Source organism: Salmo salar, unplaced genomic scaffold (genome assembly GCF_965601325.2).
Source record: "Salmo salar unplaced genomic scaffold, fSalSal1 ptg000432l, whole genome shotgun sequence".
Taxonomy (NCBI): Eukaryota; Metazoa; Chordata; class Actinopteri; order Salmoniformes; family Salmonidae; genus Salmo; species Salmo salar.
In genome coordinates, this window is record NW_027675387.1 from 2,621,932 (window position 1) to 2,694,020 (window position 72,089).

Consider the following 72,089-nt stretch of genomic DNA (forward strand, 5'->3'; position numbering starts at 1 on the left):
ACTAAGGATCTCTGCTCTAACGTGACACTTCCCACGTCGTCCATAGGCGCTCAGAGCCCGGGAAAAAACAGAATGTCGTCATTCCAGCCCCAGGCTGAAACACATTATCGCCTTTCTCAAGTGGCCGATCAAGAGACACTGGCTTATGCGCGTGACCCCGACCGCCCCCGCCTTTGGGATTTTTTCCTCTGTTTGCCGAAAAGGAGATTCCCTGTCGGAATATTATCGCTTTTCTACGAGAAAAATGTCGTAAAAATTGATTTTAAACAGCGGTTGACATGCTTCGAAGTACGGTAATGGAATACTTAGAATTTTATTGTCACGAATTGCGCCATGCGCGTGACACTTCTTTACTATTTCGGATAGTGTCTGGAACGCACGAACAAAACGCCGCTATTCGGATATAACGATGGATTATTTTGGACCAAACCAACATTTGTTATTGAAGTAGCAGTCCTGGGTGTGTATTCTGACGAAGACAACAAAAGGTAATGAAACTTTTATAATAGTAAATATGATTATGGTGAGTGCTAAACTTGCCGGGTGTCTAAATAGCGAGCCCGTGATGCCTGGGCTATGTACTTAGAATATAGCAAAATGTGCTTTCACCAAAAAGCTATTTTAAAATCGGACATATCGAGTGCATAGAGGAGGTCTGTATCTATAATTCTTAAAATAATTGTTATGCTTTTTGTGAACGTTTAATCGTGAGTAATTTAGTAAAATGTTAGCGAATTCCCCGGAAGTTTGCGGGGGGTATGCTAGTTTTGAACGTCACATGCTAATGTAAAAAGCTGTTTTTTGATATAAATATGAACTTGATTGAACAAAACATGCATGTATTGTATAACATAATGTCCTAGGGTTGTCATCTGATGAAGATCATCAAAGGTGAGTGCTGCATTTAGCTGTCTTCTGGGTTTTGGTGACATTATATGCTGGCTTGAAAAATGGGTGTCTGATTATTTCTGGCTTGGTACTCTGCTGACATAATCTAATGTTTTGCTTTCGTTGTAAAGCCTTTTTGAAATCGGACAGTGTGGTTAGATTAACGAGAGTCTTATCTTTAAATGGCTGTAAAATAGTAATATGTTTGAGAAATTGAAGTAATAGGATTTTTAAGGTTTTGAAAATCGCGCCACAGGATAGCAGTGGCTGTTACGTAGGTGGGACGAATTCGTACCGCCTAGCCTAGAGAGGTTAAAGACAAGACTCGTTAATCTAACCACATTGTCCGATTTCAAAAAGGCTTTACAGCGAAAGCAAAACATTAGATTGTCAGGAGAGTACCCAGCCAGAAATAATCAGACACCCATTTTTCAAGCTAGCATATAATGTCACAAAAACCAAAACCACAGCTAAATGCAGCACTAACCTTTGATGATCTTCATCAGATGACACTCCTAGGACATTATGTTATACAATACATGCATGTTTTGTTCAATCAAGTTCATATTTATATCAAAAACCAGCTTTTTACATTAGCATGTGACTTTCAGAACTAGCATACCCACCGAAAACTACCGGTGAATTTACTAAATTACTCACGATAAACGTTCACAAAAAACATAACAATTATTTTAAGATTTATAGATACAGAACTCCTTTATGCAATCGCGGTGTCCGCTTTTCGGTGAAAGCACATTTTGCAATATTCTGAGTAGATAGCCCGGCCATCACAGGCTAGCTATTTTGACACCTACCAATTTTGGCACTCACCAAACTGAGATTTACTATAAGAAAAATTGGATTACCTTTGCTGTTCTTTGTCAGAATGCACTCCCAGGACTTGTACTTTACACCCAATGTTGTTTTGGTTCCAAATAATCCATAGTTATATCCAAATAGCGGCGTTTTGTTCTTGAGTTCAAGACACTATCCGAAGGGTGATGCGCTGGCGCGTATCGTGACAAAAGATTTCAAAATATTCCATTACTGCACTTCGAAGCATGTCAAACACTGTTTAAAATCAATTTTTATGCGATTTTTCTCGTAAAATAGCGATAATATTCCGACCGGGAGACATTGTTTTCGTTCAAAGACTGACAGAAGAAATGGTGTCTTCACGTGCATGCGCGCACCCGTGTCATTGTTCTCAGATCGACCACTATCCAAATGCGCTACTGTTTTTAGCCCAGGGACTACAGAGTCATCATTCAACATTCTGGCGCCTTCTGAGAGCCTATGGGAGCCTTAGAAAATGTCACGTTACAGCAGAGATCCTCTGTTTTCGATAAAGAGGCTATAGAAGGCCAAGAAATGGTCAGAGGGCACTTCCTGTATAGAATCTTCTCAGGTTTTGGCCTGCCATATGAGTTCTGTTATACTCTCAGACACCATTCAAACAGTTTTAGAAACTTTAGGTAGTTTTCTATCCAAAGCTAACAATTATATGCATATTCTAGTTTCTGGGCAGGAGTGATAACCAGATTAAATCGGGTAACATTTTTATCCGGCCGTGAAAATACTGCCCCCTATCCATAACAGATTAACAAACCTCCAAATGAGCTTCAATGCCATTCAATGCAATACCAAACTCCTTCTGTGGCCACCAACTGCTCTTAATTGCTAGTAAAATTAAATGCATGCTCTTCAACCAATCTTCTCTGCACCCGCCGCCTGACTAGCATCACTACTCGACGATTCTGACTTAGGTATTTGTTGTTGTCCACATATTCTAAGTGTCTGGTAAACTCTCCTTCCAGACTCATATTAAAATATTAAGCATCTCCAATCCAAAATTAAATCTAGAATTGGCTTCCTATTTCGCAAACAAAGCCTCCTTCACTCACACTGCCAAACATACCCTCGTAAAACTGACTATCTTATAAATCCTTGACTTCGGCGATGTCATTTTCAAAATAGCCTCCAACACTCTACTCAGCAAACTGGATGCAGTCTATCACAGTGCCATCCGTTTTGTCACCAATCCCCATATAGCACCCACCACTGCGAACAGTATGCTCTCGTCGACTGGCCCTCGCTACATATTCGTCGCAAAACCCACTGGCTCCAGGTCATCTACAAGTCTTTGCTAGGCCGCCTTAACTCAGCTCACTGGTCACCATAGCAACACCCACCCATAGCATGCGCTCCAGGAGGTATATCTCACTGGTCATCCCCAAAGCCAACACCTCCTTTGGCCGACTTTCCTTCCAGTCCTCTGCTGCCAATCACTGGAACAGGAAAAAAATGTATGCATTCACTACTGTAAGTCGCTCTGGATAAGAGCGTCTTCTAAATGACTAAAATGTAAAAAAATGGAAGGAATTGCAACAATCGCTGACTTTAAAGACTTATATCTCCCTCACTACCTTTAAGCATCAGCTATCTGAGCAGCTTACCGATTGCTGCAGCTGTACACAGCCCATCTGTAAATAGCCCATCCAACTGCCTACCTCATCCCCATGTTTTTATATACTTTTTTTGCTCTTTTGCACCCCAGTAACTCTACTTGCACATCATCTGCACATCTATCACTCCAGTGTTAACCTGTTTAGGATAGGGGGCAGTATTGACACGGCTGGATAAAAAACGTACCCGATTTAATCTGGTTACCACTCCTACCCAGTAACTAGAATATGCATATACTTATTACATATGGATAGAAAACACCCTAAAGTTTCTAAAACTGTTTGAATGGTGTCTGTGAATATAACAGAACTCATTTGGCAGGCAAAAACCTGACAAGGTTTCAGGCAGGAAGTGGCCTGTCTGACAAGGTGTCGTTCTTCTTGTCTCTGTTTATTGAAGAGTGAGGATCTTAGCTGTCCCGTGACACTTCCTACGGCTGCCATAGGGTCTCAGAAGGCGGCAAAAAGCTGAATCGTGGCTTTGCAGGCTCTGGCTGAAACAAAGTAGCGCGTTTGGGTAGTGGCTGGTTACAGTACTGTGAGACTCAGGCGCGTGCCCGCGTCGACCGAAAGCTTTGTTTACTTTCCTCAGTTTAGCTAAATGGACATTCCCGGTCGGAATATTATCGCTTTTTTACGAGAAAAATTGCATAAAAATGGATTTTAAACAGCGGTTGACATGCTTCGAAGTACGGTAATGGAATATTTAGATTTTTTTTGTCACGAATTGCGCCATGCGCGCGACCCTGATTTACCATTTCAGATAGTGTCTGGGACGCACGAACAAAACGCCGCTATTCGGATATAACGATGGATTATTTTGGACCAAACCAACATTTGTTATTGAAGTAGCAGTCCTGGGTGTGCATTCTGACGAAGACAACAAAATGTAATCAAACTTTTATAATAGTAAATATGATTATGGTGAGTGCTAAACTTGCCGGGTGTCTAAATAGCTAGCCCGTGATGCCTGGGCTATGTACTTAGAGTATTGCAAAATGTGCTTTCACCAAAAAGCTATTTTAAAATCGGACATATCGAGTGCATAGAGGAGGTCTGTATCTATAATTCTGAAAATAATTGTTATGCTTTTTGTGAACGTTTATCGTGAGTAATTTAGTAAAATGTTAGCGAATTCCTCCGGAAGTTTGCGGGGGGTATGCTAGTTCTGAACGTCACATGCTAATGTAAAAAGCTGGTTTTTGATATAAATATGAACTTGATTGAACAAAACATGCATGTATTGTATAACATAATGTCCTAGGGTTGTCATCTGATGAAGATCATCAAAGGTTAGTACTGCATTTAGCTGTCTTCTGGGTTTTTGTGACATTATATGCTAGCTTGAAAAATGGGTGTCTGATTATTTCTGGCTTGGTACTCTGCTGACATAATCTAATGTTTTGCTTTCGTTGTAAAGCCTTTTTGAAATCGGACAGTGTGGTTAGATTAACGAGAGTCTTGTCTTTAAATAGCTGTAAAATAGTCATTTGTTTGAGAAATTGAAGTAATAGGATTTTTAAGGTTTTGAAAATCGCGCCACAGGCTTCAAGTGGCTGTTACGTAGGTGGGACGAATTCGTCCCGCCTAGCCCATAGAGGTTAATTTGCTAAATTGTAATTACTCTGCTACTATGGCCTATTTATTGCCTTACCTCCTTAATCCATTTGCACACACTGTATATAGATTTTTCTGTCGTGTTATTGACTGTACGTTTGTTTATCCCACTTGTAACTCTGTGTTGTTTGTGTCGCACTGCTATGCTTTATCTTGGCCAGGTCGCAGTTGTAAATGAGAACTTGTTCTCAACTGGCCTACCTGGTTAAATAAATAAATAAAATCTTAACTTTATTGACAACACCCAAATGGATACTGTCATTAACGCAGTTCTTCAATAATTACACATAATTCTTAATGCTTTAGCAAACATTTTATTAAACAGGACATTCAAAAATATCCTTACAATTATAATCCAAGGTAGTGTGAAATGAACTCATAAGCAACCTGGAAATGGAGGTTACTCCCCTGAGTTTCCCCCATTCACATTCAGAATACATTGTGAAAAACTAAAATCTTTTCTCACCATTTTTGCTCCAGGCAGATATAGTACATCCATAACTAGTGGTTTCCTCATTAGCAGGGAGGAGTTTCTGCAATCAAATTGCCCTCGTGCCGCAATTTTAGCAAATACAGAAAGGGGCCTATATTGGAGACCAAAAGTCGTCTGGCACACTGCTTAGAGTTTCAACAACACGAATAACTTATTTCTAGCCTACAATCATCGATGTTACTACGAATGTGAAAACAAGACAAAATATGACTATTCTTGCTCATTTTAAGGCAAATATCAAATCATTTTAACATTCATTACAGACGTCAATTGTTGTCCAACATCATGGCTCCACTGTTGGCATCACCTTTTACAGTGGATTACCGCTGTTGTGGGCCTTTAATCATCTGTCTGTCTTTGTTGTTCACACAGGAGAGATATGGGACTATCGTGGATCCTCTGGGGAGCCTCAACAACCTCTTGATGCTGAAGAGGCAGAGAAGAGCCTCTCCACATTAGAACACCTCAATAAACACCTGCAGACATCCACAGGGAAGAGAACTCACTGCTGCTCTGACTGTGGGAAGAGATTCACCTCCCCATCAGGCATTAAAATTCATCAGAGAATCCACACAGGAGAGAAACCTTATAGCTGTACTCAATGTGGGAAGAGTTTTGGTCTATCTGGAAGTCTGACTGCACACCAGAGAACACACACAGGAGAGAAATCTTATAGCTGTGATCAATGTGGGAAGTGTTTTGGTCAATCTGGAGGGCTGACAGTGCACCAGAGAACACACACAGGAGAGAAACGTTATATCTGTGGTCAATGTGGGAAGAGGTTTGCGGCATCTTTCACTCTGACTCTACACCAGAGAACACACACAGGAGAGAAACCTTATAGCTGTGGTCAATGTGGGAAGAGTTTTACTATATCTAGCACTGACTCAACACCAGAGAACACACACAGGAGAGAAACCGTATTGCTGTGGTCAATGTGGGAAGAGTTTTACTATATCTAGCACTCTGACTCAACACCAGAGAACACACACAGGAGAGAAACCGTATTGCTGTGGTCAATGTGGGAAGAGTTTTACTACATCTAGATATCTGACTCAACACCAGAGAACACACACAGGAGAGAAACGTTATAGCTGTGGTCAATGTGGGAAGAGTTTTACTACATCTAGCACTCTGACTCAACACCAGAGAACACACACAGGAGAGAAACTTTATAGCTGTGGTCAATGTGGGAAGAGTTTTACTACATCTAGATATCTGACTCAACACCAGAGAACACACACAGGAGAGAAACGTTATAGCTGTGGTCAATGTGGGAAGAGTTTTACTACATCTAGCACTCTGACTCAACACCAGAGAACACACACAGGAGAGAAACTTTATAGCTGTGGTCAATGTGGGAAGAGTTTTACTACATCTAGATATCTGACTTTACACCAGAGAACACACACAGGAGAGAAATCTTATAGCTGTGGTCAATGTGGGAAGAGTTTTACTACATCTAGCACTCTGACTCAACACCAGAGAACACACACAGGAGAGAAATCTTATAGCTGTGGTCATTGTGGGAAGAGTTTTACTACATCTAGCACTCTGACTCAACACCAGAGAACACACACAGGAGAGAAACCTTATAGCTGTGATCAGTGTGACAAGAGATTCTCCGGTAAAAGACATCTGATCAAACATCAGAAAATACATGAATGAGTTGTTTCATGATATCAATGATATAATGTCACAATGTAGAATGTTTAAACATTGTAGAAGGAGTATTTTAATGATGTCACAATGTAGAACCCTAAACGTTTGTCCCCTGTTCTATTGATTTCAGCATGATATGGATATTAGCCTCAGGGGGAAAATCCAGGCTCTGAAATGGAAGAGTTACTATTTATGTGATTTAACAAAAAGTGACTAACACAAAAAGAGTTGTGTTACACTTACCATGTTAGTGACCCACTGGAATCAAAATGTATCTGGCTGTTTTCTACAAATTGTCCTCTAACCAGTGATGTACACATTATTCCCAGATTCTGTGTGGTTTGTGAGCTGTTAGTTTTAACAGGACATGCAACCTCATCTCCCTCCTCTCGGTTAAAACATTCTACATTGTGACATATCATTGATATCATGAAACAACTCCTTCATGTGTTTTCTGATGTTTGATCAGATGTCTTATCGGAGAATCTCTTGTCACACTGATCACAGCTATGATTTCTCTCCTGTGTGTGTTCTCTGGTGTAGAGTCAGAGAGCCAGATGTAGTAAAACTCTTCCCACATTGATCACAGCTATAAGGTTTCTCTCCTGTGTGTGTTCTCTGGTGTAATATCAGGTTGTCTGACCGAGTAAAACTCTTCCCACATTGATTACAGCTATAAGGTTTCTCTCCTGTGTGTATTCGCTGGTGTCTAGTCAGATGGCAAGATGAAATATAAGTCTTCCCACATTGATCACAGCTATAAGGTTTCTCTCCTGTGTGTGTTCTCTGGTGTAGAGTCAGAGAGCCAGATGTAGTAAAACTCTTCACACATTGATTACAACTAAAAGATTTCTCTCCTGTGTGTATCCTCTGGTGTGATAACAGGTTGCTTGACTGAGTAAAACTCTTCCCACATTGAGTACAGCTGTACGGTTTCTCTCCTGTGTGTATTCTCTGGTGTAGAGTCAGAGAGAAAGATGTAGTAAAACTCCTCCCACATTGATCACAGCTGTAAGATTTCTCTCCAGTGTGAATTCTCAGGTGTACTTTTAGTGCTTTTAATCTTAAATAACTCTTCCCACAATCAAAACAGTGGTGAGATTTCTCTCCTGTGTGTGTTCGCTGGTGTATTTTAAGTTCTGATGAAGATTTGCAATGTTTTCCACAGTCAGAGCAGCAGATAGATTTCTTCCCTGTGGGTCTCTGCTGGTGTTTCTTGAGGTGATAGAATCTGGACAGGCTCTTCTCTGACTCGTTAGCATCATGATGTTGAGGCTCCCCAGAGGATCCATGATAGTCACGTCTCTCTCCTGTGTGAACAAGTCAGACAGATAGTTAAAGGCTCACAACAGCAGAAATCCACTGAAAAAGGTGATGCAAACAGCGTAGCCATGATACTGTACAACAATTGACGTCTGTAATGAATGTTAAAATTACTTGACCATTGTCTTAAGACAGTCAAGTGAGCAACAATAGTCATATTTTGTCTTGTTTTCACATTAGTAGTAACCAGAAATAAGTAAAAGGTGTTGAACTCCTAAGCAGTGTGCCAGGCCACTTTTGTTCTCAAATATAGGCAACTTTCTGTGTTTGCTAAAATTGCGACAAGGGCGATGCACACACAATTTGATTGCAGAAACACCTCCCTGCTAATGAGGAAACCGCTAGTTATGGATGTAGTATATCTGCCTGGAGCAAAAATGGTGAGCATGTGGCCTAAGCTGTGCCATTAGAGATCTGGGTTCGAGTCCAAGCTCTGTTGCAGCCGGCCGCGACCGGGAGGCCCATGGGGCGACGCACAATTGGCCCACCGTCGTCCGGGTTAGGGGAGGGTTTGGCCGGCAGGGATATCCTTGTCTCATCGCGCACTAGCGACTCATGTGGGGCGGGCCGGGCGCAGTGCACACTGACCAGGTCGCCAGGTGTACGGTGTTTCCCCCGACACATTGGTGCTGCTGGCTACCGGGTTGGATGGGCATTGTGTCAAGAACCAGCGCGGCTAGGTTGGGTTGTGTTTCGGAGGACGCAGGGCTCTCGACCTTCGCCTCTCCAGAGTCCGTATGGGAGTTGCAGCGATGAGACAAGACTGTAAGTACCAATTGGGGAGAAAAAAATATATATATTTAAAAAATGGTGAGCAAAGATTAGTTTTCACAATGTATTCTGAATATTACAGCACTAGATCAGGAGCGCTACTCAAGGAAACTCACATTAAGCTCTGTGTCTATTCACTACCGTGGGGGAAACTCAGGGGAGTTCTCATAGGCTGACAGCAAAAATAGCCTCCATTTACAGGTTGATTATGATTATTATCATCATTTGACACTACTTTGGATTATAATTGTAAGGCTCGTTTGAATGTCCTGATTTAATATAATGTTTGTGTTATTGTCGAAAATGTACTACTTTATATTTAAAAACGACTTCAACCAGTAAAATGATCATTGGCTAGTTTTCCATCAGCCTGACAGCCTGACAATGAGGTTTTGTCCACTAAGTGTATGCCAAAATGGTCTATAATCTCACCTAACAATAACATAGACCTACTGTAGGACCCATAACTTCACCTAACAACAACATAGACCTAGGACTATAAATCATTTAATATTTTAGGTGAAACAAGGAGACTAAAATGTCATTGTCATGACAATTCATAACCTGATCACCAGATAATTTTGTGATTAATCCCACTAGGCTATTCTGTAATGTGTTGTCATTCTAAATGTCCTGAATAAAGGAAAATAGCTCTGTGTGTTGTACAATAGCCTATCCATCAAGGAACAGATCTCTACACATTATGAGCTAAGTATCTCCGTTTCCAAACGGACTAACGAGACCCTACTGTAAATCAACCAGACAATAACACATTATGAACATTGATTTGTTTGGGATGTTGGATCCAACGTGGAGCACGGCATAACTGTCTTTACCGGTGTAATGAATGAAGAACTACATTTGACTGGCATGCAGAAAATTATTTCCTGGATCAGCTGATGACAGTTGAACATGTGACTGTAACTAAACAGCTACAGTATTAAGTATTATGCGTAATTATTTAAGAACTGCATTAATGACAGTATCCATTTGGGAGTTGTCAATAAAGTTAAGGTGACTCTCGGTTAGAACCATTGGATTTAGTAAACTGAAATGATTTAGGATTTCTGTGCCCATGAAAACTGTTTTCCCAGCATAATATAAGGAGATATAAATGTTACGTAGTTAGAGAGCATTTCAGAGATCTGAATACAAAAAAACTGTCCCACAGCAAGATCCAGTATTTAAGTTAAAGTTCATCATATGACAAGCTTAACGTTATGACTATAACTACTGTTCCCTGAAGGAGGGAAACTAGGTACAACATACTATTAAATCCACACGTTATGACTATAACTACTGTTCCCTGAAGGAGGGAAACTAGGTACAACATACTATTAAATCCACATGTTATGACTATAACTACTGTTCCCTGAAGGAGGGAAGCTAGGTACAACATACTATTAAATCCACACCTCGCTGGAAGCCCCGCATTCCACAGGTGATGAGCGTGAGACTCGGATATATTCCTTAAATGATTTAATCCTTAAATTTAATACCACACTTCACCGACCCAGGAAGTGGAGGAGCCAAACAGGTGTTGTAACTCGTTCATAACTGGCACGCAGATCGGTAGAAATGGTCAGATAAATTGGCACTTCAAACGGAAATGGAAAAAGTTTGCCTATTTTACCGGAAACTTCAGGAGCATAACGTCAGAATTAACGAAGGCCAGCAGCAGGTGGGGAATTGGTTATTTTCTTCTGGTTATATTGACCTCTGGCTTCCTCAAGTCATTTGTGTGTGTTAATTATTTATTCAAACGCTTGAAGCATCAGTTCAGTTCAAGTTCTGCACATACAGTTGATTTTATTAAACACATGGGGAGTGTCTATATGAACAAATACACGTCATAACATTTCAACCAATCAATTGGTAGAAAGAAAATACTATTTTTTTTAAATCTGCCCTAGAACATACAACATACATGCATTCAGACCCCTTCCCTTTTTACACATTTTTATTATAAAATAGATTTTTTTTTCAATTATCAATTTTCAGACAATACCTCATAAAGACATCACAATACCCCATAAAAGTGAGAAAAAAAGTTTAGAAATGCTTGTATATATATATATATATATCTAGGTCATGCCAGTAGGCTACAGTAGGTTGTATCTGTCTAGGTCATGCCAGTAGGTTACAGTAGGTTGTAACTCTCTAGGTCATGCCAGTAGGTTGTGTCTCTCTAGGTCATGCCAGTAGGTTACAGTAGGTTGTATCTCTCTAGGTCATGCCAGTAGGTTACAGTAGGTTGAATCTCTCTAGGTCATGCCAGTAGGTTCCATCTCTCTAGGTCATGCCAGTAGGTTACAGTAGGTTGTAACTCTCTAGGTCATGCCAGTAGGTTACAGTAGGTTGTATCTCTCTAGGTCATGCCAGTAGGTTACAGTAGGTTGTATCTCTCTAGGTCATGCCAGTAGGTTACAGTAGGTTGTATCTCTCTAGGTCATGCCAGTAGGTTACAGTAGGTTGTAACTCTCTAGGTCATGCCAGTAGGTTACAGTAGGTTGTATCTGTCTAGGTCATGCCAGTAGGTTACAGTAGGTTGTAACTCTCTAGGTCATGCCAGTAGGTTGTGTCTCTCTAGGTCATGCCAGTAGGTTACAGTAGGTTGTATCTCTCTAGGTCATGCCAGTAGGTTACAGTAGGTTGAATCTCTCTAGGTCATGCCAGTAGGTTACATCTCTCTAGGTCATGCCAGTAGGTTACAGTAGGTTGTAACTCTCTAGGTCATGCCAGTAGGTTACAGTAGGTTGTATCTCTCTAGGTCATGCCAGTAGGTTACAGTAGGTTGTATCTCTCTAGGTCATGCCAGTAGGTTACAGTAGGTTGTATCTCTCTAGGTCATGCCAGTAGGTTACAGTAGGTTGTAACTCTCTAGGTCATGCCAGTAGGTTACAGTAGGTTGTATCTCTCTAGGTCATGCCAGTAGGTTGTATCCAAGTGGAAACAATTATCAACCCAATGTGGAAAGTGTTGAATTTGGTCAACAACAAAATGAATGGCTTATTTGCTACGTGAGGTTTACTTGATCTAACAGAAGTTTCGTAATGATTAAGTTGTTACGTGGACACGTGTCATACCGACAACTTTGATAAAAACACTATAGGAGTTGTCTCCAGATCGCTATGCATATTCATGCTAGTAGCTTAGCATCTCTCTCCATTGAATACAGGCGGTTGACGACAACAACCCTCATAGAATATAAACAATAGATTACAATAATAAGATGTATCCACCAATCCAAAGACAGGATAGGCGGGAGCGAGACAACCCACAGTGCCGCTTTGTGGACAACGACTCCCCTTGTCAGGACGGAGAGACATCTTGTCAGTATATCCATAATCTTTGGTGTAGCCAACCCAACTCTCACATGGCTCTATTGGGGGTCACTGTGTGTAGTAAAACATCACTACATTAAAATCACTACATGCCGTGGCCCCCCAGTCTGCAGTCAGCAGATAGACCCTCCTCAAATATATATGTTAAGTCACTTTTTGGAAACGGAACGGAGAAAACAAGGGGTAGCTTGTCTCTACGTCGTCTGATTCTAGACATATCAGTCATCATCCCAGGGCCCTCCGTTGAAGAGGTATTGACGAGCCAACTCCGAATATCCAAAGTTAAAAACTAATTGAAGGCGGTACTTACTGGTGTTAATCAGATCTCCTGTCTCCTCCTCTTCATCTTCCAATGTGACAAAAACAGCATCATCCTCTTCTTCCTCTTGTTTAACTGAAACGTCTTTCTCTTCATCTTTCACTGTAACAGCCTCACCCTCTACTTCTTGTTTTACTGTAACATCCTCCTCTTCCTTCTCCTCTTTCTCGACAATGTTCAGCCCCAGAGCTTCTTTCTCCGTCCAGCAGACCTCCTCTTCTTTAACAGGAGGGGAGTAGTTTAGGGAGCTCATGTTCGGGGATGTTAGCTAACTAGCTATCATTAGCGACTAGGCTAATGCTAACTTAACCAGTCAGCTACTATAGCTGACTAATAAAAAATAACGTAATATTAAATTAAATAGGTTAACAAGTAGATACGACAGAAGTGTGTCTAAAACACAGTAGCTAATATAGACCGAAAGCGTATAAATAGCTTGAATCTTTCGGCTATGTCGGCTAGCAAGCTACCGAGGTGGTTGACGAGCTGTTTATGAAGAACCGTCCACTAGATTATACGTCACGCTGCAGAATCGCCTGAAAGACGCACATCGCCGTCTGCTGACTGGAGGGAAACGCAGTTGAGGATCAGATTTTATTTTCAGACAAAGATTATTTTACATGGATTTAATTAAATAATACTATTGAGACATACAAAGACAGGAATGTGGTGATTGATTAGTGAGAATAAAAAATGTTTACTACAGCACATTTAAGGCAGTTTCATTCAGTCAAACAACATATAAATAAGTAGCCAGCTACTGTAGGTCTATACTGCTCCTACATGGTGTAACAATACATCATGTAGATGTATATAATGAACAGACTAGGTCTATACTGCTCCTACATGGACTAACAATACATCATGTAGATGTATATAATGAACAGACTAGGTCTATACTGCTCCTACATGGTGTAACAATACATCATGTAGATGTATATAATGAACAGACTAGGTCTATACTGCTCCTACATGGTGTAACAATACATCATGTAGATGTATATAATGAACAGATTAGGTCTATACTGCTCCTACATGGACTAACAATACATCATGTAGATGTATAAAATGAACAGACTAGGTCTATACTGCTCCTACATGGTGTAACAATACATCATGTAGATGTATATAATGAACAGACTAGGTCTATACTGCTCCTACATGGTGTAACAATACATCATGTAGATGTATATAATGAACAGACTAGGTCTATACTGCTCCTACATGGTGTAACAATACATCATGTAGATGTATATAATGAACAGACTAGGTCTATACTGCTCCTACATGGTGTAACAATACACCACTACCGTTCAAAAGTTTGGGGTCACTTAGAAATAGCCTTGTTTTTTTAAGAAAAGCACATTATTTGTAAACAGTGTTTTTGCATGCAGCAATTCAACCATGAAGGCCTGATTCACACAGTCTCTGACTAAATCACAGACAGTGTCACCAGCAAAGCACCCCCACACCATCACAACTCCATGTTTCACGGTGGGAACCGCACACGCGGAGATCATCCGTTCACATACTCTGCGTCTCACAAAGACACGGCGGTTAGAATCAAAGATCTCAAATTTGGACTCATCAGACCAAAGGACAAATTTCCCTGGTCTAATGTCTATTTCTTATGTTTCTTGGCCCAAGAAAGTCTCTTCTTCTTATTGGTGTCCTTTAGTAGTGGATTCTTTGCAGCAATTCGACCATGAAGGCCTGATTCACACAGTCTCCTCTGAACAGTTGATGTTGATATGTGTCTGTTACTTGAACTCTGTGAAGCATATATTTGGGCTGCAATCTGAGGTGCAGTTAACTCTAAGGAACAGATCTTCTGCAGCAGAGGTAACTCTGGGTCTTCATTTCCTGTGGCAATCCTCATGAGAGCCACCCATACCTTGTCCCAACACAACTGATTGGCTCAAACGCATTAAGAAGGAAAGAAATTCCTCAAATTAACATTTCACTAGGCACACCTGTTAACTGAAATTAATTCCAGGTGACTACCTCATGAAACTGGTTGAGAGAATGCCAAGAGTGTGCAAAGCTGTCATCAAGGCAAGGAGTGACTGCTTTGAAATATCTCAAATATAAAATATATTTTGATTTGTTTAACCCTTTTGTCACAAAAAATGTCATGGTGTTGCAGGGAAGACCAAAATGCAGCAGAGTTGTGGATACTCATTCTTTTAATTCACAAAAACAAGAGTAAAGCATCCACAGAAAAAACCAAAACAATACTCACGACACCAACAGTTTTGGGGCAGTACTTAGTGACATCACTTCCTGAAACAGGAGGTGCAAATATATAACATAGGTTCACAATATCAACATTCAATGTATCAAAATATATGACCAAGCTGGAAGTGGAAACACCAGCCCAGCCACAATCCTAGAGGTTCACTGATGATCAACCTCCTCCTTCACATCTGACTCCTGATGATCAACCTCCTCCTTCACATCTGATTCCTGATGATCAACCTCCTCCTTCACATCTGACTCCTGATGATCAACCTCCTCCTTCACATCTGACTCCTGATGATCAACCTCCTCCTTCACATCTGACTCCTGATGATCAACCTCCTCCTTCACATCTGATTCCTGATGATCAACCTCCTCCTTCACATCTGACTCCTGATGATCAACCTCCTCCTTCACATCTGACTCCTGATGATCAACCTCCTCCTTCACATCTGACTCCTGATGATCAACCTCCTCCTTCACATCAGACTCCTGATGATCAACCTCCTCCTTCACATCTGACTCCTGATGATCAACCTCCTCCTTCACATCTGACTCCTGATGATCAACCTCCTCCTTCACATCTGACTCCTGATTATCAACCTCCTCCTTCACATCTGACTCCTGAGGATCAACCTCCTCCTTCACATCTGACTCCTGATGATCAACCTCCTCCTTCACATCTGACTCCTGATGATCAATCCAGAGCGTCTTCTTTTTTGGAGAATCCCGATGGAGGACGTCATCCAATAGGCCGTCATCACCACCACCACCCACAAGTTAATTGTCATTCAGGTTATCAATAGGAAGAGCATTAGCAATATGTCCTGTCTGGTAATTTGTCTCGTTCAATAGATTTACATTGGCAGGTGCACAGGGAGAACCCCACAATAAAAAAACTTTAACTGTATCAAAGTCTGTGGCCTGTGATGTTGGGACAGATGATAGTCCCTTATTATACAAGAGACAAAATCCCCTAATTCTACAGCACAACGGCAGAGTCATGTCTTCAGTGTAAAACTAACAATGACTCAATAATCCTTCTGGGAATGTTATGATGTCATAAAGTTATGGGAGGAGTTAGAAAGTTGGCTGTCAGAAGTACAGGATTATAATGTAAACTTACTTTTAATCCGTCTGTCTGCATATTTCAAGACATGGCATTTGAGGGTGCAGTGAGATACCCCCAGAGTTGGACGATACTTTTCTCGTCAATCATCCTAAATATTATACTTAATTAAAACCTGGAAATCAACCAATCCTCTGTTGTTAATTCAATAGAAAGGTATAATGCTTTATTATCTAAAAGATGAAAGTGACGGAGAGAAATAAAATGGTGCTGATTCGGGCGCTGGAGATGGAGGTGTGTTCTAGTGGGTCTGGGCAGGTGTGATGTAGTTAATGGAGATGGAGATGTGTTCTAGTGGGCAGGTGTGATGTAGTTAATGGAGATGGAGGTGTGTTCTAGTGGGTCTGGACAGGTGTGATGTAGTTAATGGAGATGGAGATGTGTTCTAGTGGACAGGTGTGATGTAGTTAATGGAGATGGGGGTGTGTTCTAGTGGACAGGTGTGATGTAGTTAATGGAGATGGGGGTGTGTTCTAGTGGGTCTGGACAGGTGTGATGTAGTTAATGGAGATGGAGGTGTGTTCTAGTGGGTCTGGGCAGGTGTGATGTAGTTAATGGAGATGGAGATGTGTTCTAGTGGACAGGTGTGATGTAGTTAATGGAGATGGAGGTGTGTTCTAGTGGGTCTGGGCAGGTGTGATGTAGTTAATGGAGATGGAGGTGTGTTCTAGTGGGTCTGGACAGGTGTGATGTAGTTAATGGAGATGGAGGTGTGTTCTAGTGGGTCTGGACAGGTGTGATGTAGTTAATGGAGATGGAGATGTGTTCTAGTGGGCAGGTGTGATGTAGTTAATGGAGATGGAGGTGTGTTCTAGTGGGTCTGGGCAGGTGTGATGTAGTTAATGGAGATGGAGGTGTGTTCTAGTGGGTCTGGACAGGTGTGATGTAGTTAATGGAGATGGAGATGTGTTCTAGTGGACAGGTGTGATGTAGTTAATGGAGATGGGGGTGTGTTCTAGTGGACAGGTGTGATGTAGTTAATGGAGATGGGGGTGTGTTCTAGTGGGTCTGGACAGGTGTGATGTAGTTGATGGAGGTGTGTTCTAGTGGGTCTGGGCAGGTGTGATGTAGTTAATGGAGATGGAGATGTGTTCTAGTGGACAGGTGTGATGTAGTTAATGGAGATGGAGGTGTGTTCTAGTGGGTCTGGGCAGGTGTGATGTAGTTAATGGAGATGGAGGTGTGTTCTAGTGGGTCTGGACAGGTGTGATGTAGTTAATGGAGATGGAGGTGTGTTCTAGTGGGTCTGGACAGGTGTGATGTAGTTAATGGAGATGGAGGTGTGTTCTAGTGGGTCTGGACAGGTGTGATGTAGTTAATGGAGATGGAGGTGTGTTCTAGTGGGTCTGGGCAGGTATGATGTAGTTAATGGAGATGGAGATGTGTTCTAGTGGACAGGTGTGATGTAGTTAATGGAGATGGAGATGTGTTCTAGTGGGTCTGGGCAGGTGTGATGTAGTTAATGGAGATGGAGGTGTGTTCTAGTGGACAGGTGTGATGTAGTTAATGGAGATGGAGATGTGTTCTAGTGGACAGGTGTGATGTAGTTAATGGAGATGGAGATGTGTTCTAGTGGGTCTGGGCAGGTGTGATGTAGTTAATGGAGATGGAGATGTGTTCTAGTGGACAGGTGTGATGTAGTTAATGGAGATGGAGATGTGTTCTAGTGGGTCTGGGCAGGTGTGACGTAGTTAATGGAGATGGAGGTGTGTTCTAGTGGACAGGTGTGATGTAGTTAATGGAGATGGAGGTGTGTTCTAGTGGGCAGGTGTGATGTAGTTAATGGAGATGGAGGTGTGTTCTAGTGGACAGGTGTGATGTAGTTAATGGAGATGGAGGTGTGTTCTAGTGGACAGGTGTGATGTAGTTAATGGAGATGGAGGTGTGTTCTAGTGGACAGGTGTGATGTAGTTAATGGAGATGGAGGTGTGTTCTAGTGGACAGGTGTGATGTAGTTAATGGAGATGGAGATGTGTTCTAGTGGACAGGTGTGATGTAGTTAATGGAGATGGAGGTGTGTTCTAGTGGACAGGTGTGATGTAGTTAATGGAGATGGAGATGTGTTCTAGTGGACAGGTGTGATGTAGTTAATGGAGATGGAGATGTGTTCTAGTGGGTCTGGACAGGTGTGATGTAGTTAATGGAGATGGAGGTGTGTTCTAGTGGACAGGTGTGATGTAGTTAATGGAGATGGAGGTGTGTTCTAGTGGGTCTGGGCAGGTGTGATGTAGTTAATGGAGATGGAGATGTGTTCTAGTGGACAGGTGTGATGTAGTTAATGGAGATGGAGATGTGTTCTAGTGGGTCTGGGCAGGTGTGATGTAGTTAATGGAGATGGAGGTGTGTTCTAGTGGACAGGTGTGATGTAGTTAATGGAGATGGAGATGTGTTCTAGTGGACAGGTGTGATGTAGTTAATGGAGATGGAGGTGTGTTCTAGTGGACAGGTGTGATGTAGTTAATGGAGATGGAGATGTGTTCTAGTGGGTCTGGACAGGTGTGATGTAGTTAATGGAGATGGAGGTGTGTTCTAGTGGACAGGTATGATGTAGTTAATGGAGATGGAGGTGTGTTCTAGTGGGTCTGGACAGGTGTGATGTAGTTAATGGAGATGGAGGTGTGTTCTAGTGGACAGGTAGGATGTAGTTAATGGAGATGGAGGTGTGTTCTAGTGGGCAGGTGTGATGTAGTTAATGGAGATGGAGGTGTGTTCTAGTGGACAGGTGTGATGTAGTTAATGGAGATGGAGATGTGTTCTAGTGGACAGGTGTGATGTAGTTAATGGAGATGGAGGTGTGTTCTAGTGGACAGGTGTGATGTAGTTAATGGAGATGGAGGTGTGTTCTAGTGGGCAGGTGTGATGTAGTTAATGGAGATGGAGGTGTGTTCTAGTGGACAGGTGTGATGTAGTTAATGGAGATGGAGGTGTGTTCTAGTGGGTCTGGACAGGTGTGATGTAGTTAATGGAGATGGAGGTGTGTTCTAGTGGACAGGTGTGATGTAGTTAATGGAGATGGAGGTGTGTTCTAGTGGGTCTGGACAGGTGTGATGTAGTTAATGGAGATGGAGGTGTGTTCTAGTGGACAGGTGTGATGTAGTTAATGGAGATGGAGGTGTGTTCTAGTGGGTCTGGACAGGTGTGATGTAGTTAATGGAGATGGAGGTGTGTTCTAGTGGACAGGTGTGATGTAGTTAATGGAGATGGAGATGTGTTCTAGTGGACAGGTGTGATGTAGTTAATGGAGATGGAGGTGTGTTCTAGTGGGTCTGGGCAGGTGTGATGTAGTTAATGGAGATGGAGGTGTGTTCTAGTGGGTCTGGACAGGTGTGATGTAGTTAATGGAGATGGAGGTGTGTTCTAGTGGACAGGTGTGATGTAGTTAATGGAGATGGAGGTGTGTTCTAGTGGACAGGTGTGATGTAGTTAATGGAGATGGAGATGTGTTCTAGTGGACAGGTGTGATGTAGTTAATGGAGATGGAGATGTGTTCTAGTGGGTCTGGGCAGGTGTGATGTAGTTAATGGAGATGGAGGTGTGTTCTAGTGGGTCTGGACAGGTGTGATGTAGTTAATGGAGATGGAGGTGTTTTCTAGTGGGTCTGGACAGGTGTGATGTAGTTAATGGAGATGGAGATGTGTTCTAGTGGACAGGTGTGATGTAGTTAATGGAGATGGAGATGTGTTCTAGTGGACAGGTGTGATGTAGTTAATGGAGATGGAGGTGTGTTCTAGTGGACAGGTGTGATGTAGTTAATGGAGATGGAGATGTGTTCTAGTGGACAGGTGTGATGTAGTTAATGGAGATGGAGGTGTGTTCTAGTGGGTCTGGGCAGGTGTGATGTAGTTAATGGAGATGGAGATGTGTTCTAGTGGACAGGTGTGATGTAGTTAATGGAGATGGAGGTGTGTTCTAGTGGGCAGGTGTGATGTAGTTAATGGAGATGGAGATGTGTTCTAGTGGACAGGTGTGATGTAGTTAATGGAGATGGAGGTGTGTTCTAGTGGGTCTGGGCAGGTGTGATGTAGTTAATGGAGATGGAGGTGTGTTCTAGTGGGTCTGGACAGGTGTGATGTAGTTAATGGAGATGGAGGTGTGTTCTAGTGGGTCTGGACAGGTGTGATGTAGTTAATGGAGATGGAGGTGTGTTCTAGTGGGTCTGGACAGGTGTGGTGTAGTTAATGGAGATGGAGGTGTGTTCTAGTGGACAGGTGTGATGTAGTTAATGGAGATGGGGGTGTGTTCTAGTGGACAGGTGTGATGTAGTTAATGGAGATGGAGGTGTGTTCTAGTGGACAGGTGTGATGTAGTTAATGGAGATGGGGGTGTGTTCTAGTGGACAGGTGTGATGTAGTTAATGGAGATGGAGGTGTGTTCTAGTGGACAGGTGTGATGTAGTTAATGGAGATGGAGGTGTGTTCCAGTGGGTCTGGACAGGTGTGATGTAGTTAATGGAGATGGAGGTGTGTTCTAGTGGACAGGTGTGATGTAGTTAATGGAGATGGAGGTGTGTTCTAGTGGGTCTGGACAGGTGTGATGTAGTTAATGGAGATGGAGGTGTGTTCTAGTGGACAGGTGTGATGTAGTTAATGGAGATGGAGGTGTGTTCTAGTGGGTCTGGGCAGGTGTGATGTAGTTAATGGAGATGGAGGTGTGTTCTAGTGGGTCTGGACAGGTGTGATGTAGTTAATGGAGATGGAGGTGTGTTCTAGTGGGCAGGTGTGATGTAGTTAATGGAGATGGAGGTGTGTTCTAGTGGACAGGTGTGATGTAGTTAATGGAGATGGAGGTGTGTTCTAGTGGACAGGTGTGATGTAGTTAATGGAGATGGAGGTGTGTTCTAGTGGGTCTGGGCAGGTGTGATGTAGTTAATGGAGATGGAGGTGTGTTCTAGTGGACAGGTGTGATGTAGTTAATGGAGATGGAGGTGTGTTCTAGTGGACAGGTGTGATGTAGTTAATGGAGATGGGGGTGTGTTCTAGTGGGTCTGGACAGGTGTGATGTAGTTAATGGAGATGGAGGTGTGTTCTAGTGGGTCTGGGCAGGTGTGATGTAGTTAATGGAGATGGAGATGTGTTCTAGTGGACAGGTGTGATGTAGTTAATGGAGATGGAGGTGTGTTCTAGTGGACAGGTGTAATGTAGTTAATGGAGATGGAGATGTGTTCTAGTGGACAGGTGTGATGTAGTTAATGGAGATGGAGGTGTGTTCTAGTGGACAGGTGTGATGTAGTTAATGGAGATGGAGGTGTGTTCTAGTGGACAGGTGTGATGTAGTTAATGGAGATGGAGGTGTGTTCTAGTGGGTCTGGGCAGGTGTGATGTAGTTAATGGAGATGGAGATGTGTTCTAGTGGACAGGTGTGATGTAGTTAATGGAGATGGAGGTGTGTTCTAGTGGACAGGTGTGATGTAGTTAATGGAGATGGAGGTGTGTTCTAGTGGACAGGTGTGATGTAGTTAATGGAGATGGAGGTGTGTTCTAGTGGACAGGTGTGATGTAGTTAATGGAGATGGGGGTGTGTTCTAGTGGGTCTGGGCAGGTGTGATGTAGTTAATGGAGATGGAGGTGTGTTCTAGTGGACAGGTGTGATGTAGTTAATGGAGATGGAGGTGTGTTCTAGTGGGTCTGGACAGGTGTGATGTGGTTAATGGAGATGGAGATGTGTTCTAGTGGACAGGTGTGATGTGGTTAATGGAGATGGAGATGTGTTCTAGTGGACAGGTGTGATGTAGTTAATGGAGATGGAGGTGTGTTCTAGTGGACAGGTGTGATGTAGTTAATGGAGATGGAGATGTGTTCTAGTGGACAGGTGTGATGTAGTTAATGGAGATGGAGGTGTGTTCTAGTGGGTCTGGGCAGGTGTGATGTAGTTAATGGAGATGGAGATGTGTTCTAGTGGACAGGTGTGATGTAGTTAATGGAGATGGAGGTGTGTTCTAGTGGGCAGGTGTGATGTAGTTAATGGAGATGGAGATGTGTTCTAGTGGACAGGTGTGATGTAGTTAATGGAGATGGAGGTGTGTTCTAGTGGGTCTGGGCAGGTGTGATGTAGTTAATGGAGATGGAGGTGTGTTCTAGTGGGTCTGGACAGGTGTGATGTAGTTAATGGAGATGGAGGTGTGTTCTAGTGGGTCTGGACAGGTGTGATGTAGTTAATGGAGATGGAGGTGTGTTCTAGTGGGTCTGGACAGGTGTGATGTAGTTAATGGAGATGGAGGTGTGTTCTAGTGGACAGGTGTGATGTAGTTAATGGAGATGGGGGTGTGTTCTAGTGGACAGGTGTGATGTAGTTAATGGAGATGGAGGTGTGTTCTAGTGGACAGGTGTGATGTAGTTAATGGAGATGGGGGTGTGTTCTAGTGGACAGGTGTGATGTAGTTAATGGAGATGGAGGTGTGTTCTAGTGGACAGGTGTGATGTAGTTAATGGAGATGGAGGTGTGTTCCAGTGGGTCTGGACAGGTGTGATGTAGTTAATGGAGATGGAGGTGTGTTCTAGTGGACAGGTGTGATGTAGTTAATGGAGATGGAGGTGTGTTCTAGTGGGTCTGGACAGGTGTGATGTAGTTAATGGAGATGGAGGTGTGTTCTAGTGGACAGGTGTGATGTAGTTAATGGAGATGGAGGTGTGTTCTAGTGGGTCTGGGCAGGTGTGATGTAGTTAATGGAGATGGAGGTGTGTTCTAGTGGGTCTGGACAGGTGTGATGTAGTTAATGGAGATGGAGGTGTGTTCTAGTGGGCAGGTGTGATGTAGTTAATGGAGATGGAGGTGTGTTCTAGTGGACAGGTGTGATGTAGTTAATGGAGATGGAGGTGTGTTCTAGTGGACAGGTGTGATGTAGTTAATGGAGATGGAGGTGTGTTCTAGTGGGTCTGGGCAGGTGTGATGTAGTTAATGGAGATGGAGGTGTGTTCTAGTGGACAGGTGTGATGTAGTTAATGGAGATGGAGGTGTGTTCTAGTGGACAGGTGTGATGTAGTTAATGGAGATGGGGGTGTGTTCTAGTGGGTCTGGACAGGTGTGATGTAGTTAATGGAGATGGAGGTGTGTTCTAGTGGACAGGTGTGATGTGGTTAATGGAGATGGAGGTGTGTTCTAGTGGGTCTGGCCAGGTGTGATGTAGTTAATGGAGATGGAGATGTGTTCTAGTGGGTCTGGGCAGGTGTGATGTAGTTAATGGAGATGGAGATGTGTTTAACGTTTGCAAGCTTGAGCTAGATGCACTCCTAAAGATGATGCAGTGTGGATGAATGATCAGTAGTCGACAGGATATAAATAGCACTCCTAAAGAAGATGCAGTGTGGATGAATGATCAGTAGCGACAGGTTATAAATAGCACTCCTAAAGAAGATGCAGTGTGGATGAATGATCAGGATATAAATAGCACTCCTAAAGAAGATGCATTTTCCAGTTTGCTACCAACTTGAAAGAGGGAACTTTAGCATAAAACCCACATGGAAAACTGAGATTCGGCAAATAACATATAAAGAGAGGCCAAACCAACAACAGAAGTTACTAAAACATAAATTGCTAATTTATGATTTAAAAGGTGGATTTTATGATGTAATGTCAACTTTATACATTTGTATCCAAGGACCACTCAATTTCCAATTTCTCCAGAAATCTGCTGTGGGTTACCCAGAATCACATTGGGTTACCCAGAATAACATCCTTTATCACTGACTGTAATGTAAACACACGAGCAGCGATCTAAGGTACTGCATCTCAGTGCTAGAGGCGTCACTACAGACCCTGGTTCAAAACTAGGCTGTATCATAACAGGCCGTGATAGGGAGTCCCATAGGGCAACGCACAGTGGCCCAGCATCGTCTGGGTTAGGGTTTGGCCGGGGTTTGGCAGGGGTTTGGCCGTCATTGTAAATAATAATTTGTTCTTAGCTGGCTTGCCTGGTTAAATAATGGTTAAATAAATTTTTTAAATGTAACTTCATTACACCGTTACACTGGCATACAAACTCGGTAGCATAGAGTTGATAATACATATGACGTTAAGAAATAGTGCATTGTGGGTAGTTTAGAAGATTTCCATAAATAAGTGAATAAATATGTAATAACACAAAAACATAACTGTTTGTACTTATAGGTAACCATATCGTGACTACAACTAGCTTACTAAGTCTTTAACCACACTGTGTTGTTACACTGGTGAGTAAAAACTTATGCTTCCTACAATTAAACTTGTCTGAAACTAAAATAAACATTTTACTCTACTGCGTTACCCACTCCAGTCAGCAGATGGCGGTCTGGGAATTTAAGGCGATGCTGTTGGTGTGACGTATAATCTAGTGGACGGAACGCTTCTTTCAACAGCAACAACAGTTATTCACAAGCAGGCTTTAATGTGCTGGGCTTTGTTGTATAAACACAACTTTTCACCTCATAAATGTTTTATTTGGAACAATGGGTCAATATTACATAGAAATAAGATGTTATTTAACCATAAATGGTTCTCGAAAAACATTGTTCTTGTCAGCCAATTGGTTAATAACAGTGGGAATCTATTTAGACGGAGAGAATTTATGGAAATATACAACTTTGAGGTTTCAAGCAAGGAATATGACACTGTTATTAAAGCTATACCTAGTGGGATAAAAACTTTACTTCAGAATAATGCATATTTTGGAATATCTCCGATTGTAAGCGATATTCAGGTGAATGGCATTGGTCTACTAGATACGAAATTCAACAATCGTTTAATAAGGGATATTTTCTACAGGAAGTCTATTCCCTCTGCTATATTTTGTTGGGCTTCATCGTTTGATGTAAACTGGCGCCGTGCTTGGCTCACTCCACACAGATTTATGGTGACCAATAAAGTAAAGGAGATCTCCTTTAAGATAATCCATAGATGCTATCCGTGTAATAGCTTGATCTCTAAATATATATTTGACGTTACCAGTGAATGCAGTTTTTGTGAACTAGAAACTGAATCTATTGAACACTTATTCTGTAATTGTTTATATAGTGAAGTGTTTTGGACTGATGTAAAACTATATCTTAGCCGCAAATTGCATACAACCATTGATATTACTAAGTTTGACATATTATTTTACTACACTGATTCCACAATTGAACGTGAGTATGTCATAAATCTCTTTATTTTATTAGGAAAATCTTTTATCAATAAATCAAAATTTATGAAGAAAAAGCCCCTTTTCTTAATTTTTTTATCTGATTTGGAACAGTACGTAGAATCTTTAAAACGTATACAAAACAATTTGTCAAATAAATGTATTCGATATATGTCTGTATTTGATTTGATATAATAGTTTTTTATTTATTTTTCTCTAATTTCTTTGGATTCCCTCTGGCTGTTATGTTATGTTATGTTTTGCATGTTACTGTTATTTACAACAAGTTAAATAAAGATTTGTGCAAACATAAAAAAATAAAAATAAATAAAAGAGTTGATAATACATATGACGTTGGAAAATAGTGCATTGTGGGTAGTTTAGAAGATTTCCCTAAATAAGTTAATACTGTAACGACCCTGGGTTTATAAGCGCGGATATTGACTCTGCCGTTCGAGCTTTTGCGGCACAGTCGATAGCAAGCTGGACTTCGGGCTTGAAGGTCGAGGGTTCGAGACCTGTTCCCTGCTGTTTCATTACAATACATTTGTAATAACGCAAAAACATAACTGTTTGTACTTATAGGTAACCATATCGTGACTACAACTAGCTTACTAAGTGTTTAACCACACTGTGTTGTTACACTGGTGAGTAAAAAAATCTTCCTACAATCAAACTTGTCTGAAAATAAAATAGACATTTTACTCAACTGCGTTACCCACTCCAGTCAGCAGATGGCGGTCTGGGAATTTAAGGTAATGCTGTTGGTGTGACGTATAATGTAGTGGACGGAACGCTTCTTTCAACAGCAGCAAAAGTTATTAAGCCTCCTCGGTAGCTTGTAGACAAAATAGCCGAACCAATTAAGCTCATTAGACGCTTTAGTGTATATTAGCCACTGTGTTTTAAAACCACTTCTGTCGTCTAGTTAGTTATCAGATTTAATTTCATATTTACGGTGGTGTTGTTATTAGTCAGCTAGCGGGCTGGTTAATTTAGCATTAGCCTAGCTAGCTAACATTCCCAACCATGCGGTCACTGAGCTACTCTCCTGCTAAAGAAGAGGAGGACATCACAGTAAAACAAGATGTAGTGGGTGAGGCCATTACTGTGAAAGAGGAGGAGGGGGAGATGACTGTTACATCGAAAAGGGAGGAAGAAGAGGAGGAGGATGTCACAGTAAAAGAAGAGGAGGATGCAGTTTATGGAGTGAAAGAGGAAGAGGGGGAGATGACTGTTACATCGATAGAGGAGGAAACTGGACATCTGGGCCCGGTTTCCCAAACGCATCTTAAGGCGTCCAATGGTTCTAACGGTGAACTTAGCCATAAGATGGTTTTGAGAAACCGTTCCCTGATTAACACTAGTAAGTACTGTCTTAAATACAGAGGCACAAACTCTGCAGTTGTTGAACTGATGTGTGGTGTTAAAGCGGAAATCTGCAATTGCTACACCTATATTGTGACTTTTAAATGATTTATTTATAGCCATTGATTCTTGAAGAATATAACACATGTCTCATGAGCTTAGTTCAACTGTTGTACCCCATCAGAACCCCAAATAAGCTTTTTTTACTCCAATGTTTAGAAACAATGTAAACCAACATTGTATAGCCTCAACATGGTTAAAACTATAATGTTGACATCATGGATGGTCAGTCCTTGCATCCATAGTTCTGTCTATGAATTTGAAAGTAGTTACATTTCTCCAACCCCATCATCTTATTACCAAAACAGTGTTTGAACTGCAGATTGATGGGTTGTGTGGGTTTTTTAAACAGCAACAAAATGGCTGCCCAGAGACTTGGTTTGGTAAACAGCTGAGGAATGGGGGCTGGAGAAATGTAACCACTCTCAAATTCATAGAGAAAGCTATTGTAGCAACCGTAACCCAACACCCAGCGACCTCTTCAAGAAGTTCAGACATTTTGGTGTAACAGTTATAAGGTGTTGGCTTGACAGTTGCTGGACCCAGGTTTGAGGTCAGCTCAGGACTACCCCCTGAATTCACTACACTATAAATACAAAGGCTGGACATCCATGAGGTCAAAATTATCGTTTTAACCAGATTGAGGCTATATAGTATATTCTAGAATTGCCAGTGAAGATTTCTTGTGGGGGTCAAATTGTTACAGCTGTTGATAAGTCATTGTATAATATTCAGCCAACTTTTTTTTCATGTCATTACATACCTAGATACATTCATGAATTGGTTTGAAACCTTTGTTTTAAAACCTTCTCAAAGTTGGTGCCTTGATGGATTTGTAGAAAACGGTTTGTCATAAAACACTATTTTTTTATTAATTAAATGTAACCTGCTCCAATATCCAATGATAGGCGTGGCGCGAATTACAAATTCCTCAAAAATACAAAAACTTCAATTTTTCAAACATATGACTATTTCACAGCATTTTAAAGACAAGACTCTCCTTTATCTAACCACACTGTCCGATTTCAAAAAGGCTTTACAGCGAAAGCAAAACATTAGATTATGTCAGCAGAGTACCAAGCCAGAAATAATCAGACACCCATTTTTCAAGCTAGCATATAATGTCACAAAAACCCAGAAGACAGCTAAATGCAGTACTAACCTTTGATGATCTTCATCAGATAACAACCCTAGGACATTATGTTATACAATACATGCATGTTTTGTTCAATTAAGTTCATATTTATATCAAAAACCAGCTTTTTACATTAGCATGTGACGTTCAGAACTAGCATACCCCCCGCAAACTTCCGGAGGAATTCGCTAACATTTTACTAAATTACTCACGATAAACGTTCACAAAAAGCATAACAATTATTTTAAGAATTATAGATATAGACCTCCTCTATGCACTCGATATGTCCGATTTTAAAATAAATCTAAATATTCCATTACCGTACTTCCAAGCATGTCAACCGCTGTTTAAAATCAATTTTTATGCCATTTTTCTGGTAAAAAAGCGATAATATTCCGACCGGGAATCTCCGTTTAGCTAAACAGAGGAAAGTAAACAAAGCTTTCGGTCGACGCGGGCACGAGCCTGAGTCTCACAGTACTGTAACCAGCCACTACCCAAACGCGCTACTTTTTTTCAGCCAGAGCCTGCAAAGCCACGATTCAGCTTTTTACCGCCTTCTGAGACCCTATGGCAGTCGTTGGAAGTGTCACGGGACAGCTAAGATCCTCACTCTTCAATAAACAGAGACAAGAAGAACGACACCTTGTCAGACAGGCCACTTCCTGAATGAAACCTTCTCAGATTTTTGCCTGCCAAATGAGTTCTGTTATACTCACAGACACCATTCAAACAGTTTTAGAAACTTTAGGGTGTTTTCTATCCATATGTAATAAGTATATGCATATTCTAGTTACTGGGTAGGAGTGGTAACCAGATTAAATCGGGTACGTTTTTTATCCAGCCGTGAAAATACTGCCCCCTAGCCATAACAGGTTAAAATAAATTTTGATGCCATTTTTCTTGTAAAAAAGCGATAATATTCCGACCGGGAAAGCGTGTTTAGGTTCAGAGACGAAAGAAAATAAAAACATGGGGTCGTCTCGTGCACGCGCCTAAGCCCATTGTCCTCTAATAGAGCACTTGCCAAAAGCGCTAAAGTTTTTCAGCCAGCGCCTGGAATTACATCATTCAGCTTTTTCCCGGGTTCTGAGAGCCTATGGGAGCCGTAGGAAGTGTCACGTTACAGCAAAGATCCTACATTTTCTTTAAACAGAGCCAAGAAGCTCAAGGAATGGTCAGACAGGCCACTTCCTGTACAGAATCTTCTCAGGTTTTGGCCTGCCAAATGAGTTCTGTTATACTCACAGTCACCATTCAAACAGTTTTAGAAACTTTGGAGTGTTTTCTATCCAAAGCTAATAATTATATGCATATTCTAGTTTCTGGGCAGTAGTAATAACCAGATTAAATCGGGTACGTTTTTTATCCGGCCGTGTAAATACTGCCCCCTACCCCCAACAGGTTAACAAACCTCCAAACGAGCTTCAATGCCATAGAACACTCGTTCCGTGGCCTCCAACTGCTCTTAAACGCTAGTAAAACTAATCGCTAATAACCGATCGCTGCCCGCACCCGCCCGTCCAGCATCACGACTCTGGATGGTTCTGACTTAGAATATGTGGACAACTATAAATACCTAGGTGTCCGGCTAGACTGTAAACTCTCCTTCCAGACTAATATTAAGCATCTCCAATCCAAAATTAAATCTAGAATTGGCTTCCTATTTTGCAACAAAGCCTCCTTCACTCACGCTGCCAAACATACCCTCGTAAAACTGACTATCCTACCGATCCTTGACTTTGGCGATGTCATTTTCAAAATAGCCTCCAACACTCTACTCAGCAAACTGGATGCAGTCTATCACAGTGCCATCCGTTTTGTCACCAAAGCCCCATATACCACCCACCACTGGGACCTGTATGCTCTCGTCGGCTGGCCCTCGCTACATATTCGTCGCCAAACCCACTGGCTCCAGGTCATCTATAAGTCTTTGCTAGGCCACCTTATCTCAGCTCACTGGTCACCATAGCAACACCCACCCATAGCACACGCTCCAGGAGGTATATCTCACTGGTCATCCCCAAAGCCAACACCTACTTTGGCTGCATTTCCTTCCAGTTCTCTGCTGCCAGTGACTGGAACGAATTGCAAAAATCGCTGAAGTTGGAGACATATATCTCCCTCACTAACTTTAAGCATCAGCTATCTGATCAGCTTACCGATCGCTGCAGCTGTACACAGCCCATCTGTAAATAGCCCATCCAACTGCCTACCTCATCCCCATGTTTTTATTTACTTTTTTGCTCTTTTGCACACCAGTATTTCTACTTGCACATCATCATCTGCACATCCATCACTTCAGTGTTAAATTGTAATTACTTCGCTACTATGGCCTATTTATTGCTTTTCCTCCGTACTCCATTTGCACACATTGTATGTAGATTTTTCTATTGTGTTATTGACTGTACGTTTGTTTATCCAACGTGTAACTCTGTTGTTTTTTTGTCGCACTGCTTTGCTTTATCTTGGCCAGGTCACAGTTGTAAATGAGAACTTGTTCTCAACTGGCCTACCTGGTTAAATAAATAAATAAAATCTTAACTTTATTGACAACACCCAAATGGATACTGTCATTAACGCGGTTCTTCAATAATTACACATAATTCTTAATGCTTTAGCAAGCATTATATTAAACAGGACATTCAAATATCCTTACAATTATAATCCAAAGTAGTGTGAAATGAACTCATAAGCAACCTGGAAATGGAGGTTACTCCCCTGAGTTTCCCCCATTCACATTCAGAATACATTGTGAAAAACTAAAATCTTTGCTCACCATTTTTGCTCCAGGCAGATATACTACATCCATAACTAGTGGTTTCCTCATTAGCAGGGAGGAGTTTCTGCAATCAAATTGTCCTCGTGCCGCAATTTTAGCAAATACAGAAAGGGGCCTATATTGGAGACCAAAAGTCGCCTGGCACACTGCTTAGAGGTTCAACAACATGAATAACTTATTTCTAGCCTACAATCATTGATGTTACTACGAATGTGAAAACAAGACAAAATATGACTATTCTTGCTCATTTTAAGGCAAATATCAAATAATTTTAACATTCATTACAGACGTCAATTGTTGTCCAACATCATGGCTCCGCTGTTGGCATCACCTTTTACAGTGGATTACCGCTGTTGTGGGCCTTTAACCATCTGTCTGACTTTGTTGTTCACGCAGGAGAGATACTTAACTATCATGGATCCTCTGGGGAGCCTCAACAACCTCATGATGCTGACGAGGCAGAGAAGAGTCTCTCCAGATCAGAACACCTCAATAAACACCTGCAGACATCCACAGGGAAGAGAACTCACTGCTGCTCTGACTGTGGGAAGAGATTCACCTCATCAGGCATTAAAATTCATCAGAGAACACACACAGGAGAGAGACCTTATAGCTGTGATCAATGTGGGAAGAGTTTTACTACATTTGGCACTCTGACTCTACACCAGAGAATACACACAGGAGAGAAACCTTATAGCTGTGATCAATGTGGGAAGAGTTTTACTACATTTGGCACTCTGACTCTACACCAGAGAATACACACAGGAGAGAAACCTTATAGGTGTGATCAATGTGGGAAGAGTTTTGGTCGATCTGACTCTCTGACTCTACACCAGAGAATACACACAGGAGAGAAACCTTATAGCTGTGATCAATGTGGGAAGAGTTTTACTACATTTGGCACTCTGACTCTACACCAGAGAATACACACAGGAGAGAAACCTTATAGCTGTGGTCAATGTGGGAAGCGTTTTGGTCAATCTGGCCATCTGGTATCACACCAGAGAATACACACAGGAGAGAAACCTTATAGCTGTGATAAATGTGGGAAGAGTTTTGGTGTATCTGGAGGGCTGACAGTGCACCAGAGAACACACACAGGAGAGAAACCTTATATCTGTGGTCAATGTGGGAAGAGTTTTGCTGCATCTCGCAGTCTGACTCTACACCAGAGAATACACACAGGAGAGAAATCTTATAGCTGTGATCAATGTGGGAAGAGTTTTAGTCAATCTGGTTCTCTGACTCTACACCAGAGAATACACACAGGAGAGAAACCTTATAGGTGTGATCAATGTGGGAAGAGTTTTGGTCGATCTGGCTCTCTGACTCTACACCAGAGAACACACACAGGAGAGAAACCTTATAGGTGTGATCAATGTGGGAAGAGTTTTGGTCGATCTGGCCATCTGGTATCACACCAGAGAACACACACAGGAGAGAAACCTTATAGCTGTGGTCAATGTGGGAAGAGTTTTACTACATCTAGCACTCTGACTCAACACCAGAGAACACACACAGGAGAGAAACTTTATAGCTGTGGTCAATGTGGGAAGAGTTTTACTACATCTAGATATCTGACTTTACACCAGAGAACACACACAGGAGAGAAACCTTATAGCTGTGGTCAATGTGGGAAGAGTTTTACTACATCTAGCACTCTGACTCAACACCAGAGAACACACACAGGAGAGAAATCTTATAGCTGTGGTCAATGTGAGAAGAGTTTTGCTGCATTGAGCACTCTGACTCTTCACCATAGAACACACACAGGAGAGAAGCCTTATAGCTGTGATCAGTGTGACAAGAGATTCACAGATAAAAGACCTCTGATCAAACATCAGAAAATACATGAAGGAGTTGTTTCATGATATCAATGAAATGATGTCACAATGTAGAATGTTTTAACATTGTAGAAGGAGTATTTTAATGATGTCACAATGTAGAACCCTAAACGTTTGTCCCCTGTTCTATTGATTTCAACATGATATGGATATTAGCCTCAGGGGGAAAATCCAGGCTCTGAAATGGAAGAGTTACTATTTATGAGATTTAACAAAAAGTGACTAACACAAAAAGAGTTGTGTTACACTTACCATGTTGGTGACCCACTTGAATCAAAATGCATCACTTCAAAATGTAGCGAGCTGTTTTCTACAAGTTGTCCTCTAACCAGGGATGTACACATTATTCCCAGATTCCGTGTGGTTTTTGAGCTGTTCGTTTTAACAGGATGTGTAAACTCATCTTCCTCCTTTCGCACAATTGATTGCCAGCAGCATACCACCCTGCATCCCACTGCTGGCTTTAACCCAGCAGCATACCACCCTGCATCCCACTGCTTGCTTGCTTCTGAAGCTAAGCAGGGTTGGTCCTGGTCAGTCCCTGGATGGGAGACCAGATGCTGCTGGAAGTGGTGTTGGAGGGCCAGTAGGAGGCGCTCTTTCCTCTGGTCTAAACAATATCCAAATTCCCCAGGGCAGTGATTGGGGACAGTGCCCAGTGTAGGGTGCCGTCTTTCAGATGGGACGTTAAACGGGTGTCCTGACTCTCTGAGGTCATTAAAGATCCCATGGTGCTTATCGTAAGAGTAGGGGTGTTAACCCCTGGTGTCCTGGCTAAATTCCCAATCTGGCCCTCATACCATCATGGATATCTAATCATCCCCAGCTTACAATTGGCTCATTCATCCCCCTCCTCTCCCCTGTAACTATTCCCCAGGTTGTTGCTGTAAATGAGAATGTGTTCTCAGTCAACTTAACTGGTAAAACAACGGTAAAGAAGAAAAAAACTCCACATGATATCGATGAGTGATGACAAATCAGTGTTGTGTTCCTTTGTTTAGGGACCCCTAGATTTAAATGCATCACTCCAAAATGTAGCTGACTGTCTTCTGCAGGTTGTCCTCTAACCAGTGAGGTAGAATATATCTCCATTTCCATGTGTTTTTTTTAGTTGTGTTAGTTTCAACAGCACGTACAACCTGATTTCCCCCTAATGGATATCAGTGATTTATTGCTACTTATCAAAACAACAGCTGTTTTGGTGCTTGTGCAGTTTATAAGGTGCTTGTTTTAAAAAATACAAGTAATATGATTATTGTGGCAGATGTTTGTGTATATAGCACATTTTATGTTTAGGTTTTCAATTTATCACAAACTGTTTCTGCATATTGGTTATTGATTTGGACCCATTAAAACTGTGTTTTGACATTGGGGCTATCCCATCTAGCAACATGTAATTGAAAAGCTGTTGAAAATAAGACTATGCAACCAAATATTTCATATTTACATTTCATGTAACATTTAGTAATAATTATTTATGTAACCAACTGACTATTATATTGACATTGTTACCCTGCTTTTAGAATATCAGGGTTCATTCTCAGATGTGCCAAACCAAATGTACTAGAGCATGACATTGGGGACTGGGCCTGATCCAACAACATGCCTATGTAGTGAACCCTGAGAAGAGAGAGAAGCTCCGCAGTGAGGTGGAAAGTTACTACGGATATTGCAGGAGTTTCCTCTTGAAATCAGACATGTCCGTGGTGAGGACAACTTGGTTGCTGATTGTCTCAAGGGTGGGCAGTCAAAAAGTTTTGTGTTTTGCATTTAGCCAGTCCGTTGCCATTTATTTTGACTGCACGTTTTTCCGTATTGGAGATGAGTTTTGTTTGGGCTCGTTCCAAGGAGACGAGAGTTCTAGAAGCTAAAAGGGTTTTTCTTTTGTTTTCCTCTTCTTGGGCAGATTTAGTGGGTCTCATGGTGGGTGTCTTTTAGGTCCCAGTTGTTGTTACTAGTCAACTTTCAGTGGACACTGAGAGCAAAACTGCAAGATTATGTTATAATACTTTTATTTCATCAAATGGTTGTTTTATGCAACAGAATAGAGGGTTCTTAGAACTATTGTGTCTGTGTTCTACTGAGGATGGGCCTCTGGGAGAAAACACTGACAGGAGATTTGCAATGTCTTTTGGGTGATAAAACCTAAAGAGACCGCATTCCAGAACATGAGTTAATGTTTCTGTTCTATATGGTACCAGGGAGCGATGACCCCAGGGCCAGACCCTGGTCTCTACACAAAGAGTACTGTTTTTACAGCAGATACTGTCTGCTGAGAATTATAAGTATCTTTCATACAAATCTTAACCTTGTGACCCGTTCTATACATCTGTTGTTCGTCATGTAGGTTAAAAGGGGTGTATCTTGGCTGTAAAAGACCTTTGTACTTTTGTCTCGGGGCTCTCAACGAATCATCTGGGGGTGATTCATCTCTCAACGAATCATCTGGGGGTGATTGTTCGACCAGCCATCACTATCATAGGGCACCCAATTGATTGACTTTATATGTGTGTTGTATTGACCTGCTCCCTTATAAGTGAATAAAGATTTAGTTTAAGAATAACTCTGACTTGTGTGATAAGTTTGTCTCAATTAATATTAACCACCACATTTGGCGATGGGGATGTGAATCTTGACTTGGTGACCGCTCCTGGTGACCTGGGTAAATGGTGCACAAGGGATCCCTCAAACATGGGATCTCAGGGAGACCACACTTCAGGAACGGAGCAGATGGACCCACCTTTGATCTGAGAGGCAGCGAGCCGAGTGGATACCATCAGTATAGTATATATAGTGGATACCATCAGTATAGTATATATAGTGGATACCACATCTCAAACGTAGTTTAAAAAAGAAAGAGGTGAGCGAAGCACGCAAAGTGGAGTTTTTAGAAAAGCCTCATAGGCTCTGAGTGTGTATTCCTGTGTGGAGGTGTAAACAGGGCCCAGTCAGTAGGCTCTGAGTGTGTATTCCTGTGTGGAGGTGTAAACAGGGCCCAGTCAGGAGGCTCTGAGTGTGTATTCCTGTGTGGAGGTGTAAACAGGGCCCAGTCAGAAGGCTCTGAGTGTGTATTCCTGTGTGGAGGTGTAAACAGGGCCCAGTCAGGAGGCTCTGAGTGTGTATTCCTGTGTGGAGGTGTAAACAGGGCCCAGTCAGGAGGCTCTGAGTGTGTATTCCTGTGTGGAGGTGTAAACAGGGCCCAGTCAGGAGGCTCTGAGTGTGTATTGCTGTGTAGAGGTGTAAACAGGGCCCAGTCAGTAGGCTCTGAGTGTGTATTGCTGTGTGGAGGTGTAAACAGGGCCCAGTCAGTAGGCTCTGAGTGTGTATTCCTGTGTGGAGGTGTAAACAGGGCCCAGTCAGGAGGCTCTGAGTGTGTATTCCTGTGTGGAGGTGTAAACAGGGCCCAGTCAGAAGGCTCTGAGTGTGTATTCCTGTGTGGAGGTGTAAACAGGGCCCAGTCAGGAGGCTCTGAGTGTGTATTCCTGTGTGGAGGTGTAAACAGGGCCCAGTCAGTAGGCTCTGAGTGTGTATTCCTGTGTGGAGGTGTAAACAGGGCCCAGTCAGGAGGCTCTGAGTGTGTATTCCTGTGTGGAGGTGTAAACAGGGCCCAGTCAGTAGGCTCTGAGTGTGTATTCCTGTGTGGAGGTGTAAACGGGGCCCAGTCAGTAGGCTCTGAGTGTGTATTCCTGTGTGGAGGTGTAAACAGGGCCCAGTCAGTAGGCTCTGAGTGTGTATTCCTGTGTGGAGGTGTAAACAGGGCCCAGTCAGAAGGCTCTGAGTGTGTATTCCTGTGTGGAGGTGTAAACAGGGCCCAGTCAGAAGGCTCTGAGGCTGAGTCAGCTATCTGTGAACTGGATGAAAACTAGAATCTGTGTTTACTAGTTAAGACCATTTGTGATATAGTATAAGATGGTACGGTGCACCTGGAATTATTTTAAACCTGTACCCCATTTTAGAAGTATTGAAAGATGTAAATGTATGAGTTTCATTATCCTAGGAACTAACCATTAGATAAATGTGAAAATATTCCTGCAGGTTAAAATATTGTTGAAAAACAACTAATTGATTAGGTATGTTTGGGAATAGCATTGTGTGACTGTGATATGAGAGTTGTGTGACTGTGATATGAGAGTTGTGGAAATGAGTCTTAATTTGATGTTTGCATAGTATCATAGAAATATGCTGAATCAGATGATTGAAATGTGGATAATAAGCGGGATGATATTTTAGAAAGCAGCGGAAGGTCTATAGTTCCTGGGAGACTTGATTTTGCCGTGGTCTCTGGGAGGTTAGAGAACCGTTGAGGATCCCATGGTCATTGTCATGGAAACTAAAGTTTATTTTTGGTTCTGCTGGGAGGATGTTTGGAGAGATGCTTCGTTGCTATGGAGAGTCCCTGAAAAAGCAAATGGAATGGTTGTCGTGACTACCTGAGAATTTCTTACGTTTTATATGGATTCTATGAAAATATGATGAATTGTATGTGTGTATAATGATTACTAGAGATTTGATGAAGTAATACTGGGAATATAATTAGATACAATTTAAACAACCCATATGTAGACGAACGTAGGTTTTGAGTTGGTATCTTTAATGGATCATTTGATAAAGATGAGGTTTAAGCATTATTAAACTGTCTACAAAGTCTGAGCAGTTGTCTCAGAAACTGATGGGAGTGTGTCCACTTTAGGGTAAGTTACCCTAACGATGTAACTATAAAACGCTTATTGGATTTTCTCCGTCCGGGTACTACATTTCAAATACATGTGTTGGTGCTGACATCTTCAGGACAGGAATACCGGTTTACTTAACGGAGGAATAAACACACATGTTCATCATTGGTGTTTCAACCAGAACGGGGGAAAATGCACTTTATTTATTTTCGCACATGCGCAGTCATACATCTCTCATAGGGCATGACTGTACCAGTGTAAGAACACAATTCAACAACATATTAGTCCACATGCCAACACCCCCACTTGCTCTTATACTGTACAAGTCGTATTCAACCTAACTTTATCAACACATTTAGCTTACAGTTATTCATCTCACAAATGTCAGTTTATATTCCAAACATGTAACCCAAGAATTTTTCATTTTTGAACTTCGTTACAGGTTTAGTCAAAACATCTGCAGCCATGTCTGCCGTTGGACAATATTCAATACTTATTTTACCATCACTGAGTGCAGATCGAATGAAATGATATCTGATGTCGACATGTTTACATCTCTGACGACATACTGGGTTCTTTGACAGAGCAATTGCACCTTGGTTATCTTCAAAGATTGTTACTGGTGTATATTGGCACTCACTATCCATCTCGCCCAATAACTGTACAAGGTACAAACTTTCTTGTGTAGTAGCAGCCAGTGCCATGTACTCTGCTTCACATGTAGATAAAGCTACTGTTGGCTGCTTCTTAGACCTCCATGAAATGACAGGTCCACATTTAGTTAAACTAAAACAATACCCTGTTATGCTTCGTCTGTCACTTTGATCTGCTGCCCAATCAGCATCACTATATGCTACGAGGTTGAGTTTTTCCACCCCCTTTTTGTAACACAACTCCTGATTCATTGTTCCCTTCAAGTACCTCAACACATGTTTAGCTGTTATCCAGTGTTGCTCTTTTGGTTCTGATAGGTATTGTGACAGCTTGCTGACAATCCAACTGATATCCGGTCTTGTACATGTCATCACATATATCAAGCTGCCTATCACTTCACGATACCTTTTTGAATCAATAAGTTCACCATCACCATCAAAGTTTAGTTTTTGTTCACATGGTGTTGACCTTGTCTTACAGTCTGACATACCAAACCTTTCCAGTATCTTGGTTATGTACCTTGTTTGGTTCATCGTTATTTTCCCTTCACTTTGTGTAAAATCAATGCCTAGGAAATGTCCAAGCCTCCCAAGATCTTTCATCTTACATTTTTCACTTAACATTTCTTTTACACTTGTGAGTGAGTCACTATCACTAGCAGCGATAATTAGATCATCGACCCAAATTATCAAAATGATCCTTTCTGTTGCAGTTTGTTTGTTATAAACACAGTGATCAGCTGGGTTCTGTGTAAAACCATTTTCACTAAGGTGATCATGCAACATTTTGTTCCAGTTCCTTCCTGACTGTTTCAGGCCGTACAGTGACTTGTTCAGTTTGCAGACTAGTTGCTCACCTGTATCTGACCTGACTTCAAAACCCTCTGGTTGCTCCATGTACACTTCACAGTCAATAGGAGCATGTAGATATGCTGTTTTGACATCCATCTGATGTAACTCTAAGTCATACTGAGCTGCTAGCTGCATCAAACAGCGTACTGATGTCATATTTGCAGTTGGAGAAAAAGTCTCCTTATAGTCTATTCCTGCCACTTGACTATACCCCTTTGCAACATATCTTGCCTTGTATGTCTCAGTCTCATCTGAATTGTTTTTTGACCGCATAGACCCACCTGCCCCCCACTGCATTTTTACCCTCTGGCAGTGTGGTTAATGTGAATGTATCATTTTCCCTAAGGGAATCCATCTCCTCCTTCATAGCAGTAGCCCAAATCTCTGATTTTGGTGAAATCATTGCTTCTTTGAAGGTTTGTGGTGCATTGCACATTACTCTGTAGCAGTAGTCAACACTAGGTGGTATCTGGTCATCACATTTCACTTTACACTCATAGTCTTTTAAGTACTGGGGTTTCTTCCTCGCTCTGTCTGGATATCGTGGACTCTGACCATCTGAAGTCTCAATTTGCACATCTTGTGTCTCTTCTGAGTTTTGATCTGCCATCTTGGCTTTCGGCATGGGGTTTTCAAATCTCTCCCCATGAAGATCATCACTGTTTTCCAAATCTGTCTGAGTTTGGTGTTCGACTACACCTTTTGTAACACACTTGACTAATCTGTTTTTAAGAACTTTCCCAGTGTCTGGGTAGTAGACTAGGTATGCTGGACTATTTTTATCATACCCGACAAAAATACCCTTTTCACATCTTGAGTCTAACTTTTTCTTGTTCTGTCTATATGCATAGCAAACAGATCCAAATTCTTTCATCTTTGAAAGATCAGGCTTTCTCCCAGTAAACATGTAGTGTGGAGTCTGTCCTACACGCTTATTGTAACACCTATTGCGAATTACTGCAGCAGTCATTACAGCATATGTCCACAAGTTCTTTGGTAGGTTGCTTTCAAGTAGCATGCATCTTGCCATTTCGAACAGTGTTCTCCAATTTCTCTCAGCGGTCCCATTTTGATGGGGTGAGTAAGGGGCTGAAGTTTCATGTCTTATGGCGTTCTTACTGAGCAGTGACTGGAACTCTTTGGCTGTGAACTCTGTGCCATTATCTGACCTGACACACTTTATTTTCCCATAAGGGGCCACATCAGCAATAAACTTCTCAGTAGCTTTTACAGTATCACTCTTTGCTTTTAGGAAATACACAAAAACTGCCCCTGAATAATCATCCGTAAATGCTAGAGTATATCTGAACCCATCTTTCGCCTCTGGCTCAATAGGGCCAGCCAAATCAGTGTGCACAAACTCAAGAGCCGCTTTTGGTTTCTGCTCTGAACAAATTTTCCCTGAGTGCAGATTTCACAGTTGAGGGTAGATTTGTCAATCTTACCTGTGATTTTCATTCCCTCTGTCACATGTTCTAACTTTGACACATCCTCAAAATTACAGTGGCCAAGAATTTTGTGCCATGTGTGAATATCATAGCACCCATGACATCCATCATCATTTTCATCACTTACAGTGTTAAGATAGTAAAGTCTATCGTACTCCTCGATGTCAAAAGTGGTACCGTTCTTGTGGGTGAGCTTGTTACACCCCTGTCGAAAGTTGACTGAAGCTCCGTTGGCTGTCGCTGCTTTAACAGAGAAAATGTCCTGTGGAAACGACGGCACGTACAGCGCCTTCGTCAGCGTTGTTTTTACCCGACGACCCATGTTGCCGCTGCACCTCTCCTCTCCGCGACACCATTCGTTCTTGTTCCGTCAGCCAGCTCCACGGAATGTTTTTCCGGTTTGAAAGTCTCGTCAAACTCCTTAAACTTCCCGATGTCCGTGACTATATGTGACGTTGCTCCCGTATCAACCATCAGCCCTTTCTGTTTCAGTCCACTAACCTGACAGTCACTTATTCTGAATGCAAATGTGTGGCTTTCAGCATCTGTTGCTTGTTTCACATTGTCTCTTATTTTTCGTCTGCAATTTGCGTCAGTATGAGTGGAGTTCTTGCAAAAACTACACCACTGTCTCCGTTCTTTGCGCTCTCCATTAACGATACATTGCCGGGCCTTGTGCCCTTTCTGGCCACAGTTGAAGCAGGTTATCTCGGTCTCTTTATCTCTCCCTCTTGGCCAGCTAACTTTAATGTTACTTGCCTTCATCACGTTGTCGTCAGTGGAAATGGCGCTAAACTTCTCGGTGCTTTCATAGCTCCTCAACTTGGTTTTGAACTTGCCAAAAGTTGTCGGCTCGTCACTCTGCGTTATGTGGATGGCAAACGGCTTAAATGATTCGGGCAAACCTTTCAGAATCATTGCAATCAACAGCCCGTCACTTAAAGTCTCTTCAGCATTTCTCAGTGCTGTAATAGCCGTCTCAGCACGAATGATATAGTCCGTAACACTTTCGTCAGCGGCTTTCTGAAGAGAAGTTAGTTCAGTGTAGAGGCTAATCACACGTGGCTTCCCTTTACCTGCATAATGTTCCCTCAATATCTTCAACGCTTTTCTCCCATCATCTGCTGCTTCTCTCATTATCAGGGAAAGGCTTTTATCATCCAAAACCTGTATCAATTCGGCGTAGGCTTCTTCATTTTTCTCTCCGTCTTCTTCATCTTCATCCACGCTCAATATGGCGGCCTTTAGCCCAAGCAAACCCAAGTGCCCCAAAAACTTTGTCTCCCATAACTCGTAGTTTTTTTCATCTCCGTCGAAATATAATCTATAACATCGGCTTCCATGTTCCCTCCTGGGCCCATAACCTGTTGGTGCTGACATCTTCAGGACAGGAATACCGGTTTACTTAACGGAGGAATAAACACACATGTTCATCATTGGTGTTTTAACCAGAACGGGGAAAATGCACTTTATTTATTTTCGCACATGCGCAGTCATACATCTCTCATAGGGCATGACTGTACCAGTGTAAGAACACAACTCAACAACATATTAGTCCACATGCCAACACAATATATTTGGAAAAAATCCCATTATTTTCCAGTGTTTCTTTGATGTATTGCGCGATCGTATCAGCTGTCTCATTTGGAGTGTTTTTAACTTCGACTAATTTACTTTGCACGCCACCATTCTTCCAATCAAAATACTGAATAAGCAGAGGGAATATTTTCACAGCACCGTGATTGCTCCCATCAGTAGAAACACCACAGTAAGGTATGTCTTCTAGTGCTTTCTGAGCTATGTCGACAGAATGTGGTGCTATCACAGCGTTAACAATTGCTTCGGTCTTAGTACGAGCGCTTGAAAAAGGTCAAAGCAACGCAAAACCCCCAAAACGCACACAATGAATGGAGACTGTAGGAAGCAAAACCCGAATCCCGGACATTCTGGGCGATTTAGAAATCCCGGCCGGACACATTTTTTAGGTCCAAAAAGAGGACATGTCCGGGAAAAAGAGGACGTATGGTCACCCTACATAATTAGATGCTATTTTTAAACTACAATGACCATAATGCACTGCGTGCCTACTTGTCTTGTCTGTGTTTATTTTACACCTGCTATGTAAAAGAGACAGAATAATGCACGATGGTCAATGCTTTCTGGGATCCTTGGGACATCTCTACCCTGAACCCTAACCTTAACCCCTACCTTAACCATTTTAAATGTCAACTTCAACTGGCTAGGGACGTCCCAAGGATGTATCTCTACCTGAAAATACATGATCTAAGTGATTGATAGTTGGTATTCAGCAGTCATAAAGCCTTATTTACTTTAATGAACTACTAAAATAGTGATTTAGTCAGACAGCATAGACAGCAGCTCTACACATTATTGACTGACTGATCCATTCATCCTTCCATCCCTCCTCAGCCTTCCTCTCCTCTGAAGACCCAGTGAGGGTGGAGCTCAGTCAGAGAGCTGTTGAGGGACTGGTTAGGAAGAACACTTCTACAGCCAGAGAGGTGAGAGGTCACACATGGTTTAGATGGTAAATATTTATGTCCCCTTAGCGGTTCATCACGTCAGCAAAAGGGAATATGTTCCATCATCTATGTTTATTAACATTAGTGCAAATTGTCCACTGATATTGGTGTAATTTCTCACCCCTTTTGGCTGTATGAAAGTTAATTTCCCCTCAGACACACATTTGTTCTTTGTTATTATGAAGGTCATTTGTGTCAAATTTACTTTTCCCCTCATTCACCCCATCTTTTTACATTGCTTATGCATATTCAGTGGCCTGACTATGTCCAGACTTTGTCAAAGGCCCATCCTGGTAGATCTGAACCTAATGCAGCTTGGAGTGATCAGATGACAGAAGTCACATTTAGGTGCCAGGTGTAACTGAGGCCATAGATGCTCCATATCCATTACATTGAGTGTTTTATATAATATGACTAAATGTGTTTCTGTGTTGCAGGGACAGTCAATAAATGGAACAGCAAGGCCACAGAACATGACATAAGCAGAGCTGTGGGAGACCACCTCAAGCCCCTCGTAGAGCCGGGGGTGGTGTTTACCACTCCACCACGCCTTCAGCAGGCTGGAAAAGTGGGATTGATACAGTTTTTCATACTAAGGTGGACCAAGAGTTTGTTGATTGGTCAGTCATTGGGTTAATTTGTTTTACAATGTGTTCAAATCAAATCAAGCTTTATTTATACAGCACATGTCAGACATGGATGCAACACAATGGCTTCACAGGAAAAAACTATGAAAATAATCAGAAATATTTAGTACACAAATATGAGGATAAAAAACAATAATAACAACTGAAAGACTAATGAGCATTGTAAGGAAATGCCATTGATTAAAATATCAACAATATGATGCAATATCCAACCCAAAATATAACTTGTTTTTTAGGAGGGGCTCTGAAAGACACTATGGGGGTGTCCACTGGAAGTTGACTAGTAACAACAACTGGGACCTAAAAGACACCCACCATGAGACCCACTAAATCTGCCCAAGAAGAGGAAAACAAAAGAAAAACCCACACCAAACTTAAAGACAGGAAGCAAACCAAAAAGGTGGAGCAACTAAAGGTGTTGACTCTCCACATGTATCAAGACAACTGGAGCACTGGGCCAGACACTCTTAAATAGAACCTGGACCAGCTCAGGTGAAACACCTTCCCACTAACGAGATGGACAAGCCAGCACAGGTGTAACACATACTGACTAACGAGGTGACACCAATCAGTGCGTCCTACGTGCTAACGAGCTAGACGGGCTAACGGGCTAGACGGGCTAACGAGCTAGACGGGCTAACGAGCTAGACGGGCTAACGAGCTAGACGGGCTAACGAGCTAGACGTGCTGACGGAGCTAGACGTGCTAACGGGCTAACGAGCTAGACGGGCTAACGAGCTAGACGAGCTAACGAGCTAGACGGGCTAACGAGCTTGACGTGCTAACGAGCTTGACGTGCTAACGAGCTAGACGTGCTAACGAGCTTGACGTGCTAACGAGCTTGACGTGCTAACGAGCTAGACGTGCTAACGTCCAACCTCAAAACATAAATGGAAAAACCTCAAAACCAAAGCCTGTAACAACTTCCCCTTTAAGACAACAAATATATCCTATAGTTTGCTCACCACCAACAGAAAACAACTTCCATTTCACATTATAATCAACTACAATGCTTCACCTTCACCAATATAAACATGATGTCTACTGGCTGTCAACAATTAAAAACAAGAAAAAAACACGTATTTCTAAATAATAATATACAATAGTATTATTTGTTTCTCCTTTTTCTTTCTATAGAATCCTAAAACTCACTAGCTTCTAGAACACTCGTCTTCCTAAATCCCACTAGCTTCTAGAATACTCGTCTTCCTAAAACTCACTAGCTTCTAGAACTCTCGTCTTCCTAAAACTCACTAGCTTCTAGAACTCTCGTCTTCCTAAAACTCACTAGCTTCTAGAACTCTCGTCTTCCTAAAACTCACTAGCTTCTAGAACTCTCGTCTTCCTAAAACTCACTGGCTTCTAGAACTCACTTCTTCCTAAAACTCACTAGCTTCTAGAACACTCGTCCCCTTGGAATGAGCCCAAACAAAACTCATCTCCAATACAGAAAAACGTGCAGTCAAAATACATTGTGATCCATGGCAACGCACTGTCTAAACACAAAACTTTTTAACTGCCCACCCTTGAGACAATCAGCAACCAAGTTGTCCTCACCACTGACATGTCTGATTTCAAGAGGAAACTCCTGCAATATCCATAGTAACTTTCCACCTCACTGCAGAGCTTCTCTCTCTTTTCAGGGTTCACTAGATAGGCATGTTGTTGGATCGGGGCCCAGTCCCCAATGTCATGCTCTAGTACATTTGGGTTGGCACATCTGAGAATGAACCCTGATATTTTAAAAGCAGGGCAACAATGTGAATATAATTGTACCAAAAATTGTCAGTTGGTTGCATGAATAAATATCATCAATAAATCGATTACTAAATCTGATCATGAAATGTAAATATGAAATATTTGGTTGCATAGTCATATTTTCAACGTCTTTTCAATGACATGTTGCTAGATGGGATATCCCCAATGTCAAAACACAGTTTTATCGTGTCCAAATCAATAACCAATATGCAGAAACAGTTTGTGATAAATTGAAAACCTAAACATAAAATGTGCTATATACACAAACATCAGCCATAATAATCATATTACTTGTATTTTTTTTTAAACAAGCACCTTGTTTTGACAAGTAGCAATAAATCACTGATAATCAATTAGTGGGGAAATCAGGTTGTACGTGATGTTGAAACTAACAACTAAACAAAACACATGGAAATGGGAGATATATTTTACCTCACAGATTAGAGGACAACCTGCAGAAGACAGTCAGCTACATTTTGGAGTGATACATTTAAATGTAGGGGTCACTAAACAAAGGAACACAACACTTATTTGTCATAACTCATCGATATCATGTTAAAATCATTTGTGCGAGAGGAGGGAGATGAGGTTGCACGTCCTGTTAAAACTAACAGCTCAAAAACCACATGGAATCTGGGAATAATGTGTACATCCCTGGTTAGAGGACAATTTGTAGAAAGCAGCTAGCTACATTTTGAAGTGGTGCATTTTGATTCCAGTGGGTCACCAACATGGTAAATGTAAAACTATTTTTGTGTTTGTCACTTTTTGTTAAATCTCATAAATAGTACTCTTCCATTTCAGAGCCTGGATTTTCCCCCTGAGGCTAATATCCATATCATGTTGAAATCAATAGAACAGGGGACAAACGTTTAGGGTTCTACATTGTGACATCATTAAAATACTCCTTCTACAATGTTAAAACATTCTACATTGTGACATTAATTCATTGATATCATGAAACAACTCCATCTATGTATTTTCTGATATTTGATCAGAGATCTTTTATCAGATTATCTCTGGTCACAGCTATAAGATTTCTCTCCTGTGTGTATTCTCTTGTGTACTGTCAGACGGCTAGATTGACTAAAACTCTTCCCACATTGACCACAGATATAAGGTTTCTCTCCTGTGTGCGTTCTCTGGTGCATTGTCAGATAGCTAGATTGATTAAAACTCTTCCCACATTGACCACAGATATAAGGTTTCTCTCCTGTGTGCGTTCTCTGGTGTGAAGTCAGAGAGCCAGATGTGGTAAAACTCTTCCCACATTGATTACAGCTATACGGTTTCTCTCCTGTGTGCGTTCTCTGGTGTGAAGTCAGATCGCAAGATGTAGTAAAACTCTTCCCACATTGATCACAGCTATAAGGTTTCTCTCCTGTGTGTCTTCTCTGGTGCACTGTCAGATGTCCAGATTGACCAAAACTCTTCCCACATTGATCACAGCTATAAGGGTTCTCTCCTGTGTGTATTCTCTGGTGTTGAGTCAGAGTGATAGATGCAGCAAACCTCTTCCCACATTGACCACAGCTATAAGGTTTCTCTCCTGTGTGTGTTCTCTGGTGTAGAGTCAGAGTGCTAGATGTAGTAAAACTCTTCCCACATTGATCACAGCTATAAGGTTTCTCTCCTGTGTCTATTCTCTGGTGCACTGTCAGCTGTCCAGATTGACCAAAACTCTTCCCACATTGACCACAGCTATAAGTTTTCTCTCCTGTGTGTGTTCTCTGGTGTAGAGTCAGAGTGCTAGATGTAGTAAAACTCTTCCCACATTGACCACAGCTATAAGATTTCTCTCCTGTGTGTGTTCTCTGGTGTTGAGTCAGAGTGCTAGATGCAGCAAACCTCTTCCCACATTGACCACAGCTATAAGGTTTCTCTCCTGTGTGTGTTCTCTGGTGTGATACCAGATGGCGAGATTGACCAAAACTCTTCCCACATTGACCACAGCTATAAGGTTTCTCTCCTGTGTGTATTCTCTTGTGTACTGTCAGACTGCTAGATGAGCTATAACCCTTCCCACATTGAGTACAGGTAAAAGGTTTCTCTCCTGTATGGATTCTCTGATGAATTTTAATGCCTGCTGAGGAGGTGAATCTCTTCCCACACTCAGAGTAGCAGTTAGATTTCTTCCCTGTGGATCTCTGCAGGTGTTTCTTGAGGTGTTGTGATCTGGAGAGACTCTTCTCTGCCTCTTCAGCATCATGAGGTTGTTGAGGCTCCCCAGAGGATCCACGATAGTCACATCTCTCCCCTGTGTGAACAACAAAGACAGACAGATGATTAAAGGCCCACAACAGCGGTAATCCACTGTAAAAGGTGATGCCAACAGCGGAGCCATGATGTTGGACAACAATTGACGTCTGTAATGAATGTTAAAATTATTTGATATTTGCCTTAAAATGAGCAAGAAAAGTTATATTTTGTCTTGTTTTCACATTAGTAGTAACATCGATGATTGTAGGCTAGAAATAAGTTATTCATGTTGTTGAACCTCTAAGCAGTGTGCCAGACGACTTTTGGTCTCCAATATAGGCCCCTTTCTGTGTTTAATAAAATTGCGACACGAGGGCAATTTGATTGCAGAAACACCTCCCTGCTAATGAGGAAATCACTAGTTATGGATGTAGTATATCTGGTAATGAGGAAACCACTAGTTACGGATGTAGTATATCTGGTAATGAGGAAACCACTAGTTATGGATGTAGTATATCTGGTAATGAGGAAACCGCTAGTTATGGATGTAGTATATCTGGTAATGAGGAAACCACTAGTTATGGATGTAGTATATCTGCTAATGAGGAAACCACTAGTTATGGATGTACTATATCTGTCAGGAGCAAAAATGGTGAGCAAAGATTTTAGTTTTTCACAATGTATTCTGAATGTGAATGGGGGAAACTCAGGGGAGTAACCTCCATTTCCAGGTTGATGATGAGTTCATTTCACACTACCTTGAATTATAATTGTAAGGCTCGTTTTAATGTTCTATTTAATATAATGTTTGTGTCGTCATCACAAATCAACCACTTTGTACTTAAAAAACACTTCAACCAGTAAAATGCTCTTTGGCTTTTCCATCAGCCTGACAATGAGGGTTTGTACACTGTTTGCCAAATTGGCCCATAACTTCACCTAACAACAATCATACCTATGTAATGAACGAAGCACTTTGGTTGTTGTTGCATGACATACATAGTGTCCTCTAGGACCCATAACAATAACATAGACCTACTGTAGGACCCATAACAATAACATAGACCTACTGTAGGACCCATAACTTCACCTAACAATAACATAGACCTACTGTAGGACCCATAACTTCCCCTAACAATAACATAGACCTACTGTAGGACCCATAACTTCACCTAACAATAACAGAACTACTGTTGGACCCATAACTTCACCTAACAATAACATAGACCTACTGTAGGACCCATAACTTCACCTAACAATAACATAGACCTACTGTAGGACCCATAACTTCACCTAACAACATAGACCTACTGTAGGACCCATAACTTCACCTAACAACATAGACCTACTGTAGGACCCATAACTTCCCCTAACAATAACAGAACTACTGTTGGACCCATAACTTCACCTAACAATAACATAGACCTACTGTAGGACCCATAACTTCACCTAACAATAACATAGACCTACTGTAGGACCCATAACTTCACCTAACAATAACGTAGACCTACTGTAGGACCCATAACTTCACCTAACAACAACATAGACCTAGGACTATAAATCATTTAATATTTCAGGTGAAACATGTAAACTAAAATGTCTTTGTCATGACATTTCATAACCTGATCACCAGATAATTTTGTGAATAATCCCACTAGGCTACTCTGTAATGTGTTGTCATTCTAAATGTCCTGAATAAAGGAAAATAGCTCTGTGTGTTGTACAATAGCCTATCCATCAAGGAACAGTTCTCTACACATTATGAGCTAAGTATCTCTGTGTCCAAACAGACTAATGAGACCCTACAGTACATCAACCAGACAATAACACATTATAAACATCAATTTGTTAGGGATGTTGGATCCAACATGGAGCACGGCATAACTGTCTTTACCAGAGTAATGAATGAAGAAGCACTTTGGTTGTTGTTGCATGTTGTGGCTTCTGTCATGTGACTGTCATTCAGAAAATGATTTCCTGGATCAGCTGATGATAGTTGAACATGTGACTGTAACTAAACAGCTACAGTATTAAGAATTATGTGTAATTATTGAAGAACCGCGTTAATGACAGTGTCAATAAAGTTAAGGTGACTCGGTTAGAACCATTGGATTTGCAAACTCTGAAATGATTTAGGATTTCTGTGCCCATGAAAACTGTTTTCCCAGCTTAACATAAGGAGACACTAAATGTTACGTAGGTAGAGAGCATTTCAGAGATCTGAATACAAAAAACTGTCCTAACAGGACAATAACCTAAACCACAAGGCCAAATCTACACTGGAGGAGCTTACCAAGATGACATTGAATGTTCCTGAGTGGCCTAGTTACAGTTTGGACTTAAATCATCTTGAAAGTCAATGGCAAGACTTGAAAATGGCTTTCTAGCAATGATCAACAACCAACTTGACAGAACAGGAAGGATTTTAAAAAGAATAATGAATATTCACATGAAGATCAGTCTCCTATTGGATGACATCACGACTTCCCATCAAGCCAACTCCTTGAAGGCCTTACTATGACATCACTCACTCCTTCTAGTTTGCAGTTGTTAAAAAAACACTATTTTGCTCAAAACATGTATTTGTTTCCCATTAGTGTGTTTATACTTTACTGTATTTATATCACTTTTCAACAGGAAAAGTTTAAAAATCCCTGGAGGACGTCATGAACAATTCATACAGTACAAAAACATATTCAAGTGTAGAATGCCCTTTTAAAAATCACACATTAGTTCAACAACTGCAGAGTTTGTGTCCCTGTTTTATAAGATAGTACTCACTGTATTTACTGGTGTTAATCAGATCAATGTCCCTGTTTTATTAGATAGTACTCACTGTATTTACTGGTGTTAATCAGATCAATGTCCCTGTTTTATAAGATAGTACTCACTGTATTTACTGGTGTTAATCAGATCAATGTCCCTGTTTTATTAGATAGTACTCACTGTATTTACTGGTGTTAACCAGATCAATGTCCCTGTTTTATTAGATAGTACTCACTGTATTTACTGGTGTTAATCAGATCAATGTCCCTGTTTTATTAGATAGTACTCACTGTATTTACTGGTGTTAATCAGTCCTCCAGTCTTCTCTTCTTCGTCCTCCTCTAATGTGACTAATCTCCCCCCTTCATCCTTCGTCTTCATTTTCTTTCACTTCCTCCTCTTCTTTCACAGTAACATCCTCCTCCTCTTTCACTCTGAACGCGTCTTTCTCTTCTTTCACTGTAACGTCTTTCTCTTCTTCTTTCACGGTAACAGCCTCACCCTCTACTTGTTTTTGTATTGTAACATCTTTCTCTTCCTCCTCCTCTTTCACCAGAGCTTCTTTCTCCGTCCAGCAGACCTCTTCTTTAACAGGATTAGAGTAGTTTAGTGAACTCATGGTCGGAGATAATAGCTAGTTAGCATTAGCGACTAGACTAGTGCTAATTTAACCAGCCAGCTAGTTGACTTACAACGTAAATATTAAATTAAATGGGGTAGCTAGTTGTTTCCACATAAGTATGTTTAAATCATAGTAGCAAATAAACCACGAAATTGTGTAAAGAACTTGAATGTTCCGACTGTGTCGGCTAGCGAGCTACGGAGGTGGCTGCAGTTGTTGAAGAAGCGTTCCGTCCACTAGATTATACGTCACACTAGAAACATCGCCTGAAAGACACATATCGCCATCTGCTGTCTGGAGGGAGGAAACGCAGTTGAGGAGGGAAAACTATTTTTATTCTTCATTGAATTATAATATTATAAAGCAGTTTAGGGAAACGTTTTGTTCCTCTCCATTAAATATGAATATTATATCAACACGTACAAAGAGCATGGTGTAACAATACATCATGTAGATGTATATAATGAACAGACTAGGTCTATACTGATCCTACATGGTGTAACAATACATAATGTCGATGTATATAATGAACAGACTAGGTCTATACTGCTCCTACATGGTGTAACAATACATCATGTAGATGTATATAATGAACAGACTAGGTCTATACTGCTCCTACATGGTGTAACAATACATCATGTAGATGTATATAATGAACAGACTAGGTCTATACTGATCCTACATGGTGTAACAATACATCATGTAGATGTATATAATGAACAGACTAGGTCTATACTGCTCCTACATGGTGTAACAATACATCATGTAGATGTATATAATGAACAGACTAGGTCTATACTGATCCTACATGGTGTAACAATACATCATGTGGGGCTTTAAGGCGATGCTAGTGTGACGTGTATATATAGTGGACGGAACACTTCTTTCAACAGCAGCAACAGGGAATTTGTAGATCAGTCAGTCGGCAGTCGCCTGCAGTGTCGAACAAGCCCAATACCAAACCAATCAGGTGGTTGTTTGATGAAATGAAGCTTCAGACGCCATTGATGACATGCTGCTGATAAAGTGATACAGGCATCAGTACACTGCTTTGAAGTTTACTGCTTAGCGATTTGGACGCAGGCCTCGTAGCTCCGGTGTTGGTGCTGACATCTTCAGGACAGGAATACCGGTTTACTTAACGGAGGAATAAACACACATGTTCATCATTGGTGTTTTAACCAGAACGGGGAAAATGCACTTTATTTATTTTCGCACATGCGCAGTCATACATCTCTCATAGGGCATGACTGTACCAGTGTAAGAACACAACTCAACAACATATTAGTCCACATGCCAACACCCCCACTTGCTCTTATACTGTACAAGTTGTATTCAACCTAACTTTATCAACACATTTAGCTTACAGTTATTCATCTCACAAATGTCAGTTTATATTCCAAACATGTAACCCAAGAATTTTTCATTTTTGAACTTCGTTACAGGTTTAGTCAAAACATCTGCAGCCATGTCTGCCGTTGGACAATATTCAATACTTATTTTACCATCACTGAGTGCAGATCGAATGAAATGATATCTGATGTCGATATGTTTACATCTCTGACGACATACTGGGTTCTTTGCCAGAGCAATTGTACCTTGTTTGGTTCATCGTTATTTTCCCTTCACTTTGTGTAAAATCAATGCCTAGGAAATGTCCAAGCCTCCCAAGATCTTTCATCTTACATTTTTCACTTAACATTTCTTTTACACTTGTGAGTGAGTCACTATCACTAGCAGCGATAATTAGATCATCGACCCAAATTATCAAAATGATCCTTTCTGTTGCAATTTGTTTGTTATAAACACAGTGATCAGCTGGGTTCTGTGTAAAACCATTTTCACTAAGGTGATCATGCAACATTTTGTTCCAGTTCCTTCCTGACTGTTTCAGGCCGTACAGTGACTTGTTCAGTTTGCAGACTAGTTGCTCACCTGTATCTGACCTGACTTCAAAACCCTCTGGTTGCTCCATGTACACTTCACAGTCAATAGGAGCATGTAGATATGCTGTTTTGACATCCATCTGATGTAACTCTAAGTCATACTGAGCTGCTAGCTGCATCAAACAGCGTACTGATGTCATATTTGCAGTTGGAGAAAAAGTCTCCTTATAGTCTATGCCTGCCACTTGACTATACCCCTTTGCAACATATCTTGCCTTGTATGTCTCAGTCTCATCTGAATTGTTTTTGACCGCATAGACCTACCTGCCCCCCACTGCATTTTTTTACCCTCTGGCAGTGTGGTTAATGTGAATGTTTCATTTTCCCTAAGGGAATCCATCTCCTCCTTCATAGCAGTAGCCCAAATCTCTGATTTTGGTGAAATCATTGCTTCTTTGAAGGTTTGTGGTGCATTGCACATTACTCTGTAGCAGTAGTCAACACTAGGTGGTATCTGGTCATCACATTTCACTCATAGTCTTTTAAGTACTGGGGTTTCTTCCTCGCTCTGTCTGGATATCGTGGACTCTGAACATCTGAAGTCTCAATTTGCACATCTTGTGTCTCTTCTGAGTTTTGATCTGCCATCTTGGCTTTCGGCATGGGGTTTTCAAATCTCTCCCCATGAAGATCATCACTGATTTCCAAATCTGTCTGAGTTTGGTGTTCGACTACACCTTTTGTAACACACTTGACTAATCTGTTTTTAAGAACTTTCCCAGTGTCTGGGTAGTAGACTAGGTATGCTGGAGTATTTTTATCATACCCGACAAAAATACCCTTTTCACATCTTGAGTCTAACTTTTTCTTGTTCTGTCTATATGCGTAGCAAACAGATCCAAATTCTTTCATCTTTGAAAGATCAGGCTTTCTCCCAGTAAACATGTAGTGTGGAGTCTGTCCTACACGCTTATTGTAACACCTATTGCGAATTACTGCAGCAGTCATTACAGCATATGTCCACAAGTTCTTTGGTAGGTTGCTTTCAAGTAGCATGCATCTTGCCATTTCGAACAGTGTTCTCCAATTTCTCTCAGCGGTCCCATTTTGATGGGGTGAGTAAGGGGCTGAAGTTTAATGTCTTATGGCGTTCTTACTGAGCAGTGACTGGAACTCTTTGGCGTGAATTCTGTGCCATTATCTGACCTGACACACTTTATTTTCCCATAAGGGGTCACTTCAGCAATAAACTTCTCAGTAGCTTTTACAGTATCACTCTTTGCTTTTAGGAAATACACAAAAACTCCCCCTGAATAATCATCCGTAAATGCTAGAGTATATCTGAACCCATCTTTTGCCTCTGGCTCAATAGGGCCAGCCAAATCAGTGTGCACAAACTCAAGAGCCGCTTTTGGTTTCTGCTCTGAACAAATTTTCCCTGAGTGCAGATTTCACAGTTGAGGGTAGATTTGTCAATCTTACCTGTGATTTTCATTCCCTCTGTCACATTTTCTAACTTTGACACATCCTCAAAATTACAGTGGCCAAGAATTTTGTGCCATGTGTGAATATCATAGCACCCATGACATCCATCATCATTTTCATCACTTACAGTGTTAAGATAGTAAAGTCTATCGTACTCCTCGATGTCAAAAGTGGTACCGTTCTTGTGGATGAGCTAGCTCCACGGAATGTTTTTCCGGTTTGAAAGTCTCGTCAAACTCCTTAAACTTCCCGATGTCCGTGACTATATGTGACATTGCTCCCGTATCAACCATCAGCCCTTTCTGTTTCAGTCCACTAACCTGACAGTCACTTATTCTGAATGCAAATGTGTGGCATTCAGCATCTGTTGCTTGTTTCACATTGTCTCTTCTTTTTCGTCTGCAATTTGCGTCAGTATGAGTGGAGTTCTTGCAAAAACTACACCACTGTCTCCGTTCTTTTCTCTCTCCAGTAACGGTACATTGCCGGGCCTTGTGCCCTTTCTGGCCACAGTTGAAGCAGGTTATCTCGGTCCCTTTATCTCTCCCTCTTGGCCAGCTAACTTTAATGTTACTTGCCTTCATCACGTTGTCGTCAGTGGAAATGGCGCTAAACTTCTCGGTGCTTTCATAGCTCCTCAACTTGGTTTTGAACTTGCCAAAAGTTGTCGGCTCGTCACTCTGCGTTATGTGGATGGCAAACGGCTTAAATGATTCGGGCAAAGATTTCAGAATCATTGCAATCAACAGCCCATCACTTAAAGTCTCTTCAGCATTTCTCAGTGCTGTAATAGCTGTCTCAGCACGAATGATATAGTCCGTAACACTTTCGTCAGCGGCTTTCTGAAGAGAAGTTAGTTCAGTGTAGAGGCTAATCACACGTGGCTTCCCTTTACCTGCATAATGTTCCCTCAATATCTTCAACGCTTTTCTCCCATCATCTGCTGCTTCTCTCATTATCAGGGAAAGGCTTTTATCATCCAAAACCTGTATCAATTCGGCGTAGGCTTCTTCATTTTTCTCTCCGTCTTCTTCATCTTCATCCACGCTCAATATGGCGGCCTTTAGCCCAAGCAAACGCAAGTGCCCCAAAAACTTTGTCTCCCATAACTCGTAGTTTTTTTCATCTCCGTCGAAATATAATCTATTCCATCGGCTTCCATGTTCCCTCCTGGGCCCATAACCTGTTGGTGCTGACATCTTCAGGACAGGAATACCGGTTTACTTAACGGAGGAATAAACACACATGTTCATCATTGGCGTTTCAACCAGAACGGGGAAAATGCACTTTATTTATTTTCGCACATGCGCAGTCATACATCTCTCATAGGGCATGACTGTACCAGTGTAAGAACACAACTCAACAACATATTAGTCCACATGCCAACATCATTGTAGTTTAAAAATAGCATCTAATTATGTAGGGTGACCATACGTCCCCTTTTTCCCGGACATGTCCTCTTTTTGGACCTAAAAAAATGCGTCCTGCCGGGATTTCTAAATCTTCTAAAATGTCCGGGATTCGGCTTTTGCTTCCTACAGTCGCCATTCGTTGTGTGCGTTTTGGGGGTTTTGCATTGCTTTGACCGCTTTCAAGCGCTCGTACTAAGACCGAAGCTATTGTTAACGCTGTGATAGCACCACATTCTGTCGACATAGCTCAGAAAGCACTAGAAGACATACCTTACTGTGGTGTTTCTACTGATGGGAGCAATCACGGTGCTGTGGAAATATTCCCTCTGCTTATTCAGTATTTTGATTGGAAGAATGGTGGCGTGCAAAGTAAATTAGTCGAAGTTAAAAACACTCCAAATGAGACAGCTGATACGATCGCGCAATACATCAAAGAAACACTGGAAAATAATGGGATTTTTTCCAAATATATTGCATTTACAGTAGGGTGACCATACGTCCTCTTTTTCCCGGACATGTCCTCTTTTTGGAAAACTAAAATTTGGTCACCCTAAATTATGCCAATCTGTATGTGGGGTTGTTAGAGAAGAATGTGATTGTCAGCCCTAACAATCCATTCTAGCAGCTCATCAGGCTCTGAAAAAGTCTTCATTGATGACGTGTTCAATCTATTCCAGGGGACAGCAGAGGAACTTCATCGATTCCACTCCTTCATCAATACAAGCAGTGAACATCTGAAATTCACCCTCACCTTTGATACGCATGAAACAAGTAACCCGATGGTTGGACAATACTTTTCTCGTTAATCATCTTAAATACTTAAACTGGAAATCAACCAATCCTCTATTGTTAACGCAGTGGAAAGGTCAAATGCTTTATTATCTACACATGTAAAGTGGGTGAGACGGAGAGAAATAAAATGGTTAGGTTATGGTAAAGTTTATAAAAGATCAAATAAAATATTTTTCCCAAAAATTGTTTTAAGTCCCAATGCAAAGTTACACCTCACTGTTCTATTTTTGGAGTTATTACATAAAACCAATAAGAATTCAGAAGAATGATAAAGTCAGGTGTGATGTAGTGTGGAGGACCAGCCTATTCCCTATGATGTAAACTACAACAGAAATAACTTGAAATGTATAACTTCAAATTAAACCATTAGTTTGCACTCATGACTTGAGTGATTAAAGTAAACCAACGTTTTGGAAATATATAATTCGCTGTCTAATCAAAGAATGTTAGTTATATGCAGTTATCTTAGCCAGCCAGCTAACATTAGCTATTTGGCCAACCAGCTATTAGCCTAACCAGCGCAGCCAATCAGCACGGCTATGGTCAGCGAGCTGGAGCTATTAGCCTAACCAGCGCAGCCAATCAGCACGGCTATGGTCAGCGAGCTGGAGCTATTAGCCTAACCAGCGCAGCCAATCAGCACGGCTATGGTCAGCGAGCTGGAGCTATTAGCCTAACCAGCGCAGCCAATCAGCACGGCTATGGTCAGCGAGCTGGAGCTATTAGCCTAACCAGCGCAGCCAATCAGCACGGCTATGGTCAGCGAGCTGGAGCTATTAGCCTAACCTGCGCAGCCAATCAGCACGGCTATGGTCAGCGAGCTGGAGCTATTAGCCTAACCAGCGCAGCCAATCAGCACGGCTATGGTCAGCGAGCTGGAGCTATTAGCCTAACCAGCGCAGCCAATCAGCACGGCTATGGTCAGCGAGCTGGAGCCCAACTAATGGAGACCAGTTAGAACCCAACTAACAAAACCCAACTAAAACATGACTGCAGATCAGAAGAGACATACAGAATGATGGCTGGGAAAATCACAGCATTTAGAACAGACACATTTTATACGTAGCAGCATAGCCTTTATGTCATTATTATAGATGGTATCCCACACCGTAGCAGCACAGCCTTTATGTCATTATTATAGATGGTATCCCACACCGTAGCAGCATAGCCTTTATGTCATTATTATAGATGGTATCCCACACCGTAGCAGCATAGCCTTTATGTCATTATTATAGATGACATCCCACACCGTAGCAGCACAGCCTTTATGTCATTATTATAGATGGTATCCCACACCGTAGCAGCATAGCCTTTATGTCATTATTATAGATGGTATCCCACACCGTAGCAGCACAGCCTTTATGTCATTATTATAGATGACATCCCACACCGTAGCAGCATAGCCTTTATGTCATTATTATAGATGACATCCCACACCGTAGCAGCATAGCCTTTATGTCATTATTATAGATGGTATCCCACACCGTAGCAGCATAGCCTTTATGTCATTATTATAGATGACATCCCACACCGTAGCACGTAGCAGCATAGCCTTTATGTCATTATTATAGATGACATCCCACACCGTAGCAGCATAGCCTTTATGTCATTATTATAGATGATGTCCCACACCGTAGCAGCATAGCCTTTATGTCATTATTATAGATGGTATCCCACACCGTAGCAGCATAGCCTTTATGTCATTATTATAGATGGTATCCCACACCGTAGCAGCATAGCCTTTATGTCATTATTATAGATGGTATCCCACACCGTAGCAGCATAGCCTTTATGTCATTATTATAGATGGTATCCCACACCGTAGCAGCATAGCCTTTATGTCATTATTATAGATGGTATCCCACACCGTAGCAGCATAGCCTTTATGTCATTATTATAGATGGTATCCCACACCGTAGCAGCATAGCCTTTATGTCATTATTATAGATGACATCCCACACCGTAGCAGCATAGCCTTTATGTCATTATTATAGATGGTATCCCACACCGTAGCAGCACAGCCTTTATGTCATTATTATAGATGGTATCCCACACCGTAGCAGCATAGCCTTTATGTCATTATTATAGATGGTATCCCACACCGTAGCAGCATAGCCTTTATGTCATTATTATAGATGACATCCCACACCGTAGCAGCACAGCCTTTATGTCATTATTATAGATGACATCCCACACCGTAGCAGCACAGCCTTTATGTCATTATTATAGATGACACACCGTAGCAGCATAGCCTTTATGTCATTATTATAGATGACATCCCACACCGTAGCAGCATAGCCTTTATGTCATTATTATAGATGACATCCCACACCGTAGCAGCATAGCCTTTATGTCATTATTATAGATGGTATCCCACACCGTAGCAGCATAGCCTTTATGTCATTATTATAGATGGTATCCCACACCGTAGCAGCATAGCCTTTATGTCATTATTATAGATGGTATCCCACACCGTAGCAGCATAGCCTTTATGTCATTATTATAGATGGTATCCCACACCGTAGCAGCACAGCTTTTATGTCATTATTATAGATGATGTCCCACACCGTAGCAGCACAGCCTTTATGTCATTATTATAGATGGTATCCCACACCGTAGCAGCATAGCCTTTATGTCATTATTATAGATGGTATCCCACACCGTAGCAGCATAGCCTTTATGTCATTATTATAGATGGTATCCCACACCGTAGCAGCATAGCCTTTATGTCATTATTATAGATGACGTCCCACACCGTAGCAGCATAGCCTTTATGTCATTATTATAGATGACATCCCACACCGTAGCAGCACAGCCTTTATGTCATTATTATAGATGGTATCCCACACCGTAGCAGCATAGCCTTTATGTCATTATTATAGATGGTATCCCACACCGTAGCAGCACAGCCTTTATGTCATTATTATAGATGACATCCCACACCGTAGCAGCATAGCCTTTATGTCATTATTATAGATGGTATCCCACACCGTAGCAGCATAGCCTTTATGTCATTATTATAGATGACATCCCACACCGTAGCAGCATAGCCTTTATGTCATTATTATAGATGGTATCCCACACCGTAGCAGCATAGCCTTTATGTCATTATTATAGATGACATCCCACACCGTAGCAGCATAGCCTTTATGTCATTATTATAGATGACATCCCACACCGTAGCAGCATAGCCTTTATGTCATTATTATAGATGGTATCCCACACCGTAGCAGCATAGCCTTTATGTCATTATTATAGATGACATCCCACACCGTAGCAGCATAGCCTTTATGTCATTATTATAGATGGTATCCCACACCGTAGCAGCATAGCCTTTATATCATTATTATAGATGACATCCCACACCGTAGCAGCACAGCCTTTATGTCATTATTATAGATGGTATCCCACACCGTAGCAGCACAGCCTTTATGTCATTATTATAGATGGTATCCCACACCGTAGCAGCATAGCCTTTATGTCATTATTATAGATGACATCCCACACCGTAGCAGCACAGCCTTTATGTCATTATTATAGATGGTATCCCACACCGTAGCAGCATAGCCTTTATGTCATTATTATAGATGGTATCCCACACCGTAGCAGCATAGCCTTTATGTCATTATTATAGATGGTATCCCACACCGTAGCAGCATAGCCTTTATGTCATTATTATAGATGGTATCCCACACCGTAGCAGCATAGCCTTTATGTCATTATTATAGATGGTATCCCACACCGTAGCAGCATAGCCTTTATGTCATTATTATAGATGACATCCCACACCGTAGCAGCATAGCCTTTATGTCATTATTATAGATGGTATCCCACACCGTAGCAGCATAGCCTTTATGTCATTATTATAGATGGTATCCCACACCGTAGCAGCATAGCCTTTATGTCATTATTATAGATGACGTCCCACACCGTAGCAGCATAGCCTTTATGTCATTATTATAGATGGTATCCCACACCGTAGCAGCATAGCCTTTATGTCATTATTATAGATGGTGTCCCACACCGTAGCAGCATAGCCTTTATGTCATTATTATAGATGGTATCCCACACCGTAGCAGCATAGCCTTTATGTCATTATTATAGATGGTATCCCACACCGTAGCAGCATAGCCTTTATGTCATTATTATAGATGACGTCCCACACCGTAGCAGCACAGCCTTTATGTCATTATTATAGATGGTATCCCACACCGTAGCAGCATAGCCTTTATGTCATTATTATAGATGGTATCCCACACCGTAGCAGCATAGCCTTTATGTCATTATTATAGATGGTATCCCACACCGTAGCAGCATAACCTTTATGTCATTATTATAGATGGTATCCCACACCGTAGCAGCATAGCCTTTATGTCATTATTATAGATGACATCCCACACCGTAGCACGTAGCAGCACAGCCTTTATGTCATTATTATAGATGACATCCCACACCGTAGCAGCATAGCCTTTATGTCATTATTATAGATGGTATCCCACACCGTAGCAGCATAGCCTTTATGTCATTATTATAGATGGTATCCCACACCGTAGCAGCATAGCCTTTATGTCATTATTATAGATGACATCCCACACCGTAGCAGCACAGCCTTTATGTCATTATTATAGATGGTATCCCACACCGTAGCAGCATAGCCTTTATGTCATTATTATAGATGGTATCCCACACCGTAGCAGCACAGCCTTTATGTCATTATTATAGATGGTATCCCACACCGTAGCAGCATAGCCTTTATGTCATTATTATAGATGACATCCCACACCGTAGCAGCACAGCCTTTATGTCATTATTATAGATGGTATCCCACACCGTAGCAGCATAGCCTTTATGTCATTATTATAGATGGTATCCCACACCGTAGCAGCATAGCCTTTATGTCATTATTATAGATGGTATCCCACACCGTAGCAGCATAGCCTTTATGTCATTATTATAGATGGTATCCCACACCGTAGCAGCATAGCCTTTATGTCATTATTATAGATGGTATCCCACACCGTAGCAGCATAGCCTTTATGTCATTATTATAGATGACATCCCACACCGTAGCAGCATAGCCTTTATGTCATTATTATAGATGGTATCCCACACCGTAGCAGCATAGCCTTTATGTCATTATTATAGATGGTATCCCACACCGTAGCAGCATAGCCTTTATGTCATTATTATAGATGACGTCCCACACCGTAGCAGCATAGCCTTTATGTCATTATTATAGATGGTATCCCACACCGTAGCAGCATAGCCTTTATGTCATTATTATAGATGGTGTCCCACACCGTAGCAGCATAGCCTTTATGTCATTATTATAGATGGTATCCCACACCGTAGCAGCATAGCCTTTATGTCATTATTATAGATGGTATCCCACACCGTAGCAGCATAGCCTTTATGTCATTATTATAGATGACGTCCCACACCGTAGCAGCACAGCCTTTATGTCATTATTATAGATGGTATCCCACACCGTAGCAGCATAGCCTTTATGTCATTATTATAGATGGTATCCCACACCGTAGCAGCATAGCCTTTATGTCATTATTATAGATGGTATCCCACACCGTAGCAGCATAACCTTTATGTCATTATTATAGATGGTATCCCACACCGTAGCAGCATAGCCTTTATGTCATTATTATAGATGACATCCCACACCGTAGCACGTAGCAGCACAGCCTTTATGTCATTATTATAGATGACATCCCACACCGTAGCAGCATAGCCTTTATGTCATTATTATAGATGGTATCCCACACCGTAGCAGCATAGCCTTTATGTCATTATTATAGATGGTATCCCACACCGTAGCAGCATAGCCTTTATGTCATTATTATAGATGACATCCCACACCGTAGCAGCACAGCCTTTATGTCATTATTATAGATGGTATCCCACACCGTAGCAGCATAGCCTTTATGTCATTATTATAGATGGTATCCCACACCGTAGCAGCATAGCCTTTATGTCATTATTATAGATGGTATCCCACACCGTAGCAGCATAGCCTTTATGTCATTATTATAGATGGTATCCCACACCGTAGCAGCATAGCCTTTATGTCATTATTATAGATGACATCCCACACCGTAGCAGCACAGCCTTTATGTCATTATTATAGATGGTATCCCACACCGTAGCAGCATAGCCTTTATGTCATTATTATAGATGACATCCCACACCGTAGCTGCATAGCCTTTATGTCATTATTATAGATGACATCCCACACCGTAGCAGCATAGCCTTTATGTCATTATTATAGATGGTATCCCACACCGTAGCAGCATAGCCTTTATGTCATTATTATAGATGACATCCCACACCGTAGCAGCATAGCCTTTATGTCATTATTATAGATGACATCCCACACCGTAGCAGCATAGCCTTTATGTCATTATTATAGATGACGTCCCACACCGTAGCAGCACAGCCTTTATGTCATTATTATAGATGACATCCCACACCGTAGCAGCACAGCCTTTATGTCATTATTATAGATGACGTCCCACACCGTAGCAGCATAGCCTTTATGTCATTATTATAGATGACATCCCACACCGTAGCAGCATAGCCTTTATGTCATTATTATAGATGGTATCCCACACCGTAGCAGCATAGCCTTTATGTCATTATTATAGATGACATCCCACACCGTAGCAGCATAGCCTTTATGTCATTATTATAGATGACATCCCACACCGTAGCAGCATAGCCTTTATGTCATTATTATAGATGACATCCCACACCGTAGCAGCATAGCCTTTATGTCATTATTATAGATGACATCCCACACAATAGCAGCATAGCCTTTATGTCATTATTATAGATGACACACCGTAGCAGCACAGCCTTTATGTCATTATTATAGATGGTATCCCACACCGTAGCAGCATAGCCTTTATGTCATTATTATAGATGGTATCCCACACCGTAGCAGCATAGCCTTTATGTCATTATTATAGATGACGTCCCACACCGTAGCAGCATAGCCTTTATGTCATTATTATAGATGACATCCCACACCGTAGCAGCATAGCCTTTATGTCATTATTATAGATGACATCCCACACCGTAGCAGCATAGCCTTTATGTCATTATTATAGATGGTATCCCACACCGTAGCAGCATAGCCTTTATGTCATTATTATAGATGACACACCGTAGCAGCATAGCCTTTATGTCATTATTATAGATGACATCCCACACCGTAGCAGCATAGCCTTTATGTCATTATTATAGATGGTATCCCACACCGTAGCAGCACAGCCTTTATGTCATTATTATAGATGGTATCCCACACCGTAGCAGCACAGCCTTTATGTCATTATTATAGATGATGTCCCACACCGTAGCAGCATAGCCTTTATGTCATTATTATAGATGACATCCCACACCGTAGCAGCATAGCCTTTATGTCATTATTATAGATGACATCCCACACCGTAGCAGCATAGCCTTTATGTCATTATTATAGATGACATTCCACACCGTAGCAGCATAGCCTTTATGTCATTATTATAGATGGTATCCCACACCGTAGCAGCATAGCCTTTATGTCATTATTATAGATGGTATCCCACACCGTAGCAGCATAGCCTTTATGTCATTATTATAGATGACATCCCACACCGTAGCAGCATAGCCTTTATGTCATTATTATAGATGACATCCCACACCGTAGCAGCATAGCCTTTATGTCATTATTATAGATGACATCCCACACCGTAGCAGCATAGCCTTTATGTCATTATTATAGATGATGTCCCACACCGTAGCAGCATAGCCTTTATGTCATTATTATAGATGGTATCCCACACCGTAGCAGCATAGCCTTTATGTCATTATTATAGATGACATCCCACAGCGTAGCAGCATAGCCTTTATGTCATTATTATAGATGATGTCCCACACCGTAGCAGCATAGCCTTTATGTCATTATTATAGATGACATCCCACACCGTAGCAGCATAGCCTTTATGTCATTATTATAGATGACATCCCACACCGTAGCAGCATAGCCTTTATGTCATTATTATAGATGGTATCCCACACCGTAGCAGCATAGCCTTTATGTCATTATTATAGATGGTATCCCACACCGTAGCAGCATAGCCTTTATGTCATTATTATAGATGGTATCCCACACCGTAGCAGCATAGCCTTTATGTCATTATTATAGATGGTATCCCACACCGTAGCAGCATAGCCTTTATGTCATTATTATAGATGACATCCCACACCGTAGCAGCATAGCCTTTATGTCATTATTATAGATGGTATCCCACACCGTAGCAGCATAGCCTTTATGTCATTATTATAGATGGTATCCCACACCGTAGCAGCATAGCCTTTATGTCATTATTATAGATGACATCCCACACCGTAGCAGCATAGCCTTTATGTCATTATTATAGATGACATCCCACACCGTAGCAGCATAGCCTTTATGTCATTATTATAGATGGTATCCCACACCGTAGCAGCATAGCCTTTATGTCATTATTATAGATGATGTCCCACACCGTAGCAGCATAGCCTTTATGTCATTATTATAGATGGTATCCCACACCGTAGCAGCATAGCCTTTATGTCATTATTATAGATGGTATCCCACACCGTAGCAGCATAGCCTTTATGTCATTATTATAGATGGTATCCCACACCGTAGCAGCATAGCCTTTATGTCATTATTATAGATGACATCCCACACCGTAGCAGCATAGCCTTTATGTCATTATTATAGATGGTATCCCACACCGTAGCAGCATAGCCTTTATGTCATTATTATAGATGACATCCCACACCGTAGCAGCATAGCCTTTATGTCATTATTATAGATGACATCCCACACCGTAGCAGCACAGCCTTTATGTCATTATTATAGATGACATCCCACACCGTAGCAGCATAGCCTTTATGTCATTATTATAGATGGTATCCCACACCGTAGCAGCATAGCCTTTATGTCATTATTATAGATGGTATCCCACACCGTAGCAGCATAGCCTTTATGTCATTATTATAGATGACATCCCACACCGTAGCAGCATAGCCTTTATGTCATTATTATAGATGACATCCCACACCGTAGCAACATAGCCTTTATGTCATTATTATAGATGGTATCCCACACCGTAGCAGCATAGCCTTTATGTCATTATTATAGATGGTATCCCACACCGTAGCAGCATAGCCTTTATGTCATTATTATAGATGACGTTCCACACCGTAGCAGCATAGCCTTTATGTCATTATTATAGATGGTATCCCACACCGTAGCAGCATAGCCTTTATGTCATTATTATAGATGGTATCCCACACCGTAGCAGCATAGCCTTTATGTCATTATTATAGATGGTATCCCACACCGTAGCAGCATAGCCTTTATGTCATTATTATAGATGGTATCCCACACCGTAGCAGCATAGCCTTTATGTCATTATTATAGATGGTATCCCACACCGTAGCAGCATAGCCTTTATGTCATTATTATAGATGGTATCCCACACCGTAGCAGCATAGCCTTTATGTCATTATTATAGATGGTATCCCACACCGTAGCAGCATAGCCTTTATGTCATTATTATAGATGGTATCCCACACCGTAGCAGCATAGCCTTTATGTCATTATTATAGATGGTATCCCACACCGTAGCAGCATAGCCTTTATGTCATTATTATAGATGACATCCCACACCGTAGCAGCATAGCCTTTATGTCATTATTATAGATGGTATCCCACACCGTAGCAGCATAGCCTTTATGTCATTATTATAGATGACATCCCACACCGTAGCAGCATAGCCTTTATGTCATTATTATAGATGACATCCCACACCGTAGCAGCATAGCCTTTATGTCATTATTATAGATGACGTCCCACACCGTAGCAGCATAGCCTTTATGTCATTATTATAGATGACATCCCACACCGTAGCAGCATAGCCTTTATGTCATTATTATAGATGGTATCCCACACCGTAGCAGCATAGCCTTTATGTCATTATTATAGATGGTATCCCACACCGTAGCAGCACAGCCTTTATGTCATTATTATAGATGACGTCCCACACCGTAGCAGCACAGCCTTTATGTCATTATTATAGATGACATCCCACACCGTAGCAGCATAGCCTTTATGTCATTATTATAGATGGTATCCCACACCGTAGCAGCATAGCCTTTATGTCATTATTATAGATGGTATCCCACACCGTAGCAGCATAGCCTTTATGTCATTATTATAGATGGTATCCCACACCGTAGCAGCACAGCCTTTATGTCATTATTATAGATGGTATCCCACACCGTAGCAGCATAGCCTTTATGTCATTATTATAGATGACACACCGTAGCAGCATAGCCTTTATGTCATTATTATAGATGGTATCCCACACCGTAGCAGCATAGCCTTTATGTCATTATTATAGATGGTATCCCACACCGTAGCAGCATAGCCTTTATGTCATTATTATAGATGGTATCCCACACTGTAGCAGCATAGCCTTTATGTCATTATTATAGATGGTATCCCACACCGTAGCAGCATAGCCTTTATGTCATTATTATAGATGGTATCCCACACCGTAGCAGCATAGCCTTTATGTCATTATTATAGATGGTATCCCACACCGTAGCAGCACAGCCTTTATGTCATTATTATAGATGGTATCCCACACCGTAGCAGCATAGCCTTTATGTCATTATTATAGATGGTATCCCACACCGTAGCAGCATAGCCTTTATGTCATTATTATAGATGGTATCCCACACCGTAGCAGCATAGCGTTTATGTCATTATTATAGATGGTATCCCACACCGTAGCAGCATAGCCTTTATGTCATTATTATAGATGGTATCCCACACCGTAGCAGCATAGCCTTTATGTCATTATTATAGATGGTATCCCACACCGTAGCAGCACAGCCTTTATGTCATTATTATAGATGGTATCCCACACCGTAGCAGCATAGCCTTTATGTCATTATTATAGATGACATCCCACACCGTAGCAGCATAGCCTTTATGTCATTATTATAGATGGTATCCCACACCGTAGCAGCATAGCCTTTATGTCATTATTATAGATGGTATCCCACACCGTAGCAGCATAGCCTTTATGTCATTATTATAGATGGTATCCCACACCGTAGCAGCACAGCCTTTATGTCATTATTATAGATGGTATCCCACACCGTAGCAGCATAGCCTTTATGTCATTATTATAGATGGTATCCCACACCGTAGCAGCATAGCCTTTATGTCATTATTATAGATGACATCCCACACCGTAGCAGCACAGCCTTTATGTCATTATTATAGATGACATCCCACACCGTAGCAGCATAGCCTTTATGTCATTATTATAGATGACATCCCACACCGTAGCAGCATAGCCTTTATGTCATTATTATAGATGACATCCCACACCGTAGCAGCATAGCCTTTATGTCATTATTATAGATGGTATCCCACACCGTAGCAGCATAGCCTTTATGTCATTATTATAGATGGTATCCCACACCGTAGCAGCATAGCCTTTATGTCATTATTATAGATGGTATCCCACACCGTAGCAGCATAGCCTTTATGACATTATTATAGATGGTATCCCACACCGTAGCAGCATAGCCTTTATGTCATTATTATAGATGGTATCCCACACCGTAGCAGCATAGCCTTTATGTCATTATTATAGATGGCATCCCACACCGTAGCAGCATAGCCTTTATGTCATTATTATAGATGGTATCCCACACCGTAGCAGCATAGCCTTTATGTCATTATTATAGATGGTGTCCCACACCGTAGCAGCATAGCCTTTATGTCATTATTATAGATGACATCCCACACCGTAGCAGCATAGCCTTTATGTCATTATTATAGATGGTATCCCACACCGTAGCAGCATAGCCTTTATGTCATTATTATAGATGGTATCCCACACCGTAGCAGCATAGCCTTTATGTCATTATTATAGATGGTATCCCACACCGTAGCAGCATAGCCTTTATGTCATTATTATAGATGACATCCCACACCGTAGCAGCATAGCCTTTATGTCATTATTATAGATGGTATCCCACACCGTAGCAGCATAGCCTTTATGTCATTATTATAGATGACATCCCACACCGTAGCAGCATAGCCTTTATGTCATTATTATAGATGACGTCCCACACCGTAGCAGCATAGCCTTTATGTCATTATTATAGATGGTATCCCACACCGTAGCAGCACAGCCTTTATGTCATTATTATAGATGACATCCCACACCGTAGCAGCATAGCCTTTATGTCATTATTATAGATGACATCCCACACCGTAGCAGCACAGCCTTTATGTCATTATTATAGATGACATCCCACACCGTAGCAGCATAGCCTTTATGTCATTATTATAGATGGTATCCCACACCGTAGCACCATAGCCTTTATGTCATTATTATAGATGACATCCCACACCGTAGCAGCATAGCCTTTATGTCATTATTATAGATGACATCCCACACCGTAGCACCATAGCCTTTATGTCATTATTATAGATGACATCCCACACCGTAGCAGCATAGCCTTTATGTCATTATTATAGATGGTATCCCACACCGTAGCAGCATAGCCTTTATGTCATTATTATAGATGACATCCCACACCGTAGCAGCATAGCCTTTATGTCATTATTATAGATGGTATCCCACACCGTAGCAGCATAGCCTTTATGTCATTATTATAGATGGTATCCCACACCGTAGCAGCACAGCCTTTATGTCATTATTATAGATGATGTCCCACACCGTAGCAGCACAGCCTTTATGTCATTATTATAGATGGTATCCCACACCGTAGCAGCATAGCCTTTATGTCATTATTTTAGATGACATCCCACACCGTAGCAGCATAGCCTTTATGTCATTATTATAGATGGTATCCCACACCGTAGCAGCATAGCCTTTATGTCATTATTATAGATGATGTCCCACACCGTAGCAGCATAGCCTTTATGTCATTATTATAGATGACGTCCCACACCGTAGCAGCATAGCCTTTATGTCATTATTATAGATGGTATCCCACACCGTAGCAGCATAGCCTTTATGTCATTATTATAGATGACATCCCACACCGTAGCAGCATAGCCTTTATGTCATTATTATAGATGACATCCCACACCGTAGCAGCATAGCCTTTATGTCATTATTATAGATGGTATCCCACACCGTAGCAGCATAGCCTTTATGTCATTATTATAGATGGTATCCCACACCGTAGCAGCACAGCCTTTATGTCATTATTATAGATGGTATCCCACACCGTAGCAGCATAGCCTTTATGTCATTATTATAGATGACATCCCACACCGTAGCAGCATAGCCTTTATGTCATTATTATAGATGGTATCCCACACCGTAGCAGCATAGCCTTTATGTCATTATTATAGATGACATCCCACACCGTAGCAGCATAGCCTTTATGTCATTATTATAGATGACGTCCCACATTGTAGCAGCATAGCCTTTATGTCATTATTATAGATGGTATCCCACACCGTAGCAGCACAGCCTTTATGTCATTATTATAGATGGTATCCCACACCGTAGCAGCATAGCCTTTATGTCATTATTATAGATGGTATCCCACACCGTAGCAGCATAGCCTTTATGTCATTATTATAGATGACATCCCACACCGTAGCAGCATAGCCTTTATGTCATTATTATAGATGGTATCCCACACCGTAGCAGCATAGCCTTTATGTCATTATTATAGATGACATCCCACACCGTAGCAGCATAGCCTTTATGTCATTATTATAGATGGTATCCCACACCGTAGCAGCACAGCCTTTATGTCATTATTATAGATGACACACCGTAGCAGCATAGCCTTTATGTCATTATTATAGATGGTATCCCACACCGTAGCAGCATAGCCTTTAAGTCATTATTATAGATGGCATCCCACACTGTAGCAGCATAGCCTTTATGTCATTATTATAGATGACATCCCACACCGTAGCAGCATAGCCTTTATGTCATTATTATAGATGGTATCCCACACCGTAGCAGCATAGCCTTTATGTCATTATTATAGATGGTATCCCACACCGTAGCAGCATAGCCTTTATGTCATTATTATAGATGGTATCCCACACCGTAGCAGCATAGCCTTTATGTCATTATTATAGATGGTATCCCACACCGTAGCAGCATAGCCTTTATGTCATTATTATAGATGGTATCCCACACCGTAGCAGCATAGCCTTTATGTCATTATTATAGATGATGTCCCACACCGTAGCAGCATAGCCTTTATGTCATTATTATAGATGGTATCCCACACCGTAGCAGCATAGCCTTTATGTCATTATTATAGATGGTATCCCACACCGTAGCAGCATAGCCTTTATGTCATTATTATAGATGGTATCCCACACCGTAGCAGCATAGCCTTTATGTCATTATTATAGATGACATCCCACACCGTAGCAGCATAGCCTTTATGTCATTATTATAGATGGTATCCCACACCGTAGCAGCATAGCCTTTATGTCATTATTATAGATGGTATCCCACACCGTAGCAGCATAGCCTTTATGTCATTATTATAGATGGTATCCCACACCGTAGCAGCATAGCCTTTATGTCATTATTATAGATGGTATCCCACACCGTAGCAGCATAGCCTTTATGTCATTATTATAGATGGTATCCCACACCGTAGCAGCATAGCCTTTATGTCATTATTATAGATGACATCCCACACCGTAGCAGCATAGCCTTTATGTCATTATTATAGATGACGTCCCACACCGTAGCAGCATAGCCTTTATGTCATTATTATAGATGGTATCCCACACCGTAGCAGCATAGCCTTTATGTCATTATTATAGATGACATCCCACACCGTAGCAGCATAGCCTTTATGTCATTATTATAGATGGTATCCCACACCGTAGCAGCATAGCCTTTATGTCATTATTATAGATGGTATCCCACAGCGTAGCAGCATAGCCTTTATGTCATTATTATAGATGACATCCCACACCGTAGCAGCATAGCCTTTATGTCATTATTATAGATGGTATCCCACACCGTAGCAGCATAGCCTTTATGTCATTATTATAGATGACATCCCACACCGTAGCAGCATAGCCTTTATGTCATTATTATAGATGGTATCCCACACCGTAGCAGCATAGCCTTTATGTCATTATTATAGATGGTATCCCACACCGTAGCAGCATAGCCTTTATGTCATTATTATAGATGGTATCCCACACCGTAGCAGCATAGCCTTTATGTCATTATTATAGATGGTATCCCACACCGTAGCAGCATAGCCTTTATGTCATTATTATAGATGGTATCCCACACCGTAGCAGCATAGCCTTTATGTCATTATTATAGATGGTATCCCACACCGTAGCAGCATAGCCTTTATGTCATTATTATAGATGGTATCCCACACCGTAGCAGCACAGCCTTTATGTCATTATTATAGATGGTATCCCACACCGTAGCAGCATAGCCTTTATGTCATTATTATAGATGGTATCCCACACCGTAGCAGCATAGCCTTTATGTCATTATTATAGATGGTATCCCACACCGTAGCAGCATAGCCTTTATGTCATTATTATAGATGGCATCCCACACCGTAGCAGCATAGCCTTTATGTCATTATTATAGATGACATCCCACACCATAGCAGCATAGCCTGTATGTCATTATTATAGATGGTATACCACACCGTAGCAGCATAGCCTTTATGTCATTATTATAGATGGTATCCCACACCGTAGCAGC

General features: G+C 41.4%; 2 protein-coding genes across 2 annotated transcripts; one reads left to right on the top strand and one right to left on the bottom strand.

The window, feature by feature from the left end:
• The first annotated feature begins 16,429 nt into the window (after positions 1–16,429).
• On the top strand, positions 16,430–32,556 carry LOC145876059 (uncharacterized). Its single transcript, XM_082971831.1, has 2 exons — positions 16,430–16,483; positions 31,144–32,556. The coding sequence occupies exons 1-2, from the start codon at positions 16,430–16,432 to the stop codon at positions 32,554–32,556; spliced, it is 1,467 nt and encodes a 488-aa protein (XP_082827957.1).
• Positions 32,557–45,776: 13,220 nt separating this feature from the next.
• On the bottom strand, positions 45,777–55,260 carry LOC145876060 (uncharacterized). Its single transcript, XM_082971833.1, has 2 exons — positions 54,636–55,260; positions 45,777–47,360 (listed from the first exon to the last, which is right to left on the bottom strand). The coding sequence occupies exons 1-2, from the start codon at positions 55,258–55,260 to the stop codon at positions 46,117–46,119; spliced, it is 1,869 nt and encodes a 622-aa protein (XP_082827959.1). The 3' UTR covers positions 45,777–46,116.
• Positions 55,261–72,089: the final 16,829 nt, after the last annotated feature.

Excerpts from the sequence above, each read along its gene's own strand:
- LOC145876059 (XM_082971831.1), top strand. The coding sequence starts at position 16,430 with ATGAAAGTGACGGAGAGAAATAAAATGGTGCTGATTCGGGCGCTGGAG. Across the intron at positions 16,484-31,143 it reads TTCGGGCGCTGGAGATGGAG|GCAGAGAAGAGTCTCTCCAG; the intron begins GTGTGTTCTAGT and ends GATGCTGACGAG.
- LOC145876060 (XM_082971833.1), bottom strand. The coding sequence starts at position 55,260 with ATGTCAGCACCAACAGGTTATGGGCCCAGGAGGGAACATGGAAGCCGA. Across the intron at positions 47,361-54,635 it reads CGACAACGTGATGAAGGCAA|GGGAGAGATGTGACTATCGT; the intron begins GTAACATTAAAG and ends TTGTTCACACAG.